This window comes from Saccopteryx bilineata, chromosome 10, assembly GCF_036850765.1.
Source record: "Saccopteryx bilineata isolate mSacBil1 chromosome 10, mSacBil1_pri_phased_curated, whole genome shotgun sequence".
In the NCBI taxonomy this organism is placed as follows: Eukaryota; Metazoa; Chordata; class Mammalia; order Chiroptera; family Emballonuridae; genus Saccopteryx; species Saccopteryx bilineata.
The window spans coordinates 13079174-13140228 of record NC_089499.1 but is presented as its reverse complement, the minus strand read 5'-3'; the positions used below and the strand labels follow the sequence as shown (position 1 = coordinate 13140228).

Genomic DNA, 61055 nt, shown 5'->3' with positions numbered 1-61055 from the left:
GGTTCCATCCCCAGTCAGGGCTCATACAGTAACAGATCAAAGTTTCTGTTTCTCTGTCTCTCTCTCTTAAATAAAAAAGAAAATTAAAAAATTTGGTTACAGATACAAGATATATTTCATATGAAATGAAGTCTTACTGTGGTAAGTTATTTGGTATAATGTTTGTTTTTTTTCCCCTAGTTTCTGAGTGTCTTCATCATATATGAATTTAAATTTTATTGAATGCTTTTTCCTTATCTCTTGAGGTGATCAAATAGCTTTCTTCTAATATTCTATTAATTTGGTGAAATACATTGATTGATTCTTATTTTAAATAAACCTGTGTTTTCCCTGAGGGGAAAAAAATGACCTCTTGGTCGTGATCATTTTCATAAATAATTGGATTGTCTCAGGATTTTCATAATGATGTGAGACATTGTCCTGAAATTTCCCCTTCTTACAATGTCATAGTTAGGTGTGACCTCCAAAAATGTGCTGGGAAGTATTCCCTTTTCTATGACTCTCTGAAACAGTTTGTATAAAAAAACTGGTGTTATTTCTTCCTCAAATGTTTGGTGAAATTCATCTGTGGTTTCTCTGTAGGAAGATTTCAAACCATGCATTTAATTTCTTTGACATGTACAGATTATTCAGATTTTCTATTATTGCTTGTCTCACTTTTGCAAAGTCATGATTTTTAAGAAACTTTCCCTCTTGGCCGGTTGGCTCAGCGGTAGAGCGTCGGCATGGCGTGCGGGGGACCCAGGTTCGATTCCCGGCCAGGGCACACAGGAGAAGCGCCCATTTGCTTCTCCACCCCCCACCCTCCTTCCTCTCTGTCTCTCTCTTCCCCTCCCGCTGCCAAGGCTCCATTGGAGCAAAGATGGCCCGGGCGCTGGGGATGGCTGCTTGGCCTCTGCCCCAGGCGCTAGAGTGGCTCTGGTCGCGGCAGAGCGACGCCCCGAAGGGGCAGAGCGTCGCCCCTGGTGGGCGTGCCGGGTGGATCCCGGTCGGGCACATGCGGGAGTCTGTCTGACTGTCTCTCCCCGTTTCCAGCTTCAGAAAAAAAAAAAAAAAAAGAAACTTTCCCTCTTTATCGAAGTTGTCAAATATGTTATCAGAAAATTCTCCCTAGTGTCTTCGCATAGTCTGTTTTAATGCAGGAGGATGTGAAGTAATGTTTTTTTTCTTTCCTGATATCGGTCATTTGTGTTTTTTTTCTCTCCCTCTTTTTTTTTTCCTGATCTGTTTTATGGGGCTTACCGATTTCACTCATCTTTTCAAAGAACCAGCTTCCAGTGCTCATATAGCTGTGTTGATGTTCTGTCTATTCATTAATTTCTGCTGTTACCTTTAGCTTATCTGCTTTGAGTTTAATTTGCTGTTTCATTCTAGCCTCTTGAAATAGAATTTTAGGTTATTGATTGTCAACAACAAATAAAAAACTCTTCAACAGGCCCTAAAACCCAGCCAAGCCAGCCTTGTCCGCCTCTCCCCACCTTCCCCACGCCTGCCCGTGCTGTGCCATTCCCGCCCTGCTGGCCTTCCTGAACCCTGAAAGATTGGGCTCCAGTATTCTTTCAGATAGTTCTCCTCTCAATTATTATATGGGTGTCTCTCTTCTTTCCCCTTGACCGCCAGTTATCTGAGTGTTAGCTCTTTGACTTTTCTTATCCAGTATCTTGTAGTTTTATTTTATATTATATATGTGCTCTTAAATTCAACTGTTCTATTTTTTCACACTGGCATAGAGAAGCAGTCAATCCTTGCTGAGTTGAAATCAGGAGGGATACAGGGAAGGGGATAGAGGGACCTCCCCATTTTTAGACACTGACTCTGAGCTGGCCACTTAACCAGCATTTTCTCCTACATCTTCAGAGTCTTTCAGATGATTATTGTTAACCTAAGTGGCTGCCAAATTGGAATTCCGGAGCGCACCTCCAAAGCCATGGGCGTCCCACGCTGCCTCCTGCATCAGCCAGCAAGTTCAAGTTCACGGTCTTCTCACATGTGCCCTGTGCTCCTCCACTGGGGTGTCCCACTGCCTAGCCTGGAGCAGGCTGAGCTCAGGAGGACAAAACTCTGAGTGCAGCCAGCCACCTGGAAGGGGCCACCATCTTGGACACAAATGTATGGCCCAGCTCTGTGGCTGGTGTGTGGCTTGGGAAGAGTCTCTTCTACCTGCTGCCTGACTGCGGCTACTAGGATTTTTCTTTCTCTGACCCAGCAAAGACCATTTGGAACAGCTGACACTTGTGAACTAGTGTTGGGGACCGCAAGCTGACAGGGTCCTTGCGGTTTAGATCTTGGGGAGACAGCAGAGTAGGGGACTGGCAGTAAGCTGACAGTCTGCCCAACCGCCTGCCTCACTTGCTTGCTTAAGTTGCTAAAGGTTAAGTTTTCCTCCACACTTCCATGTCAGCTGTGATGCTGGATTATTCCTACTGGTCCTTTCCTCCATGTCCCTTGGAGAGCCTGGAAGCGGTTTTTTTATTCTTCGTTTTGTGAAGTTAAGATGTTATGCAGGGTGGAGGGTTTTCTGCACTTAGGAGAATTCTTGGGTTGCCTTGGAAATGTGACTATGTTTAAAAAGTCTCTTTGATTTGCTAATGACGTTACTCTGCTCTATAAATAAAGTGGTTTGGGGGTGGAGATGCTCTCTTGCAAGCTAAAGGCATTGCAGAGGCCTCTCAATCCCATCCTTTTTCTCTTTGAGTTTATTTCTTATTCCGCGCCGTTCTCACTCAGGACCCGGAATTACTAGCTGCGTTGGTTTGCAGCAAACTAGGATGTACCTCTGATCTTGAACCATATCAGGCCTTCCAGAGGGGACATTGCAAGGGATACCTCAGAAGTCCTGTCCTGGGCCCTGGTCCTCCACTTATCAGCTAGTCTAAACTAAGTACTCTGGGCGTCAAGGAAGTCATGTGTAAGATAAGGACGATGACAATGGTGACAATGCTGCCATCTATTGTGCCTGCCTCACATAACTGCCTGATGTCCCATCTGTAACCCGTAACCACTTTGTATGCATAAAAGATTAATTATTGTTACTATAATGAAAAATGCACAGCACACAGCTTTGTGCCAGCAGTGTGATTTGGAGCAACTTTATTTTTTTGTGCCAGCGGTGTGATTTGGAGCAACTTTATTTTTTACTACAAATTAGTTTACTGTGCTACATTTTTCACAGCAGGATGAAAGAATTAAAATGTCTTATTGAAATTTTATATGGAAAGTAGTTTCTCACAAACACTTTTCAATGTTGTTATAATTCTGATTTCAATGTTTTTTTGGGTTTTTTGTTTTTGTATATAAGGTAAAAGCATTTTGTTTTGAGTGACTGAAGTTTCTGAGGTAAAGTGACCAGGTGAGGACAATAAGGATCCAATCCAATGGAGGGTAAAAGCAGCAAGGGCAAATTTCATTTTGTGATTTTATTTTTCAGCCGTGTGATTTTGGGCAGCTTACTTGAAATGTTCGGTGCTCCGCTCTGATTTACGTGAGAAGGTTACACAGGGTTATGAAGCGGTGTTCTGATGCCACCTATCTACCATGCGGCAGCTGACAGTGACAGCAGCCCTGCACAGTAGGATAGAAAGAACTAGAGTTTAGTTCTGGGCGTGTCTGGTTGTGTGTCATATGTGAAGAATATGCTTGCCAACAGAAGGCTGAAGAAGTGGTCCAGATTGAAGCTGATGAAAGAGACAGGACCACGAATGTAATAAGTATATGATCCTACATTGGATTCTGGCTGGGAGGGGAGGCTATGCAGGATAATATGGGTGCAGTTGGTAAAATATGAAAACTTGAACTATCAGTGAGATAACATATGTATTATAGTAAGTATTAGAAGAGATAAAACAGAGAAACGTTTACAACAGCACCTGGGATAGGGAAGTACAACAGTTAATGTTGCCTTTTATTACCCACTAGGAAGCAAGTCCCATGACGGCATCAACTTTGCAATTTTGTCATGCTCTTTGAGTTGTTTTAGTGCATTTAATGTAAATAAAGTTATGTATTTTAAAACTGCTGCATTTAATGTAAATAGTTATGCATATAAAAACTGCTTGTTAAGAAACTGTCCCGAGTGAACAAACTAAAAAAAAAAAAAAATTGTAAGGTTATTCTTTAAAAAATAAAAAAAAAAGAAAGAAATCCAGTGTGTGGATAATTTGAAGCACGTGGTCTATTCTGATGCTCACATTTCAGCACTTAAAGGGAAATGCGGGCCTCCCAAAACTCAAGGGTTTAACAGAAGAGTATTCCACACAGCTTCAGTTTTTAATGTTAATGAGAATAAAATAAAGAGTTCAGTTCCTCAGTCATAACAGCCACATTTCAAGTGTCTAAGCGCCACAGAAAGTTGCTGCCTACCGTATCTCGACGGTAAACACGCTGACTTCGTCCCCAGAACAAAATTCCCTGCAGCAGCGCCAACTAAACTCGGGAGGCAGGGAAAGCGGGGCCCCTGCAGTTCCGGACGTCTTTACCAGGTGGCGCTACGGGGCACCTGCGGCCGACCCCGGAAGTGAAATCCCACGTTTCCATCTAGTTCCTGCGACCTTCCCCACCCACCCGGCACAGTTAGCCTAATCGTCTCCAGTTCTGAAGTCCGGGCAGAATGTGCCGGAGAGCAGAGCCGCGGTGGCTGCAGAGCAAGTGAGAAGCCGCAAGTCGTTCCCGGGTGCAGGCTCCTACAGCATCCCGGAGGCACGCGCGCGGCCCCGGACCGTGCAGGTCCCGGCCTGACGGGTGCAGACGTAGAGAGCCCCCGGCTTGCAACGTCGTCGGGTTACCGCCGTCGCGTCGTCTTCTCCTCCAGAGTCGCCAGGGCCGGGCCTGAGCTCCCACCGACGGCCCCCGGAGCCCGGTGCGTGCACAGCCTCCTCCAATGATTGAGAAGTCACGCCCGGCGCTGCTGCAGTCTCAAGATGTCGGAGACAGGGTGGAAACGCTTATGGTAAACCGAGGGGAAGGGAAGGCAGGGGTCCGGGGCTGCCGGCGCGGGGAGGTTGCCAGCGGTCAGCGGCCCTCGGGGACTTGGGGACTTGCCAGGGAAAGGGGAGGGAGGAGAGGATACAGCCCACCGCTTGGGACCGACGAGCAAAGGTCGTGCTGCTGCAGTGTTATCTGGGTAGAGAGGGGCGGAATTGCCGGGGCCTTGAAGAGTCGGGGGCACGATCCTGTGACGCTCCGAACGAGGTGCGAACGCTACGGGTCGTCGCTTAGAGTTGGATGCCTGGAGTGACAGAGGTGGGAGGCGGACACGTTGAGATCGCTCCACGCTGGGAGAGGGAGCTCCTTTTCAGTCTGCAGCCCCTTGCCCGCGGAGAGTAGATGGGGTAGGCCGGCGTCGCGAGGCCACGCCCCAGACGTCCGATTGGCTGATGTGGTCTGGCCGCCGACTGCTATTGGTGGAGGCGGAGGAGGGGCTGGGCAGGCGCGTCCACGGGGACTGTCGGGGTGAGTCGCTGCAGATACTGTGGGTGGAGGCTGGGTTGCGACCTGCCCGAGAGCCCTGAGCAGGGAGAGAGGGCCCAGGGTAGGGAGAACCCTGGGCCTGCAGCAGTGCTCCCTCTGAGGACTCGGTTTGGAGCTACTTTCGCCCGGTTCCGCGTGTGGATGTTGTTTTTTGTTCTCTTAAAAGGCGACGGCAGGCCCTGGCCGGTTGGCTCAGTGGTAGAGTGTCGGCCTGGCGTGTAGGATCCCGGGTTCGATTCCCGGCCAGGGCACACAGGAGAGGCACCCCTCTGCTTCTCCACCTCTCCCCCTCTCCTTCTTCTCTGTCTCTCTCTTCCCCTCCCGCAGCCGAGGCTCCATTGGAGCAAAGTTGGCCGGGCGCTGGGGATGGCTCCATGGCCTCTGCCTCAGGCACTAGAATGGCTCTGGTCGCAACTGAGTGACGCCCCCTGGTGGGCGTGCCGGGTGGGTCTCCGTGGGGCACATGCGGGAGTCAGTCTGCCTGCCTCCCCGTTTCTGGCTTCGGGAAAATACCCAAAAAATAAAATTAAATAAAAAAAAAATTAAAAGGCGAAGGCAGCTATACGTTTGCATCTTTGAAAGATGCTTACCTGGTTCTCTTTCTGGGCCCTCCAGTGGAGCCCTCCAGCGTTACTGGTTTTACAATTGAATTGCATTTGGATTTAGGATTTGTTTTTTTCGCTTGGGGAACCGGTTTGCTCACTATTTAAGTGCTACTTATTCTCTTGGTATACGTGTGTAGTGCTGTCTGGTTGTTTTTGCCCTACCCATCCCTCAGGGGGAAAAAAACTGGATTACTCATTTACCTTGAAATACTTTGGGCTTGTTTAGAAAAAAATCAAATAGGTCCCCAAAGAATATGCTATTCACCATTAATAAGATTTTAAGATTATTCAAAATGAAAAGTGTAGACTTTTTGAACAATTACTTAACCTGTTACTTTTTTTTTAACAATGAGAAGGTAACCTATACTGCTGATTGTGGGCACAAAAAGGGGTTCTGTGGAAAGGAACCTCACGGCGTGATCTGATAATAAGTTCTAACTGGACAGGTTGTGGTGGGTGGTCATGCCCCAGACTTCTAATTTATTTAGTAAAAGGTTTATCTTTGCCTTAAACAAGCCCTGTCTGTTGTTTTTGGGCCTGTGGGTTAATACACCTTTGGAACGACCACTGTGAAGAGAGAGCACCCAATCTTGTTAACCATCCTGTGATTCAGTCCCCACCCTGCTCTCTCCCACCATCCTGCCATCTTGCTTACTTCCCTCCTGAATTCCAGATGCATCAAAGGAACTGCAAAACTCGGTCTCGGCAGCGTTCGAGCTGCTGCTCTCAGACACTTATCAGTGTGGCTCAAATAGATTCATAAGAATTCTCTAAAGGTTTGGACGTTCTTACATCACATTGTATATATTTAGCATCTGCTATGTGCTAATGGACCTGGAAAATTATAAAGTTAAAGTTTTGGGCTCTATTTATATACTCAACAAATATTTATTGAGCCAATAAAATGTCCAAGCATGTTGCTATGTTAATAAGGCATAAAGAAGAAAGTTCTTTTAATGGGGGAGGATGTCTGTGTGTGGAGGATAGCAGCCTTAAATCAAATTTTCTATAAAACCTGTGAGGGTACCGGGGAAGCAGCGCCTGGTAGAACTGCTCAGAGGCTGTAACTCGGCCCTGCTGGAGCAAAGGGCTGCAGGGAGCCCAGGGACATTCACCTGTCTGGTGATGGGGCCTGCAGGGCCCACTGAGCTTGATCCTGTGGGATTATGCCCAAGGGAGAGCCATGTGCATGTTTCCTGTTAGCCCATTCATTCATTCATTCATTCATGGTAGTTGAGCGCCTGCAGCGCACCAGGCTCCGGGATCAGTCAGAGGTGCCACCATGACTGTACAACCAGGAGTGACGGTCTCTCCGGCCCTGCACCCTCAGGCATAGGGAGGTAGACTCAGGTGTGGTGGAAGCACTGGGGAGGGGGGCTTTCGGGTGCAGATAAAGATAAAGTCTAACTAAGTACAGGCCCTCGGGGACTGGACATGGGAGGAACTAGGGCAGAGTTCTCAGAGGTGAGGAAGGCAGAGTCTGCTAGAGCTGCTGAGTGTGGAGAGCAGGAGGCTGAGAGCAAAGATGGGGCCTAGTGATTCATGACACAGGAGGCCGCTGGATGGATGGCGGGGCAGACTCTGGGTGAGGGGTCATCAGCACCACCTGGTCTTGTAGCAGTAGGTAGACTGAGGAATCGTCTCCCATATTTCCAGGGGCTATCTCCTGATTGGAGTGGAGGGAAGTGAGTGGAGAACTGTTGACTAGTTTCCATTCTGGAATGTTGAGTCTGAGATGCCTGTGAGCCAATGGCAGGTGGAGCAGGTGTGGGAATGGCGAGTCTGGAGAGATGCTGGGGGTGTGGGTGTTGCCTGCATGTGTATGGTGTGGTGTGGGTGTGGTGTTGTAGTAATATAAGGTCATAGTAATTAAATATATAGAAATATAAAAATATGGAAGATATAGAAAAGTAATTAAAATGATATTAAAAATAATTATTAAAATTAAATAAAGTTATGCCATTTGGATAGGAATTAATATAGTGGCTTGGTGCCATAACTCTGTAATGTGATAAACAGACTCTGACTTTCAAGCAGGGCCCAAGTTAGTATGTGTGTGAAGTTATACTTAGATAAGAAGTGGTTGGGTGTTACCTGACCAGGCCGTGGCGCAGTGGATAGAGCATCGGAATGGGATGCAGAGGACCCAGGTTCGGACCCCAAGGTCGCCAGCTTGAGCACAGGCTCATCTGGTTTGAGCAAGGCTCACCAGCTTGAGCCCAAGGTCTCTGGCTCGAGTAAGGGGTCACTCGGTCTGCTGTAGCCTCCCAGTCAAGACACATAGGAGAAAGCAGTCAATGAACAACCTAAGGTGCCGCAACAAAGAATTGATGCTTCATCTCTCTCCCTTTCTGTCTCTCTGTCCCTATCTGTCCCTCTCTCTGTCTCTTGTTACACACACAAAAAAAGTGGCTTGGTGTTACAAAGTTAATGTAAATAAGAACATCTTTAAAAGTGGTTTGATGTAAACATTTCAGTAGATTGACATAGAGGGGATTCCCTGCAAGGAACTCCCAAAAAGGTGGTTTGAGGTGATAATCTGTAAATTGACACTTGTTCGAAGGCGTTGGCCAGAAAATGTACTAAAGCTGAGGGGCCCCCTGCTGCAGTAGTCACCTAGACTCCAATGTTGATGTGGACTGTCTCCATGATGCTCTGAGCTCTGACCAAAGCCAGCCGAGAGGAGCACACAGATGGGGCTCCCTCAAGCTGTACCAGGCACGCCAAAAGGATTTGTGAGTAACAAATTGCTTATGTGATTATTGCAACTAATTTGTGTTGGTCGTGTCTTTCCTCCCGTGGCACTTAACAGTAGCATCCTCATAGCCGCCTCGAGAGTAGTCTACCAGCCCTGCTGATAAGCAGGAGTGTCCCTCCCACTGCACGAGGAAGTTGAATCGGCCTGGCCTGATCCACGTAGAGCTTGGGCTCTACTGGGACATGTGGGTAGGGTGAGGCCGCCCGGAGAGGCTGCAGCTGGAGGAGATAAGAGGATAAGTGGAACAGCAGCATCTGCAGACAGGCTAAAGGAACGGAGACCTGGCAGGGCAGCCAGAAGAGGAGAGAAAACCCCACAATGGAGAGGCGAGGCCATCAGCCGGTACAGATGCACGAGAGAGGCCATGTAAGAGAAGGGCAGAGACAGGAACGGGGTCTGGGATGGAGCAGGTCTTGGTGAGCACACAGGGCAGGTTCAGTGGAGAAGCCATAGCTGGATGGCAAGTGGTGAGGGCCTGAGGAGTGACTCGGAAGAGGGAGAGGGATGAGCTGCCATCAGACTGGAAAGGTGGGGGCTTGCGAGCTTGTTTCCAGGCAAAGGAGAAGATGCCGCAGGGAGAGGCCGAGCGTGCGAGGAAGAAGGGCCGTTGATGCTGCGATGTTTCTGAGGAGGCCCAGAAACACAGCACTTCGGGAATATGTATAGCAGGGGAGCGGGGCACCTCTGCTTGGGGACAGGGCTTTGTGCACTGACCTGGACATGTCAGGTACACAGTTTGCTGTTTTGCTTGTTGTCTTAACAATTCCACCACCCTTTGTTACTTCTACAAGTTACCTGAACGTGGCTATAAGCTCCAGTATTTACTATCTAATTTCTCCAGTCCTTTCCCCAACCGTCTTAAGTCCGTGGTGGCGAACCTGTGACATGCGTGTCAGCACTGACACGCGTAGCCATTTTCGATGAGATGCAGCTGCATACCAGAGAAGTATGGGGCCTCATGCCGAGAAGGACGTTTCATCCTCGGCTCCTGCACGGCCAGGTGCAGTAGCTGAGGATAAAACATTTGCTGTAGTGTAGACACTCTGTGCCCGAGGTCTGTAGGCCAAAACAACAGAACTCCGGCACAGAGCGTCTAGTTCTGGGACTTCCGGTTGGCCGTTTTTCTCGAAGTGACACACCACCCGAGTGATGCTCAGTTTTTTGGCAAACTGACACACCAAACTCAAAAGATTGCCCATCACTGGTCTAAGTAATGCCTGTTATAACTTGAGACTTGCTCATTTGGTGGAATGTGGAATGGGCTCTTCTCTCTGGGAAACGAATATTAGAGTACAAACATTTTGGTTACATGATGTGCATAAAGTCAGCTTTTTATTCATCTTAATAGTGTTTTAGGACCACATTATGCCATTTGTTTAAAAATAATGAAGGGAGAGCAGATCTTTTTGAATGGAGCTTGCCAAGTGTCTTCCTTGGGAAAAGAAGGCTTTCTTTTCTGATTGGATTTGTTTTTTTTTCTTCACAGTATTTCTTAATTGTTTATTGAGCAAGAGAAACTATTCCTTACTTCAAATATGTGTGTTTCATAGTTCAGGAACACAGGTCAGTGACAAACTTCCACGGAACACATTCCAAAATCACTTTGCACTCTGAAAGATGGCGGCCTTCCTCATCTCCTCAAAATCTTTCACGGAATCATAGTTTTTGTAGAAATCTGCGCATGCCTTCTTTCTTGGTTCAGCCACAGCAAACTTAGAGAAAGCTGCACCCCTGGGGGAGCAAAGATCCTCCAACAATAGGAAATTGCAGACGCTTGGCCAGAGGCCACGCATTTGAGGTTTTATCACAGCAGTGAAGGACAGGCTAGGTATATTTGCCTTAACTCTGTGAGTAGTGAGTTTTTTGTTAACCCTTTGAGTGAAGATGTAAATGAACGTTCATACTACTCAAAGGGTTAACACCGCTGTCCTTCCTATGGAGAAATGGACGGCCCCTGATTGGATTCTTAAAGGTGCTTTTCACGACCATGTGTGATTGAGGCTGGATCCTGGAGCAGGTGAGGGCTCTGGAGTTCGCCTGGGGGTCGTACATTTAGTTTCTGATGGAGTCCTGCCTTTCTGGGCGGTACCATTGTGTCCTGGCTTAAAGGAGAGCCAGCAAAGCCAGGGAAGTCCCCTGGTCCAGAGCACCCTCCGCGAGCTGCTTCGGACTCAGAGAGATGTGTGGGAGTAGAAGGGGAAAGTTTTAAAGTAAGGAAGTTGATGGGTTTCACAGGAAGTGGCACATATGTGTTACATTATGGCAGAGCCTAAGGTCTCATTTCCTTTGTGTTGTTTCAGTAAATATCTACTGGTCCTGTAGCCATGGGAGCCTGGAGTTCAGTTGATTTTGCTTTTGTGAAGATAAGGAGATGAGCAATAACTTATATTGTGGGGACACATGGGGAAGTGTGGTTGGTGGCATAAGTCACAGATGGAAGTAGGTATGTTGCTCAGCAGCCCCGAGACCAGAGAGCCAGCCCTTGCAGCCCTGCTCCCTGCAGGCTACACTGTCCCTCCTCTGAGTAGGAGGGTAACACAAGGGCACCACCGAGTAAGTTTCTGCAGGATCCGTCCAGAGGTGAGTTTGTGGTGGCGGCAGAGCTGCTAACCGGGTCCTCTCGTCCTGCAGCTGCATCCGGTGATCAAGGCTTTCCTGTGCGGCTCTGTTAGCGGCACCTGCTCCACCCTCCTTTTCCAGCCCCTGGATCTCCTCAAAACGCGCCTGCAGGCTCTCCAGCCCCCCGCCCATGGGTAAGGCTGCGGGCCCAGGGCCCCAGGAACTGGTCTCAGCGGCTTCTCTCACACACGGACCGTGTGGGCTGTGTTAAGTCAACTTCCACTCTGCTGGATGCTCAGTGGGCCAGGGCCAGCTTCCGTGGGTTCTGTGTGTGTTTTGTGTTTCTGTGTCTATTATTGTAATGTAATGTAATGTAATGTAATGTTATTAGATGGGGTCTTTCCTGGGATCTGCCTCAGTGACATTTGCATTTATCGGGCTAGCCTTATGTCATAACTGCTGCAGGTATTGAGTGTCTTTTTTGTCCCCATGCTGAGTTCAGCGCTGTAGAACGTGTACAAGATACATATAAAATAAAAGGCTATTAAACAGGGGTATCCCATTGCTTGTAGTCTGAATGGACAGATCAACATGTTAAGTGTCAAGTCATGGCACACAGGAACTCCGAGATTCCACAACACATGGTAGAGATTCTTAAGTGCTCAAGGAAGAGCCCACACGGGGTGGGGGGTGTCTTTGAGTGGGGAGTCCTCTGATGAGGATGTGGTCTGAGCGCTTTCTCCTTCCCTGCCTCCGCTTTGTCTGCCCTCAGATCCAGACGAGTCGGCATGCTGGCCCTGCTCCTGCACGTGGTCCGCACCGAGAGTCTCCTGGGCCTTTGGAAAGGGATGTCCCCTGTAAGCTGCCTTTCGGATCTTCTCTGGCACCCTGCCCTGCGTGACCAGCCATTTCTCATCTACCTCACGTAGCCTCCTTTGAGCAGATGTGAGAGTTGGAAGAGGGGAGAGGACCTGTGTGGTCTTCCTACCCGGTCTCATACTGTGCTGACTTCTTTCTGCATGGGGACCTGGGGCTGTGGCGTCTGTGCACTAACAAGGTCTGACCCGTTGGTGTCGCAGCTTCTAGGGCAGACACAGGTGGTGTCCCTGCCTGTCAGCATGTCCTTGCTCTGATGTTCTTGCTCTTACCCATCAGTGCCACAGGGCTCTGACCTCCACACCTTCATTTCTTTGCCAGAAGGCTTTTTCCGGCCTTAGGAACTCACTTTGGAAGTGGCAGGGATTGAATGGTCACCCTCGTGGAAGATGAGAGCTGATGTCTGGACCTCACTTGCTCCTCAGTGGAGGAGTAACTCTGGGGCATGTCCTGCACTGAGCCCAGAGTTCCTGGAAGGGATGAGGCTGCCCATGACAGTAACTGATTAGAAAACACACCCTTTATTGTCTGCCTTCCCTCTCTCCTGTCAGTGTTCCCGCCACACCTTAAATCAGATACTTGCATGCAGTCCTGGGTCTTTGGGGAAACCCAGTTAGGACAGTATCTTACAGTGTGGGCCTCTGGTTTCTTTCCTCCTCTGACTGCCCCTGCCCCGCCGGCCCGTGCAGTCCATCGTGAGGTGTGTCCCTGGCGTTGGCATCTACTTCGGCACCCTCTACTCTCTGAAGCAGTACTTCCTGCGAGGCCACCCCCCCACGGCCGTGGAGTCGGTCATTCTGGGCGTGGGCTCTCGCTCGGTTGCAGGGGTCTGCATGTCGCCCATCACGGTGATCAAGACACGTTACGAGGTGAGTTTGACTGCTTTAGGGACGCAGCCTGGGTAAGCAGAGGCAGTGGGCTCTTGAGTCAAGTGGCCACTAGTGTCAACTCCCAATTTACAATCTAACGTAGATGCTGATGTGGCCAGAGAACCCTTTTGTGTATGTAGGCCCAGCCTCGTGTGAACCTGTAACGCCACGTGGTGCCCTGGTAACGCCGCCTGTCCTGAAGTGGGCGTGGTTCAGTGCTCACGCCCAGGGCCACCCGTGAGTGGCTGGTCCTGTGTTCCCTTTGCAGAGCGGGAGGTACGGCTACGGGAGCATCTATGCGGCCCTGAGGAGCATCTATCGCTGCGAGGGGCACCGGGGCCTCTTCAGTGGCCTGACAGCGACACTCCTTCGTGATGCACCCTTTTCTGGAATCTACCTGATGTTTTACAACCAGACCAGAAACGTCGTGTCCCATGGTAAGGGTAAGGGGAGGTGTGGTGGGGAAGAGAGCTCCCGAAACGCATTCTCCCCACTTTCTCTGCACCTGTTTGTGGAGACTGTGCTCTTAGCAGCTCCAGACCCTTAGCAAGGTGGGAGGAACTGAGCAGGTGGCGGGTTGGCCAGCCGGGCGCTGGGATGCAGTGGACGAGACAGACATGGTCCCCCCCTTTTGGCTTAGCCTCTGGAAAGGGGGGCACTGTGATTCTTGAGTGAGGAATGGGGTGGAATAAAGCACTTTTTACATACGTCCTGCAAGAATACTCCTACATTTGTCTGAACTTAAGATTGCTGGGTCTCCCTCCTGTCCCCAAGGCCTCCTAAATCAGAAGCTTTGTGGTGAGACCTGGGAGTCTGTGTCTTTCTTTTCTTTTTTTAAAATTTTATTTTATAAATTATTTTAGAGAGAGAAATACAGGAACATCAATCTGTTCCTGTATGGGTCCTGACAGGGGATCGAACTGTCAACCTCTATGCTTCAGGACGATGCTCTAACCAACTGAGCTATGTGGCTATGGAAGGAGTTGGTATTTTTCAAGATGCTTTTGATATGATTCCTTTTTCAGACAAGTTTGGGAAATGCCAAATGATTAGGAGCTTGAAGAAAAATATTATTTTCACCTTCCTTGCCTTGCTCCTAGTTAAGGAGGTCTTGAGCCCTCTGATTGGTGGAGAGGAAGGTGCCACACCCCAGGCATCGGGTAGGCCCACCCCAGCAGTAAGCACATGCTGGACAAGACACGGCAGAATCAGTGGGGGTGCACATCCACCCAAGCAGAGCCAGGCACTGACCCTGCGTCCAGTACTGTGTCTGTGGATGATCTGAGCGAAGACTTCTAACCGGGTCATTTAATTGGGAACGCTGAGGTGCCAGCATCCTGACAGTGGCAATCGCCTGCAGCTGAGGTGTTTTGGAGATTTTTTTTTCTCCCCAGGCACCAGGAGGTGTGACAGTGCAGGTCACAGCCTTATTTAGTAGAAAGTTAAGGCAATAAGGGAACTTGGATATACAGTTTTAACTTCTTGGCCCATCTTTACAAGGTTTTTTTAAATTTGGTATTAGAAATCATTTTAAATTTACAAAAAAGCCACAAGAATAATACCAACTCCACAGACCTTTATTATTCTTTAAGTGTATAATTGTTTTTTCCAGACCATTTAAGTTGCAGGCATGATGCTCCTTGAAGTCCAATCTATAGTTCTAATTTCTGCAATTGTTCCAGCAGTATACTTTGTAGCAACTTTTATTTTCAGGGGTGTAGGTCAGTTTCAGAACCTTAGCCTGGCTTTTCCTGATGTTTCCTTGTGACTAGATTCAGTATACATTTTTAGCAAGAGGACCACATAGTTGATACTGTGTCCCCTGGGTCTTACATCAGGAAGCTCATGACATCAGTCTGACCCACTTTGGGTGATGTTGACTTTTGTCACGTGGATAAGATAGCGACTCCACTGAAAACTCAATTGTTTGCTTGGTTGATTGTTTTTTTTTGTTTGTTCATTTGCTTTGTAATTTGTAAGTATCTCTTTGGGGAGATACTTTGAACCTATATAAGTCCATATAAAACATGCTGTTCCTTCATCCTCTGTGTGAGAGCATCAATCCTTGGTTCTTGCCTGAATCAATTATGTGATGGTTGTTAATACAGTAGGTGAATTTTTCATTCCATTATTCCATCTGCACTTATTAGCTATACCTTTAAAATTTTTAATTCTTAATCTTATTTGAGTCCAGACCCTTCCTGAGGAAGAATTAGTGGGCAACTTGGCATTGATCATTTATCTCTGAATGTGAGATTTATTTATAACTGAATGCCACCTTTGTGCTATTTCAGACCAGTTGGATGCAGCCCTTATTCCCGTTGTCAATTTCAGCTGTGGGGTATTTGCTGGTATTCTGGCCTCCCTGGTAACTCAGCCTGCAGATGTTATCAAAACTCACATGCAGCTCTCCCCAGTGAAGTTTCGGTGGATCGGTCAGGCTGTGACAATCATCTTCAAAGTAAGGCTGTAGAACAAATATTTGTTCTTATTGTGGTTAAGGCCGTTCCCTAGAATAGCAGTGGCTCTTATTCTTTACACAGTAGGATATTCTTTAAAAATCCCCATTTCCGGGTTGCACTGTGGGATGATTATCTCAGACTCTCTGGCCCCGGGGTGGGGGGTTGGGGGTGTGTGAAACCCAGGTATCAGCATTTTAAGTTCCCCAGTGGTTCCAATGTGTTGCCAAGATTGAGAACCACTGCTAAAATCCTATGGTTGGTTTTTTGTTTGTTTGTTTTAGCTTAGGTATTTATTTTTTTGTTTGATTTTTGGTGGGGGCCCTACATTGGAACAACCTGTGATATTTGTTAAGCATATAGATTGTAGGGTTCTACCCCAGACCTATTGAATCAGGCAGTCTGGGAGACAAGAATCTGATCCAGGACCCAGGAGGGAATATAGTCAGAAAGAAACCACAAACACTTTGTTGTGTTTCTAGCAGTTTGCTCTCATACATGTGGTATTATTGAAGATAACAGGTTCAGTAGCTGTAGAGTGCACTAAAGCACTATTTAAAAGCCACTGACTTGGCCCTTGAGAAATATGTATTGTTGTCACCCACAAGGTACTCTTTTTTTTTTTTACAGAGACAGAGAGTGAGTCAGAGAGAGGGATAGACAGGGACAGACAGACAGGAACGAAGAGAGATGAGAAGCATCAATCATCAGCTTCTCGTTGGGACACCTTAGTTGTTCATTGATTGCTTTCTCATATGTGCCTTGACCGCGGGCCTTCAGCAGACCGAGCAACCCCTTGCTGGAGCCAGCGACCTTGGGTTCAAGCTGGTGGGCTTTTGCTCAAACCAGATGAGCCTGTGCTCAAGCTGGCGACCTCGGGGTCTCGAACCTGGGTCCTCTGCATCCCAGTCCAATGCTGTATCCACTGCGCCACCGCCTGGTCAGGCAAGGTACTCTTGTTCACAGTAAATTTGTCAGCTCCATCTTTAGAGTTTTCTGGGCTTCTCCATTTTTCTGTAGAGGAAACGTGGAAGGATACGCATCAAGTGTCTGTTCCACCCCAGGTAGAAACAAATACCTGTGAACCTGGCCGTGTTCCTCACACACCTCCACTTGCCGGCTTCCTCTCTGTGCCTGAGATCAGAAATTGTGAAATTTGTTCTTCAGTATAGGTGAAAATGGCAGGAATGCTAACAACAGGAAGAATAAATCAATCCAGATTATGAGAAAAGAATAAGAATATTCAGTAAATTACAAAAATAAAAATAATAAAAAGCTCTTTCTAGGCTGAGATGTTGCCAAAAAGGCAGCTTTTCCTTCATCCTGGAGCCAGGTCCCAGGGCCTGGCGAGCAGATGTTGGTCTGGATTTCAGCTGCATGTGGGGCCTGGTGCTCTGGGCCCTGCACAGGCTGCACCCCTGTGCACAGCAACCTGGTGCAAAGGTTTTCAGCTAAGAAAATAGTCCCCCTGGATAGAGCAAGCCTAGAAAGATCATTGTGTGAGGTGTCTAATTGTATTGCTACTTAACAGAGTTTTAACATTCGTTTCCTTCATAGGACTATGGGCTGCGTGGCTTCTTCCAAGGCAGCGTGCCCCGCGCCCTTCGCAGGACTCTGATGGCGGCCATGGCCTGGACAGTCTATGAAGAGATGATGGCCAAGATGGGCCTGAAGTCCTGACCAAGAGGGCACCGGGGAACAGTGGGGTCTGTCGCCCAGCCTGGTTTCTGCCAAGGCTGCTGCTTCTCGCTGGCCTGGACTAGGATGAAGTCCTAGCTGGAAAGCCAGGCAGACACAACACCATATTATTGGGTTCAAGTAGAGAATAGATGTGCCTGATTTAAGCCTCAGAATCTCCCAGAAGAGGAGTCACTCACCCAAACAGCACACTTGGGAGTTGGAGGAGGGTTGGCATACCCCTGCAAGGCTACTGGAAAGCATTTCCTGAGAGAGGAATGCCATATGTCCCCGCTGCAGCCACCCACCTACACCATGTGCCTCTGGATGGATCTGTTCTTGGGCCAGGAACTGCAGAGCCAGAGAAGCTGTGGGCCGCCCACCATGGCTGAGGAGCTCTGGCGGGGGGGCTAGTTCTGCAGAGAGGGGAGTCACTGTCACCAGGCTGAAGTCTGCATCTGGGGTGATGTCAGGATGAGGGAGAAAAGGTGTCATTACCTAACTGGTTCCTCATCAACCTTGCAGAGGCTCCACAGAAAGGAGACAGTGGCTTCCTAGCCTCGAAGTGTCCAAATAAAGTTTATCTTGGCTCCTGTACTCTTGCAACATTGAGTTCAGGCATTTTCTACAGCTGAAGTCCAGATAAATAAAATGAAGCACTTTATCATTGAAAACCTAGATAGTGTCATCACTCTGATTTAGGACCTAAAATTTGTGAACAGCTTTATTTTACTTGTCATCAGTTTACCCATTTCAAATATACAGTTCAGTGGTTTTTAGTAACTTGATTGACTGGTGCACCCATCACCATAAATCGGTTTTAGACCATTTTTATCCCTGCTAAGATCTCCCACTCACAGTGAGTCCTCATTCCGAACCCCAGCCCCAGGCAGCCACTGACCTGCTGTCTATAGCAGGGTCCCCAAACTATGGCCTGTGGGTCGCATGCGGCCCCCTGAGGCCATTTATCCGGCCCCACCACACTTCCGCAAGGGGCACCTCTTTCATTGGTGGTCAGTGAGAGGAGCATAGTTCCCATTGAAATACTTTGTTAGTTTGTCAGCTTGTTGATTTAAATTTACTTGTTCTTTATTTTAAATATTGTATTTGTTCCCGTTTTGTTTTTTTACTTTAAAATAAGGTATGTGCAGTCTGCATAAGGATTTGTTTATAGATTTTTTTTATAGTCCGGCCCTCCAGCGGTCTGAGGGACAGTGAACTGGCCCCCTGTGTAAAAAGTTTGAGGACCCCTGTACTATAGATTTGCCTTTTCTGTGTACGTCCTATCGGTGGAATCATAGAAGATGGAGGCTCTTGTGTCTGGCTTCTTCAACTTTGCAGAATGAGTTTGAGGAGGTTCATCTACAATGTCATGTAGTCACACTTTTCCTGTTTTTGCATACTTTTTTTTTTTAACAGAGAAGGAGAGACAAACATTATATGTTTCTGTCTGTTCCCTGGCCAGGTATCGAACTGGGAACCTCTGCATATCGGAACAATGCTCCAACCAATTGAGCTATCGGCCAGGGTCACTTTGTCTTTTTATTTATTTTTAAAAATTTTAAAAAGTATTATTGATTTTCGAGAGAGAGGAATGGAGAGTGGGAGAGAGAGGAACATTGGACTCTTCCTGTGTGTGCCCTGACCAGGGATTGAACCGGAAACCTCTGCTTCAGGACAGTGTTCTAACCAACAGAGCTATCTGGCCTGCTTTGTCCTTATTTTATAGAAGAATACTATTGTCATAGCACAGGTTACTTATCCACTCATCAGTGGACTAATACTTGAATTGTTTGTATTTTTGGGCTGTTAGGAATGATGCCACTATGAACATTCATGTACATGGGTTTGTGTGGACATATTTTCATTTCTCTTACATTTTAATTTGTCTTGCGTATACAGGGCGGGCAAAAGTAGGTTCACATAATACAAATAACTATAAATTATAAGAATAAACTTTCATGTACTCACAACTGTAGACTTACTTTTGCCCACCCCTGTTGGGCCCATCTACTGGGGTATAACTGCTGGATTGTGTGGTGGTAATTAGGCTTATTTATTTTTTTATTTATTCATTTTAGAGAAGAGGGCAGGGAGAAGCAGGAAGCATGAGCTCCCATAGGTGCCTTGAGCAGGCAAGCCCAGAGTTTTGAACCAGCAACCTCAGCGTTCCAGGTCGATGCTTTATCCACTGCGCCACCACAGGTCAGGCTCATTTAACCATTTGAGAAACTGCCAGACTGTTCTCCAAAGTGGCTGCACCCTTTGACCTTCCCAGCGGCGATGTACCAGAACTCCAATTTCCCCATGTCCTCAACACTTGTTACTATAACCATTCTAATGGGCACCCATCCTTTTCTAACGACTTTCAAGCTTAGGAAAGGGCCGTTACTTATCTTAGCAGCAGAAAGGGGAAGTTTGGTCTGATTAAGAACAAGGCCTGTGAGCCAGGCCGCCCAGGTTGTAAGCCGCCTCTCCACTCATTAGAAACTTGAAAATGTAGGCTATAGGGACAGTAATGTTTCTTTCCCCTAGGGTGATAGTGTTACACGAGCCAAGTGTTAGTTTCCAAATCAGCGCAAAGCGGTGGTTTCTAACAGACATTCACCGTCCCAGTTCAGGATCCCACACGTCTGAATTCATGGTGTCAGCGGGGCCCCGCTCGGAAGGCTCTGGTTCCTTGTCGCCCAGATTTGTAAATTTAAGCATATACTTTAGGTGTTAGGTTAAAATGCCCTACTCAAAAAGGATAACATGGGAAGAGTATAGGAGAGAACAAAGCAGGACACTAATCTCAGCGTGGCACCCAGTCACCAGTGCTTGGTGCCCTGTGCGAAGCCGTGTACTGGGGAAAGCAGGGGGCACTCAGGACTGGAAACGGTGTGCTGGGATAGGAATGAAGGGAAGGTAGGTTATAACCCAAACCGGATGGAGTGGCTGCCCGCTGAGAACTGGGACTTGGCCAGGGTGTTCAGGTCCTTTCTCAGGGCCTCTTCAGTTTCCTTTGATTCTCATCTTGGGCCTTTGGACCTAATGTTAGTGAGGCCCCCAAGGGGAGGGACAGGGATGAGGGGGAGGAGCAGGGAGAGGCCCAGAGCTGCAGGCTTCCTCCCAGTGCAGATTGGCTCATGTTTGTTACACTTGGCGGGTGATTTTCAGCCACTATAGACCCCTTCCAAGCTCTTCATTTGTTCTTTTGGGGGCAAATAATCATAGGGTTGGAGAAATCGTCTAATTTTCTCTAAACATAGGTAAGACTGAAATGTGCCTTTGTGAACTTGATTCCAGGCACAAGTGACCCTGGGGTCTGCATATCCCAGACCCCGAGAATTTGTTTTTCCTGTCCTGGGTTCAGGAAGGAAGTGGCTAATGAGCATCAGCTGGCTTTGTAAACATTGCACAGCGACTTTTATTTCATTCTTTTGTATTGATTCATTCTTGGCTGCCTCAGACTTAAGGCAAATTGTTCAAGCTGCCTATACTCAGTTTCCAAAAATATATTATGAAATATTTCTTTTTTATTGTGAAATGTTTTAAACAATCACAAGAGTGAAGCAACGGCACCTGGGCCTTTCCCCCACATCACTCCGGGAACAATCATCAGGCCTCTATCAGTCTTTGTCTTTCCACTCCGCCCCCATTTTCCCTTTGTGAAGCTTTTAAAATCAGATCCCAGACGTCACCCCTTTCACCTTCCCATACTTCAGTGTGTATCTCTAAAAGCTATGGACATTTTTCCTACATAGCTGCAGTGTTATTATCCCACCTGGAAAAAGTTAATTTTTTTTTTTTTTGCATATCATGCAATATGCAGCTCATATTCACATTTTTCTGTCTCAGAAATTATTATAGTTGGTTATTTTGAATCAGGATTCAAATAAGGCCCTGAGATTCTTCCACCAGCTGTTCAAAAGGGAAGTAATTTTGGGGCAAACCGTGATTAGACAGAGTCAGTTCCTGTGGGCCTAATCAGGCCGGGGAACCTAGCAATAATGGCTCTGGGGGTTGGAAGCTGAGATCTGCTCACCAAGGCAATGCCCCCTCCACGCACGCGCGGAGGGGTGTGCACTTCTAACTTTTCTTGCTGACATCAAATGATCAAGTCTCAGCTTTTGAATGCAACCGCCTCTAGGCGTTAATTCAGCTTCCAAGTTCTCTCTCCTTGGGAACCATCGGCTTAGGGGGGTGATAAACACCCTGGAGAGTAAGATTGGTTGTTCTCAAACTTGGCTGCTCATTGGAATCACCTGGAGAGCTTTAAAAACGACTGATGCTGGGTCTGCCACCCAGAGATATTAATATCTTCAAGCTAGAATGCGCCCTGGGCACGAGGAGTTCTAAAAGTTCCCCATGTGATCCTAACGCGCAGTCCAAGGCAAAGAACCACGGAGGAGCCCTGCAGGAGTCCCCATGCTGTAACCCCCAACCGGAGCTCCAAGGGTTAAGCAGGCGCCTGTTGGGGTGGCGGGAGAGCTCGGGAAAGGAGAGGGGATCTGGGGTGAGAGGCGTGGCTCCAGGCGGGGGTGGGGCCGGGAGAGAGAGGGCCGGAGCGGCTTGCTGGCGGTGGCCCTGGGGGCCCGGCCGCTGCTGTAAGTCAAGCGGAAACGCCGTCTCTTTTCAAAACAAAGAGGAGACGGGAGGTGTGTGTGCCGCGCGGGGCTGAGAGCTCCGCGGATTGGCCCGGCCGGAAGGTTGAACGCTGATGGAGGGAAGCCTAGGGGGCGGCCTTGTCTCACGGTCCGACGGCCGCCGGCTACCTCTGCAGACTACGCTGGCCATGGAGGAATTGCAGGAACGCGTGCAGAAGACCCTGGACTTGCTGACCCCGCTGGAGCTGAAGAACTTCCGCGCCTGCCTCAAGAAGGTGGACGAGGAGCCGCGCATGAGCCAGCTGCGGCTGGAGCTGGAGGGCAGCAACATCCCCGGGCTGGCCCAGCTCCTCGCCAAGTACTACCCGCCGGGCGCCGCGCCGCGCGTCCTCAGCAAGGTGCTGCGGCAGCTGCCCCGCACCGACCTGCTGCCGCTCTGGCAGAGCGACTCCGCCGCCGCCGCCCGCCTGGGTGAGCGCAGAGACGGCCCCACCGCCCGGGACCCCCGGGCTGGGGGCGCTGGCGGGGGGGAAGGAAGGCCCTCGGTGTGCGCGCGGGGTTTGGTCCCGCCGCCCGCGGACCCCGGGCTGGGAACGCTGGCGGGAAGGGTCCTCGGTGTGCGCGGGGTTTGGCTCCGCCGCCCGGGGATTCCCGGGCCGGGCCAGTCCCGTCCCGAAGGGCATCTCTGCGCCCAGATGAGCCTCGGGAAGCGGGATCCGCGCCTGGAGCGTGGCGAGCACAAAGGGAACAATTGAACCTGCGGCGGAACATGGGAGGGAGTTCGGGTATAGCGGACAAGATAGTCGCCATTTCCAGGCTAGGGAGATCCGAGTGTCCACTTAAAGAGTAGCGTTCAGGGTCTACTGTTTCTTTTGCGGTGAGCTGGGAAATCGGATCGACTCAGCAAGCCTGAGAGGCATTTATAACAATTACCTCCAAGTGATTGTGATGTGGGATGGTTTTAAATGATACGGAGAGCAATCCATTGTTGCAACCGCCCTGCCATATCACCAGTGGCTGTTTGGGGGAGGTTTCCTTCTCACACACCGTTAGCCCGTTTGCCATAAATCTGGGAAGATGTGGCCTAGTATCAAGAAATGCAGTATGGAACAGGTTGGGGGAGCTTAGCCTGCACCCCCACCACAATTTAATAAGTGAATGTGTGTATAACATGTGAGTGAATGTGGGGAGAGAGAGAGAAAGAGGCACTTACATGCGAGGCTTTGAGGTGGACACTAACGTGTACTGCAGGTGGCCTGTGCCCTGTCGCTGATTTTTGTAGGTAGTTATGGATGAGAACTGGAATTGCCCATAGACAGGGCCCCTTTTGATTCTTCCTTTCTTTACTGCACCTGCACAGCAAGCCTTCTGTTGTCCCTCCGCCCGCTCAGTTGTTTACCTAGAGCACTCTTATCACCCCAGTAGACTGTGAGTCACTTGCTGTTGGCAAAGTGGGTTTTTTTTTTCCTTTCTCAGAATCATCCAAACTACACAATGTCATGGCTGCTACACACTGTAGGCCAATCCATATTTGAATTGCATGCTAAGATATTACATTGAATAAAAGAGTAAAATAGGGTCTATTTCCTTTACTCTATCTTGTTTTTTGTATTTATTGATTTTAGAGGGGGGTGGGGGCTGGGAAGCATTAACCTGTAGTTAATGCTTCTCATATGTGTCTTGACCAGGCAAGGCCAGGGTTTTGAACCAGTGACCTCAGCATTCCAGGTTGTTGGTGCTTTATCCACGGCACCACCACAGGTCACGCTACTTCACGTTCTGTTGATTGATGTCTTGGTCTCCTTGTCAGGAAGTGCATGTGCATAATGTTATTTATTATTTAGTCCTTGTCCTTTTAATCTCTGACTTGGGCGTCTTTGCTCCGGAACCTGACGGGGGTCTAAGGGAGTTTTGGTTAAGGTATCCAGCCTCACGTCTTCGGGAGGGTGTGTTTCTAATCCAAGGAACCCGTTCTAAAGTGAGGTTGAAGCCTCCTGGACCCAAAAAAAGTAAGAAGCAATTGAAGTTCTTGGGGACAGCTTGATTAAAAAGGAAAAAAAATAATAATGCTCTTTTTCTGTTCTCTTTCCATGAAAGTTCATTCAGCGATCCCCAAAAAAATTCTAAAGAGAAGCTATGACTGTGTGGACAGTGATTTGGTAAATATCTTGACTCTTACTCCAACACTACACACTGTGGTTAGTTAGTCAAATTAGTATTTAGCCACCATTTGAACATTGTGGGTGCTGCTCCTGTTCAGAATGACTACCCGTGTGGTTGTCTCACGGGGTCAGATCGCACTGCTGTTTTAACAGTAAAAGCTGCACATTCGGCAGTGAAAACCACTGTGCATGCGTGAACCAAACCCCTCCCTGTTACTATCTCCATTGTACAGAAGGTGAGACACTGGAGATAAAACAATGTTTGCCTGGTCTTAGGGTGTCTTTCCTTTTCTCTTTCTTTCTTTTTAGTTTTATTATGGATATTTGAAACATATGCAAAAGTAGAAAGACTAGAAAAATGAACCCTTCAAACTTCAGCCCTGTATACGTACCATCTTCTTCCACAATTAGCAACATAATGGCCAGTCTCCTTCCTGTCTGCTTCCCTCTCCCAACTATTTTAAAGGAAATCCAGATATCCTGTCATCTACACATAAGTTATTTTAGTAGGTATCTCTGAGAAAGACTTTTTATTCCGCCAAAATAGAACCATCATACCCTTATACTACCTAAAAACAAACTCCTAAAACTTGGCAGAGATGCAGTCAGCGTTTGAATTCTTGACTGGTTCCTATGTCTTTAACAGTTGGTTTGTTTGAATCACAACTCTGGTCTGTCTACACAATTATTTTTGACTGTTTGTCTCTTAAGATTCTTCATTTTTAAACTGCTTCTTTCATTTTCTAGTTGTTTGTTTGTTGAAGAAACCAGGTTATTTGTCCTGTACAATGTCCCACATTCCGGATTTTGATGACTGGAAACCTGGGTTGTCATCTGCCACTTTCCTCTTCCTGCCCTGTCCCTTAAATTGGCAGTGATGTGTAGGGGTTTTCTGAGATTGGCTGTATTAGTCCAGGTCTGAGAACGGTGTTTGAAAGGATTCTAATTCAAGAACTGGTAAGAGAGGCAGGCCCTTAATGTTGTGCTCCAAACCTGAACTGGAAAACCTTGCCATTAATCCCAGAGGAAACTCATTGTTTCATATTCCGGTCATCCCCCGAAGAACTCGGGTTGGAACTGCGTGGGAGCACTTACACAGGGAGTTTTCAGTTAACCGGTGCAGTTCCAACTCGCATTGTTCAAGGGTCAAGTGGCAGTTGGGAACCCAGGTATGCAGACAGCTGACTGTAGTAGCTATAGGTGGATTTTCCACCTATAAATGTTGAGAGGGTGGGTGTCCTTAACCCCAGCGATGTTCAAGGGTCAGCTGTCTACGGTGCATTTGGCTTTCTGAATGCGGTTTGGTTTAAAAAGTCTTTCTTGGCTTTGCTGGCAAACAGGACCATTATGACCTGAGTGGCAGGCGGCAGGCTTTCCTCATGTGTGTGAAGAAGAACAGGCCAGGGGCTGACCAGGATGTCCTGCTCATGGAGCATTGGCTTGGCCAGTGCCAGTTTGAATATATGTCGTGCACCGACCCTGACAAAAAGGTAACAACAACAAAAATGAAAAATTGTGGCTTGGATATTATAATCTCTTTTTTTTTAAGAGGGTAAAAGGGTTCCCAGGATAACCGGCTTAGCAGTGATCTGTTTGTAACCTTAAGTGTGTGATCCCCCAGCTCCCCTTCTAGTCAAGCAGGACCTCTCGGGTTTTATTCTTAGCTAGGGCTGTGTAGTTGAAGAGGAAAAGGAAACTCAAGTAGTTATCCTAGGGCCTAGGTCCCCAACCTTTTTTGAGCCACAGATTGGTTTAATGCCAGAAAATATTTTCACAGACCGGCCTTTAGGGTGGGACGGATAAATGTATCACGTGACCGAGACAAGCATCAAGAGTGAGTCTTAGACGGATGTAACAGAGGGAATCTGGTCATTTTTTAAAAATAAAACATCGTTCAGTCTTAAATATAAATAAAACGGAAATAATTGAAATAATGTAAGTTATTTATTCTTTCTCTGTGGACCAGTACCAAATGGCCCACGGACCGGTACCAGTCCGCGGCCCGGGGGTTGGGGACCATTGCCCTAGGCAGCATGGGCAAGGAAGCCCCAGGACGGAGCTGTGAGTCTAGTGTGAACAAGGTCCAGGGCATCTGGGAGAAGGGAGGCCCGGGGCAACCGCTTGGGGAGGTCAGCAGGGGGCCAGCTAGAGGAATTCCAGCAGCACTGCAGCCCACCTGCTTTCAGAAAACCTGGTGGGACTTCCTGTGTAAGGAACCATGTGGAGGGTTAGGAAGAGGGTCGCTAGGAGTCCTGGACAGAATTGCATTGTGACTTGACTAGATGACACAGAAAAAATAAGATTGGTGAGCAGTGTGGGCTGGGTGGGAACTCCATTTTGATCTCTTTGATCCTAGCTCAGCCATGGCCTAGAACTGCTGGTATTTGGGGACAGTGACATAAGGAAGCTCTTCAAGATCCCAGGAGCCTGACCAGGCGGTGGCGCAGTGGGTAAAGCGTCGGACTGGGATGCGGAAGACCCAGGTTCGAGACCCCGAGGTCGCCAGCTTGAGCGTGGGCTCATCTGGTTTGAGCAAAAAGCTCACCAGCTTGAGCCCAAGGTCGCTGGCTCCAGCAAGGGGTTACTCGGTCTGCTGAAGGCCCGCGGTCAAGGCACATATGAGAAAGCAATCAATGAACAACTAAGGTGTTGCAATGCGCAATGAAAAACTAATGATTGATGCTTCTCATCTCTCCGTTCCTGCCTGTCTATCCCTCTCTCTGACTCTCTCTCTCTGTCGCTGTAAAAGAAAAAAAAAAAAAAAAAAAGATCCCAGGAGTCACCGCTAGGAACATCAAGGAGCTGCACAGCAGAAGGGCTGTGAACGCAGTGCGGACTGCCTGAGTTGGAATCCTGACTCTTACAAGTTGTATTACCTTAAATCTGGTTCTCATCTTAAGGTGGTCTGTCCTGCAGAGGACATCTGGTAATGTCTGGAGACACTATTTGTTGTCACAATTGGAGTTACTAACGGCATCCAGTGGGTAGAAGCCAGGGATGCTGGTCAGCATCCTACAATGCCCAGGACAGCCCCCCAGAGCAAAGACTGATTTGGCCCCAAATGTCAATGGTACGATAGTTTTAGAAACCCTGCCTTAAATTAATGACTATACTTCCTTATCACTACCATGGGGGTAATGACAGTAAATTACCTTGGTAGGCAACTGTGAGGATGAAATGAGCTTCTATATATTAAAGTTATCAGAATAGTAGCTGGCTTATAGTTAAGTGCTCAGTAAATTTCGATTTTATTATTATTTCAACACTAAAAACAGACTCCTTTATTTTCCCCAAGGATTGTGCCAGAATCTCTTCCATATGACATGATTTCTAGTCAAGTCCCTCCTGTTCAGAGTGAGGAAGGAGGGGCAGCCCTCCCCCTCAGAAGGAAGAAAAGGAAAGAGTGCAAGGGAAAGGAACCTGCAGGGGTAATTGAGTCAGCCCGTTTTAAATGAACTACAGTAATTTATGAAAGGTAGCCTGGAGCTGGTTATAAAACAAAGCAAGAAGAACAAGACTTGGCCCTGGCCGGTTGGCTCAGTGGTAGAGCGTTGGCCTGGCGTGCGGAAGTCCCGGGTTCGATTCCCGGCCAGGGCACACAGGAGAGGCGTCCATCTGCTTCTCCACCCCTCCCCCTCTCCTTCCTCTTTGTCTCTCTTCCCCTCCCGCAGCCAAGGCTCCATTGGAGCAAAGATGGCCCCGGCGCTGGGGATGGCTCCTTGGCCTCTGCCCCAGGGCTGGAGTGGCTCTGGTTGCGACAGAGCAACGCCCCGGATGGGGAGAGCATCGCCCCCTGGTGGGTGTTCTGGGTGGATCCTGGTCAGGCGCATGCTGGAGTGTGTCTGACTGCCTCCCCGTTTCCAGCTTCAGAAAAATACAAAAAAACAAAACAAAACAAAAAAAACAAACAAGAACAGGACTTGTACACAGCTGAGACCCGTGGTCTGGAAACCCCTTACCCCATGGAAACTTACCCTCCCCTCCAGAAGTCAGGAGAGTGATGTATACAAAGGGACCCGAGTCCCTTGCATGAAAACCCGTGTTCTGTAAAAGGTATATAAGATGTAAGAAATCTAACTTCGGGGAGCACATGGTTGGCTGCCTCTTTTGGGGTCGCGCTGCTCTGCCGGCTAAATAAATCCTACTTCCTTCATCAAATTGTTTGGGCGTTTTTGTCCTCCTTTGACTCCTGCAATAAGAGGGTAGATATTGCTAATGCTCTTTTGCTTCTCCCAAAGGTCTGGGAGTAGCCTCTTTTGCTACATCCCTGCAGCATTTATTTATAAATATTTAGTAACCCTACTGGCAAAAGTATTCCACTGTTCCTTCCAAGTTTCATTTTCTAGTTCGTTAGTTTGGTTGAACATCTTTTGGCCTTTTTTCCTACTGGATTTTCTTTTTCTTATACTGTGGTTATTTTCCTGTACACTCTTTATTTGTTAAATATATTGCTAATATTTTTCTCCTACCCTGTGATTTGCCTTTTGACTTTTTGTCTTAAGTCATAAGGATGTCTTTTAATTTTTGTGAGTAAACTGTTCAATCTTTCTGTTTGTTGGCTCTTGGTTTTATGTCTATTTTTTTTTTATGTCTTGATTAAATCCCATGCCTTTCCAATTAAGGAAAAAAATTTATTTTTTTTAATTTTTATTTATTTATTTTTACAGAGTCAGAGAGAGGGATAGACAGGGACAGACAGACAGGAACGGAGAGATGAGAAGCATCAATCATTAGTTTTTCATTGCTTGTTGCAACACCTTAGTTGTTCATTGATTGCTTCTCATATGTGCCTTGACTGCGGGTCTTCAGCAGACTAAGTAACCCCTTGCTCGAGCCAGCAACCTTGGGTCCAAGCTGGTGAGTTTTTGCTCAAACCAGATGAGCCCGCGCTCAAGCTGGCTACCTGGGGTCTCAAACCTGGGTTCTCCGCATCCCAGTCTGACGCTCTATCCACTGCACCACCGACTGGTCAGGCAGGAAAAAAAATTTTTTTTGTAACAGTGTGGCATAAGAAGTCTAACTTTATTTGCAAATGGATAGTCATTTGTTTCAACATTTATTGAATGATACATCCTTCCGTAGATATTTGAAATTCCACTTATCATAAACTACATATGTAGTACTTGAAACGATTTCTGGATTCTAAAATAGTCCATTCATATATTTGCTTATAGTTATGCCAGTATTCTCAGGATTTTTTTGTTGTTTTTTTCCTTTTTGAGGAGGGGAGATATGAGACAGACTCCCACATGTGCCCCGACTGGGATCCACCCAGCAACTCCGGTATGGGTTGTATGCAGGAATCAACTGAGCTATTTTTAGTGCCTGAGGCTCATGTGCTGGGACCAGCTGAACTATCCTCTGTGCCCAGGCTACACTCAGACCAGTCCAGCCGCTGGCTGCGAGAGGGAAAGAGGGAGACAAGGGGGAGAGGCAGGGGAAGAGAAGCAGATGGTCACTTCTCTTGTGTGCCCTGACTAGGAATCAAAACTGGAACCTCTATATGCCAGGCTGACTGATGCTCTATCCACTGAGCCAACTGGCCAGGGCCCACTGTTGTTTTTTTAACCATGACTCTGTAGTACATTTTGATGTCTGATAGGACCTGTCCCCGCCCATTTTTTTTTTTCTTCTGAGCGTGCTTGGTATTCTTGAGAATATTCTGGTCTATATGGCCTAGAAAATCATCTGGTTAAGTTCTACCGAAATCCTTTGGGATTTTGATTAACATGACATTAAATTGAGATTAATTTGGAATGAATTAGCAAATTAATACCATGACTCACGTTACGTAGAAGCATCGGCACGTCATAGTTTATGTTACCTCTTCATCAAAGTCTTTATTTTTTCTTTTTACCAAAGATTTTTTTATTTTATTTTATTTTATTTTATTTTTTACAGAGACAGAGTCAGAGAGAGGGATAGATAGGGACAGACAGACAGGAACGGAGAGAGATGAGAAGCATCAATAATCAGTTTTTTGTTGCGACACCTTAGTTGTTCATTGATTGCTTTCTCATATGTGCCTTGCTGTGGGCCTTCAGCAGACCAAGTAACCCCTTGCAAAAGCTGGCGACCTCGGGGTCTGGAACCTGGGTCCTCCGCATCCCAGTCCGATGCTCTATCCACTGCGCCACCGCCTGGTCAGGCTTACCAAAGATTTTAAGATTTATTTATTGTTTATTATCTAGGTAACGTATATTCCTTGTTAGGTTTTTTTTCGAGGTATTTTAGTTTTGTTGTAATCACGAATGGGATCTCCTTTTCCGCTATGTGGCTTAAATGATTATATTAGATATATTGTATATTATATACATTGTATATATAACATATATAATATATAATATATAATTATTGCTGGGTGATTGGGGCAATAGATCTGTGTAAGTTAATTTTATACCCAGTCAACTCGATGATCTCTAATTCTAATAGTTTTCTAGATGATTTATTTTAAATTTTAGATAATCATATTGTCCATCTATAATAAGTTCTAGCTCTTTGTTTCCAATAATTAAACTTCATTCAGTTTTTACTTCGCTTCCTTGAGATGGGTAGGATCTTTAGTACATGTATGAGGGTCGTGATCGCAGCCACCTGTGGGTGGATTTTGATGACATCTGCTGCTGGACTCTGGCAGGTGTGTGTTACTGGCTGGACTCCTCCGTTTCCTTTGACTGACCTTAGTAAGCGTATTGATTTGATAAAAAAATAAGCTTTATATATTAAAATAAGTTAATGATGAGAACTAAATACATGAACCCTTTGGGGAGCTACAGTTCTGTTGTATTTTGTGGTAGACAATTGGAAATGTCCTAATTTTGTCAGACCAGAACCAGTAGCACGAGAAGAAATCAAACGAGTTCTAAGAGCAGCCGAAAGGAAGAGGCAAGTGATGCATATTTCATGCTCCGTTAGAGACGTAGGTGTGTTTGTGTATCATCTCACTGGGTCCCCTTAGTAAAGGGGCCACCTCTGGCATTTCTGGTCCTCCCCACCCCCGCCTTCAGTTCTTTTAAATACATTAACCTCTTTTACAGGAGTTACGTGATAAACTAACATCATTTCGTGATGGGTTAAATGAAATTAAAGATCAGATTAGCTGTTGCCTTGTCACTCTTATGGCCCATGGAGAAAAGGGCTTTATTAAAGTAAACGGTGATGACAGAGTCAGCCTGGAAGACATTTTTGAAATGTTTAATAATAAAAATTGTCCAGCGCTTCACAAGAAACCAAAGATCTTTATAATCCAGGCCTGCAGAGGAGGTAAGTGGAGACTTCTTTGGAATAGTCATGTTTTTAGGGAATTCTCAGAACTAAGGATAGAGAGAAGAAAAATAAGTAAGTTTGAAGATATATACGTGTAAATAATATATTTTAAATTAGAGGACCCTTAGCTGATGTAGCTCTAGCCGTGAAGTATACTAGGGACTTTGAGCTGGGAGGGAGGGGTGAAATTGGAAATCTTGCCTGAGATAGACCTGCTAACTTGAGCTGAGGAACAGTCCAACTCGCTGACCTTATGAGGTAGATCTGGGAGCCGCAGATTCTGAGGTGTGTGTAATTTCCACGGGTGTCCCACCATCCGTGTGACTGCAGGTGTCTGCAGGACTAACTTCCAATCAGCTTTTTTTTTTTTTTTTGTATTTTTCTGAAGCTGGAAGCAGGGAGAGACAGTCAGACAGACTCCTGCATGCGCCCGACCGGGATCCACCCAGCACGTCCACCAGGGGCGACGCGATGCTCTGCTCCTGGGGCAGAGGCCAAGGAGCCATCCCCAGCACCCGGGCCATCTTTGCTCCAATGGAGCCTTGGCTGCGGGAGGGGAAGAGAGACAGAGAGGAAGGAGGGAGGGGTGGAGAAGCAAATGGGCACTTCTCCTATGTGCCCTGGCCGGGAATCGAACCCGGGTCCCCCGCACGCCAGGCCGAGGCTCTACCGCTGAGCCAACCGGCCAGGGCAGCTTTTTGTGGTTATATCTCTCTCATGGAGATAGAAGCTTGTGACAACTTTTTATTAAGGGTGCCTGGTGTCAGTGATGGATTATTTTAGTTTGTCTCTTTATTCCTCCAAAAAAATAAAATTAACACAAAAAACAACAGAGAAAAGAGATAATGGTGTTGAAACAGACGATGAACCCATGGACTCAGATGACATATCAGAGAAGGGGAGGCTGCCCACATTCAGTGATTATTTCATCGTGTATCCTACCCAGCCAGGTAAGGCCGTGAAGGTAGATGATGGTGAAATAGACGTTGTGCCAGAGTTTTGGTTATTCCTAATGATTTTAAAAATCTTAAAAAAAAAAATGAACTGTGCTTTTCAAATTGATGTTTCAAAGGAGAAATTTTTGTTAACTCCATCTCCCTTCAGAAAATGGCTCCTGCTTTCAGAAATGGCGGGTTGGCACCTTTAGCAAAATACCACAAATAAATAACATCGTTGGCTCTCACGTGAGAATGGTGTTGGCCCAAAAGCTAGCTCTGCCACTTGCTGTCCTTGAGACCTTCAGTATTTTTCAACCTCTTAAAATGTCAGTTTCTTCATGTAAAATGAGAATAAAATTTACTTATGTCATTAGGATATTATGTACATTAAATTATGTAATGCAGGTGTTGTGCTGATCATAACAATTGGCATAACAAATACCAAAAAATTAGCTACTGTTATTACTAGTATATTTTGCTAATAACATTGTCATTATTACTAATAAGTTAAAGTCCAGAAGAATCTTCTGTGCTGAAGGGGTGGATTGGACAGGAAAATGTAAAGAAGATAGAGGTACATGGTCAAGAATATTTATTTAGCTGTTTTTATCATGAAAGTCAAAATACAACGTTAGTGAGGCAAAGGAAGTAAGGGCAGCGATGGAGGAAGAAACACCATGAATGGTGAGACAATCACAGTGTCCCCCATTAACATTAGATATAAGATTCCACTCCTTGGTTACTTACCCAAGAGGGATGAAAGCCTATGTCCTCAGAGTCATTTGCACATGAATGTTTGTAGCAGCTTTATTTGAAATAGTCAAAAACTCTTAACCCCAATGACTATCAACAGGTGAATGGACAAGCAACTCATGGTATATCCTACTTCAAATACTCCTCGGGTTAAAAAGAAATGGGCTCCTGATATGTGCTTCAACATAGCTGAAGCTCAGAATAGTTGTGCTGACTGAAAGAAACCAGATACAGTGTATCCTGTAGGAGTCTGTGTTTATAAAATTGTAGAAGGCGCAAACCAATGTATACATGGGGACAGTGGAGGACGGAGTGGGAGGGAAACGAGTACACTGTGTGTGTGTGTGGGGGGGGTGAGTTCTTTATCTTTATTGTGGTGATGGTTTCGCTGAAGTTTACATATGTCAAACTTATTAGATTGTATACTTACAATATGTACCCGTGATTGTCAATTATCAATGGTAATTGAAGCGGTAAGATTTTTTTAAGTTAGATGTAAGGCAGGCATGCCCACTGTCACCACTACTGTCCAACATGGCCTGGGTGATCCTGGCTAACGCATTAAGGTAAGGAAAAGTGGTGTAAGGATCAGTATTCTAGAGATCAATAGTTCTGAAAACAGTGGCAATAATAAATTAGAACATACAAAGAAAAGAAAAAAAGATGTATTCTTTTTCGTGTTTTAGTGAAGGATGTCTAGGAATGACTAACAGAAGGCAAGCAGGAATTTTATTAGGAGAAATAAAACTGGCCTGAGAGACCATGGAGGACGACCTGAATAAATGAGGGGACTACCATGTTCATGGATGGGGAATTTCAATACCGTAGAAATGACAGGTTTCTTCCCAAATTAATCTTTAAGTTGAATTCCAAAGTGTTCTTTTTTTTCTTCATAGAATTAACAGACTAATCAGAATTATTAAGGAATAATTAAGGGTCAAGACAAGATACCTTGGACTCTGATTTTGTTGAATGAATGAAGTTTACATTCATCTGCTCAGCATTCCAGGTTGATGCTTTATCCACTCTGCCACCACTGGTCAGGCAAAGCTTTAAAATTTGATTAAATCCAATTTACCAATTTTTCATTTTATGGTTTATGATATTTGTGTTCTAAGAAACCTTTGCCAACCCTGAGGTTGCAAAGATGTCCTGTTTTTATCATTTCCAACTCAGATTTACTATTGGAGGCTGCAGTTTCGATATGTCCATTGAATTTCAGTACAAGACACGCACGTTTTATGTTTTTTAATCTAATAAAATAATTTCAGCAATTAAACTTTTGAGGACTCCAAAATAAATTCCATATGGGTGTACTGGTATTTAGGGGTATTTAGCTTAAAATGCTATAGTAAAAGTCAGCAATAAAAAAAAATAGAAAGAAAAACATTGTAGGGGATAAAATGAAGCAAATGGTGAAAATAATGATAACCATTGAATTTGAGGGATGGTTATATGAGGATTTGTTAAACATTGCTTTCTACTTTTGTGTGTATTTGAAGGCTTTCATTTAAAAAATGCATATTAAGAGTATGCCCTATTGAGAGGTTTTGTGTTCTTTATGATAAATCCCCTGGGAGTCTCAGGAGAGTGCCCGGGTCTGTTATGGTCCCAGACACACTTTCTGTATTCTCAATTCAAAGCCATTTTCTAGCCTGACCAGGCGGTAGCGCAGTGGATAGAGCGTCAGCCTGGGTCGTAGAGGGTACAGGTTCAAAACCCCAAACTTGCTGGCTTGAGTGTGGGATCATAGACATGACCCCATGGCTGCAGGCTTGAGCCCAAGGTCGCTGGCTTGAGCAAGGGGTCACTCGGTCTGCTGTAACCTCCAAGTCAAGGCACAATTGAGAAAGCAATCAATGAACAAACAACTAAGTTGCCACAATGAAGAATTGATGCTTCTCATCTCTCTCCCTTCCTGCCTGTCTCTGTCTGTCTCCCATTTTTAAAAAAGCCATTTTTCTAGGCTTTAACTGTAGGCACAAGAACAATTAGTGCAAGTAGAGGAGGAAAATGGACGAAATGTTTTTGTTTTAATTTGTAGATCACGTTGCTTTACGGCACCCCCGCAATGGCTCTGTGATGATCGCAGCGATGACTGAAGTCTTCAGAGAGTGTGGAAATAAGTGGCACCTCGCCGACTTTTTCACTAAAGTAAGTAAATTCCAAGGGACCTTGTGCTTCACTCGCTCTAAAGATAATGCACTTGATGAGAAAGTTTGCATGACAAGATTGACCTTAGCCATGCAAACAAGATCAATACTGAAAAGCTGCTTGAAAAAAATGGGCTGGTTGTGGGTTTAGAGGACCACGGCAGCGCAGTTCAGAAGAGACGGCTGAGCCGGATGCCGAGGAGAACTCATAGTGACTCCTATTCATTGGTAATGTGAGTGAGTAGGCTGTTAAGTGAGCTTTGATGTTCCTGTCTGCTCTGATGTCTTGCTCCGGCTTTGGCTTTGGCCTGACTCAGTTGCCCTAGGCAAGGGAAGCACTTGAGAACTTCTTTAAAGGCTAACACTGGCTGGCATGTGCTCCCCCCCCCCCCCCCCAGCTTGTAGCCCGTGGTCAGTGTTCACTGAATGAAAGAGTGGGCAAGAATTGTAGCAGATTTATACGTGAACTGTAGTTTGGACAATGGCCCGATTTATAGTGGTTTATCATCAGGTTAGAAGAGTAATTTTCTTCTGAATCTGGAATTTTTATACCCAAAGAGATTTAATTAGAAAAATTTGTGGCCAGGACAATGGCTCAGTGGATAGATCGTCAGCCTAGTGTATGGATGTCTCAGGTTCGATTCCTGGTTAGGGCACACGGGAGAAGCGACCATCTGCTTCTCTTCCCCCTCTCTTCCTCTTCCCCCTCCCACAGCCAGTAGCTCAATTGGTTAGAGTGTGGCCCTGGGCGCTGAGGCATAGCTCAGCTGGTCCGAGCCCATCAGCCTCAGGTGCTTAAAAAGGCTTAGTACTCGAACATTGGCCCCAGACAGGGGTTGCTGAGTAGATGCTGGTCAAGGTGCATGTGGTAGTCTATCTATCTCCCCTCCTCTCACCTAAAAAGTAATAAATAAAAGATAAAGAGAACGAGGGAAAGGAAGGAAAGGAGGGGAGGGAGGGAGGGAGGGAGGAAGGAAAGGAAAGGAGGAAGGAAAGGAAAGGAGGAAGGAAGGGAGGGCTGTAAAGGAGCACAGGAATAGCAATAGTAGCATTCATTGCATGGCTCACTGTGCACATTTCTGTTCTCTGTGCTTCCCAGATATTAATCTGTTTAATCTCTAACACCCCTCAGGCAAGTATTGGGATTGGCTTCTGCTCTCGCAGATGGAGACCCAGTAAGGGCAGAGCTGGCTTTCCAGCCCAGGCCAAGTGCTACCTTTATGCCCTAATCACAGTTACGTAATAATCACTCCTCACCTCCCCAAGGGATGGTATCTATTTTATTTTTATTACTTTTTAAAAATATTGTTAATACTTGATATATGGTGCTTAACAGCTTTCTAAAAAATGTTTTTTGTTTACCTCATTTAGGTAAGCTTTTGAGAAAAAATACTAAAGGGAGGGACTACAGACAGTTTTGATGGTCATTCCAACCATATTCCCAGACCTCTCCTATGGCTCAGTTTCTCTGTAGAATAGTTTCTCAGGAATATGCCATAATGAAGACAAATTTATTTATTTATTTAAGACTATTCAATTTTTAGAGAGGAGAGAGAGAGAGAGAGAGAGAGAGAGAGAGAGAAAGAGAGAGAAAGAGAGAAAGGGAGGAGGAGCAGGAAGCATCAATTCCCATATGTGCCTTGACCAGGCAAGCCCAGGGTTTCGAACGGGGGACCTCAGTGTTCCAGGTCTATGCTTTATCCACTGCGCCACCACAGGTCAGGCCCCTACTGAAGAGAGTTTTAATGAACTGGAAAGACAAATCCATTTTAGCTTAATGCTGAATGAAAAACTTTGCCAAACAATGTTTATTAAGATTTGATAGCCCTGGCCGGTTGGCTCAGCGGTAGAGCGTCGGCCTAGCGTGCGGAGGACCCGGGTTTGATTCCCGGCCAGGGCACACAGGAGAAGCGCCCATTTGCTTCTCCACCCCTCCGCCGCGCTTTTCTCTCTGTCTCTCCCTTCCCCTCCCGCAGCCGAGGCTCCATTGGAGCAAAGATGGCCCGGGCGCTGGGGATGGCTCTGTGGCCTCTGCCTCAGGCGCTAGAGTGGCTCTGGTCGCAACATGGCGACGCCCAGGATGGGCAGAGCATCGCCCCCTGGTGGGCAGAGCGTCGCCCCATGGTGGGCGTGCCGGGTGGATCCCGGTCGGGCGCATGCGGGAGTCTGTCTGACTGTCTCTCCCTGTTTCCAGCTTCAGAAAAATGAAAAAAAAAAAAAAAAAAAAAAAAAAAAAAAAGATTTGATTGACCAGCCTCCATTGTTAAAGCACTTGCTGAGTCGATGCCGGTGAGAAAAGGTCTAGAAATGAGCATGAGGCGACCTTTGCATTAAAGGCACTTCCAGCTTAGCTAGCAGACGACAGGTGTGCTCACCATCACCCCTGGAATTGTGCAGCTGTTGGAAGCTTTGGACATAAGGTAATCCCATGCTTTCATTTTGCCATGAGTACCAAGGCTCAGAAAGGGTTACTACCTGGCCTGGTATTACCCAGGGGCAAGCTTGAGACCGAACCCAGGTCTGGGAACTCTTCCATCCAGCTATCCGTCCATCTCATAGGGCTCTGTTCCAAGCACTTGTTGGAACATCTCCTTACAGTGACGCTGGCGTGTTTTCCTGGTGGGGTCAGAATCCTGCCCTCTCATCCTGTGCGGTTTACTGAAAGGCTTCTTGCTCTGGGCTTTACTTGCTTGTGGATAGTTTGTGCTTTTCTCTTCCAGGTGAATAACAGAGTGGTGCACACTGAGTATCGTCTCCACGAGGAACCAATAAAAGTATCGCTTGTAACGGAATCAACTCTAACCCGATTCGTGTACTTTTGACATTAGGAAGATTTAGAAAATAAGGACTGCTTTAAAACGGACTTCGTCAAGAACTGTGAGGCTTTGTAGCACAGTACGGTTATCGTTCCGCATTATTTCTGTCACTAGCTGCATTTCTCTTTTGTAGATGTATGTTGTTTTTCTAAGATTTTACTCTGCTTATTTGGAATTTGTAAATCACTTGACTTTTTTTTTACGAATTTTTTTTAAACTGTTACTGAAACGTGGAAGTCCAGCTGAATGTGCGAACTGTTTTTATCATGTGTTTCCCTTGCTGATTACCCCTCCTCTCCACTCTCAGTTTCTTGGCTTGGTATTCAAGAACTGCCTTTCTCTGGTTCACCTCATTTCCCCGTATTGTTCTTTGCAGCCAGATTGATCTCCTTTTATAAAAGATTTGTTGGCTTTAGAGAGAGGAGAGAGAGAGAAAGTGGGAGAAGAGCGGGAAGCATCACCTTATAGTAGTTGCTTGTCTTATGTGCCTTGACCAGGTAAGCCAGGGCTTTGAACTGGCGACCTCAGCATTCCAGGTGGACACTCTGTCCACTGCGCCACCACTGGTCAGGCTCCAGGTTGATCTCCTTTTCGACTCCATAAGCCATCATCAAGTCTTAGCTAGGTATCTTTGCTTGTACTTGGTGACCTTGATGCCGTCCTGTTTTCACCCCCACCCATGCTCCAGCGTCCTCCTTCCAGCCTTGGTCCCTTTGAACTGCTGGCTTCTGCCGAGAACACTGTTCCACTCCATGTAGGTAAGTCCTAGCTGTCCTTCTGGGTTTGGTTCGAGCATCACTTGCACAGGAAGGCTTTCTGCAGCCCCTCGTTTACAGCCAGCCCTTGTCAGGGCTCAGAGACCTGGTGCTTTTCTTCCGTAGCATTTACCACTACTGCACTTAAATGACTGGTGAATGGCCCTTGTCTCTCCATTCAGTCGTAAGCTCCAAGACGCAGAAGCTGTGTGTCTTACTCATAACTGGACCCCAGCTTCCGTCCTTACCTAAGACACAGAGAAGCCCTGTGATGAATGCTTAGTGAGTGGCTGATCTCTCTCTGTTCATTATTTTATCCATCCCTCAGACCTTGCCTCATTACCTCATTAGCCACCTGCTATCATCCCCACCTCTTTGGATGCCCAATGGTCACTTTAAATGAACAAGTTGGAAGTTAACCTGTTTCCCCTAAATCTCCCCTAAAACCCACCGCATTGTTATAACCCTTTGTCCCCTCCCTGCCTGCAGAAATACTCGGTTCCCTAAGGAGAACATTCCAAGTCCTCTGTCAGGCCCTAAGCCTCACTACCTGTGTACTGCCTGTTTGTTCTGGGTCGTGGACATTCCGGGTGACCTGCCATCCCCTCTGCCATTCCCTCCCAGAAAGGGCCTTTTTGACTGAACACTCAGAGATGTTTCCTCGTTCACGCTCCCCTTTCTGCCTGAAGCGCCCTTCGTTCTGACAGCGTGCTTCCTCTACACCCCGCGTTCTTTGGGGTACAATTTGTGTCCCAACCCACTACCCAGACAACCTGTATGTAAACCAGTGTTTTCCGAGTAATAACCTGTGGATGAAGTATGCGTTTTCATTGTAATCATGTTCAAACTTTGTGTAACGTGGATTGTGTTTGGACTTTGGTTTCTCCATCTGTGTAAAAGGGGGTTTGGCTCAGCTGACAGAACTCATCCGCCGGACCTCAGTGAACTTGGACTCCTTAGAGAACTTGCTCATGAATGTCCTGCAGATGTGACCATTCCTAAACCCAGAAGTTCAGGATGGGCCTGTGTGAGAGAAGGCTGTGGAGATGGACTGAAGCAACTCAGAATTCCCAGGCCTGTCTCCATTTCAGGGATAACTGTCTTTTTTGGTTAATGTGATTTCCTAAGTGTACATACCAGTGATTTCATTTTTAAACCTTCAAATTCTGATATTTGATACATACTTTTGATTTTTATATGGACCACGAAAACATCTCCTTGATTTATAAAATATGTACATCAAGTGGGTCTTTGCATTTACTTGAATCTATGGGATTTCCAGGCACGGTGACTCCTTCCAGGGAGATGGCAGAAGCTGAATTATCAACATCTCTTATTTCCTGGGCAAGGTTAAGGGACTTGTTCATAGTCACTGTTAGCAGGTGGGATTCTAAAATGAAGTAGCACAAAAGATACAAAGTGTGAAGTGATCGAGGAAAGTTGTACAAAACGCTTTCGGTGGACAGAAGGGACCGTACCGTTTAACTGAGGGAACGAGAGCTTTGGAACAAGGGGGGAGAGGGATTTGGAACATTGGTCAGGACACCACAGGAAGGTTCATGGGGAGGACGGTAGGACAAGAAGGTGTCAGGCAAACAGGTGAAGAGGAGCAAGAAGGGAGTCCGGTTAGAAAAGGGGGAGGGGAGACGCTCCAGATGAACTTGACGCCTGGGGCCAGCTAGGTGTCCCGTATTCTCTCAGCTTCAAATCAGAACAGGACTCTGAGCCATCCAATGCCACGTGAAATGCAGTCCAAAAAACTACGGTCCCTAGCACAATTTTATATTTGAAAACAAATTTTAAGCTCGGTTTTTATTTAGTTTTTAAGCACAAACCCCAGAAACCAAAGTTTGCGAAAGGCAGGCAGGCTCTGAGATTTTTGTTCATCAGAAGTGGGCATGAAGGAAAATAAAAATTGATGGAAGCCATGGCTGGGCAGTTCAGTGGGTAGCAGTGGTTTTCAACTTTTTTACACTTCAGGACCGGTGAAAATAGAATTGTTTCAGAGATGACTATGGCAGAAATTGCCCAGAGCATAAGCGAATTTGACTAAGATCATTGAGTCTATAATCTTCATGGTTAACAATTTCGTCTGGCATGAAATTTTTGGCAGACTGGTCCACCAACCAGTAGTTGAAAAACACTGGGTTGGAGCATTGTCCCCACAGGCCAAGGTTTGATCCCCAGTCAGGACACATAAAAAAATGAACCAATGGATGCATAAATAAGTAGAACAAATCAATGTTTCCCTCTCTCTAAAATAAAAATAAGTAAAATGATGGAGAGGCCCTGGCTGGCTAACTCAGTCGGTTGGAGACTCCGGAAACACCAAGGTAGTGGGTTCCATCCCCGATCAGGGCACACACGGGAAGTGACTGGTGAATGCACAACTAAGTGGAACCGCAGATGAATGCTTCCTCCTTTCACCCTTCCTCTCTGTCGCTCCAAAAATAAATTTAAGAAAGTTGACCAATATAAACAGTTGATGGAGAAACTTGTGCAGAGGACCTGGAGGCTGCAGCCAGGAGGGGGAGGAGGACACTGGCTGGGAGCCACAACCATCTCGGGACGAGCGCCTCAGGCAAGGGCTGCTCACGGGATCTTACTATCACTCCAGTACATTTTCCATCTCTGGGTTTTTCTCATTTCCTTGCCAGGAATTTCCACCAGGCAGATCAGTCGTCAAGACGATGTTATTTTGTGCAACCAGGACAGTGCAATGTCCTGGTTGTTAATGATGATGAAAGGATTCTTTAGACCAGGGGTCTCAAACTTGCGGCCCGCCGAACAATTTTGTGCGGCCCGCAGACTAATCCACGAAGTCCAAATATTTTGGATAAAATTAAGTAAGCCTAGGGGCCTACTTGTATTTTTCATTTCTCTAGCATCCTAGCTAGATATTAGCTTAGTTAACAGCAGTTGTGATGCGAACTACAGTTTCTGGTCGTTTTGTGACACTGAGTAAACTGCATGTACGATTGTGCTTGTTGTACTGATTTTTTTTTTGTTTTCAACTGCAGTGAGAAAAGTGTTGCGTAACAGTTGCCTTTTGTAGACCTAGTGCGGCCCGCCAAACGGCTGTGATCTTGCTCTGCGGCCCACATGCTGAGTTGAGTTTGAGACCCCTGCTTTAGACCCCGGTGTGTAGGTGAGAAAGCTGCTGAGATGGTTTCGGAGTGTCGCAGAAGTCCCTGCAGAGCCGTCCTACAGTGACATAAAACTTAAACACCAGCCCTGGCCGGTTGGCTCAGCGGTAGAGCGTCGGCCTAGCGTGCGGAGAACCTGGGTTCGATTCCCGGCCAGGGCACATAGGAGAAGCGCCCATTTGCTTCTCCACCCCTCCGCTGCGCTTTCCTCTCTGTCTCTCTCTTCCCCTCCTGCAGCCAAGGCTCCACTGGAGCAAAGATGGCCCGGGCGCTGGGGATGGCTCTGTGGCCTCTGCCTCAGGCGCTAGAGTGGCTCTGGTCGCAATATGGCAACGCCCAGGATGGGCAGAGCATCGCCCCCTGGTGGGCAGAACGTGGCCCCATGGTGGGCGTGCCAGGTGGATCCCGGTCGGGCACATGCGGGAGTCTGTCTGACTGTCTCTCCTTGTTTCCAGCTTCAGAAAAACGCAAAAAAAAAAACCCCAAAAAAACTTAAACACCAGCCATTCAGCTTCCATATAGCTATTTTTTTTTTTTACAGAGACAGAGAGTGAGTCATAGAGAGGGATATAGATAGAGACAGACAGACATGAACGGAGAGAGATGAGAAGCATCAATCATTAGTTTTTCATTGCGCATTGCAACACCTTAGTTGTTCATTGATTGCTTTCTCATATGTGCCTTGACCGCGGGCCTTCAGCAGACTGAGTAACCCCTTGCTGGAGCCAGCGACCTTGGGTTCAAGCTGGTGGGCTTTTGCTCAAACCAGATGAGCCCGCACTCAAGCTGGTGACCACGGGGTCTCGAACCTGGGTCCTCTGCATCCCAGTCCGATGCTCTATCCATTGCGCCACCGCCTGGTCAGGCCATATAGCTATTTTCGAGTCTTCCTTTTTGTAAGAGCAAACTGTCTCCAGATATTTTCAGCAGTTTCTAAGTATGCTGAAAGCCATGGACCCTAACTCCTCCTATGTCAGCTTTGTTTAAAAGCAGTGGGGCCCTGGCTGGTTGGCTCAGCAGTAGACCATCAGCCAGGCGTGTGAAAGTTCCAGGTTAGATTCCCGGCCAGGGCACACAGGAGAAGCGCCCATCTGCTTCTCCACCCCTCCCCCTCTCCTTCCTCTCTGTCTCTCTCTTCCCCTCCTGCAGCCAATGCTCCATTGGAGCAAAGTTGGCTGGGTGTTGAGGATGGCTCTATGGCCTCCGCCTCAGGCACTAGTATGGCTCCAGGTTGCAACTGAGCAGCGCCCCTGGTGGGCATGCCCGGTGGATCCCGATGGGGTACATGTGGGAGTCTGACTGCCCTCACGCTTCACATTTCAGAAAAATACAAAAAAAAAAAAAAAAAAGCAGTGGGGTTTGGTTTCAGGTTAAGAGCAACCTGTGTTCCTCATAGAGAATTTTAGACACTTAAAAACGAGGTAAAGCCTGACCTGTGGTGGCGCAGTGGATAAAACATCGACCTGGAACCCTGAGTCATGGGTTCAAGACCCTGGGCTTGCCTGGTGAAGGCACAAATGGGAGTTGGTGCTTCCTGCTCCTCTCTCTGCATCTCTCTTTCTCTCCCCTCTCTAAAATGAATAAAAATAAAATCTTTAAAGAAAAAAGTGACCGGGATATAAAGTACAGCATAGGGAAAATAGTCAACAATATTAAAAAAAAAAAAAAAAAAGAGGTAAAAACCCATCCTGTTTCTTTATTTGTATATAGGTGGTTCTCACCGTGGCTGAACATTCAAATGATCTTGGGAGTTATTTTTAAAAATCAGATTTTCTTGGTTTGAGGTTGGGCATGTTTCAAAGCTCTGCAAGTGATTCTAAGTGCAGCCAGGGTTAAAACCTTTGCACAATTAATAATCTAGCGATAATTATCTTTTAAGGTATAGGGTTTCAATTTTTAAAAAAATAATTGCCCTCATCCTTTAATTCCCTTTCGTACCCTAGAGTTTTAATTATTCTTAATGGGTGTATAGAATTGTACCGACGGGACAAATTTATATTAACTAATCGATGGATATTACAAGTTTTTATGCCCCCCCGCCCAATTCTCACGCAACTGTGCATGCAGTCTTATCCTGCTTTTTCCCATAAATGAACTTTTAGAATCTGAATTGCTTACTGCTAAACCGTCCTTCAAAAACAAAAAAGAAAATTAATCCTGCAGCTTTTGTTCATCAAGCACTTAAACCTGCGGGGTTTAGCACTCCTCCCACGTACGGAACCTGCGGCTCTGGGGAGGGATCGGCTCTTGTTCACAGGTCAGTAAAAGGCTGGCGAAGAGCTCGAACCCTGGGCCGGGATTTCCGCAGCAGCGCTGAGAGCGCGGGACGTAGCCGCGGCCCCGAACCCCAGAGTCGCTCACAGCCCAGTCAGGGCGCCCCCACGTGCTGCGCCCGCAGAGCCCGCGCCCGCGCCCGGCGCCGTCAGCCCGCCTCCGGAAGGAGAAGGCCCGCCCCTTACGCGCTCCTCTGGATCCGCCCTTTTTCTGCCCGGCTTTGATTGTCATTGGCTGCCTCCGGGGTATATAAATACGTCATTTCCGCCCGTCTGTCTTTTCCGCGCTACCCAGATAAGGGTCCATACGGCGTTGTTCTCAGTGAGTATCCTGTGAGCTTCCCTGCGGCCCCCAGGGTCTCATGAACCGCTTTCATGCTCAAACGAGGGTTGCGAGGACTGGCGATGAGACCCTGCGGATGGAGCGGATCTGGCTGGGCGTGGTGCGCACCGCCTGGGTCTGGCGGCCCGCACGTGGCCGAGTTGGGCCCGTGGGTTCCCACAATGCCACGGCGCGGTCGGAGGTCGCGCTCGAGCCCAGGCACAGGCCCGGGGTGCGATCCGAGCTCCTGGTGGGCGCGGGTTCAGAAAGCGGGGGCAGTGCACCGTGCTGCGGTCGCTTGGGACCCCGACACTAAGGCAGTGAATCGAGAGGCCCAGGCGCCGCCTAACACCATCGACCTGGGCTAATTATCTGGTTATTCTCCCATCTCCACACTCCTCTCAGCAAGATTAGCTGCGGGCACGTGTGCAGCATAGTCTATTCAGTGGTGTCTCATCCCACTGGACCGTAAGCTGGGTTGCATTTAAGTGCTGCTTGACTTCAGTAATTAGAATACACCCGTTCCCCTAGCCCACTTAAGTCGCCAGAATGAAAAGGAGTACGTTGTTCGCTACTGTTTTTCAGGTTCCCACGTAACTTCAAAGGAAACTTTCACAATGTCCGGAGCCCTTGATGTCCTGCAAATGAAGGAGGAGGATGTCCTCAAATTCCTTGCAGCAGGAACCCACTTAGGTGGCACCAACCTTGACTTCCAGATGGAACAGTACATCTACAAAAGGAAAAGTGATGGTCGGTCATTGCTTTTACCTTTTCCTTTTTACTTATTTATTTTTTTGCAATTTCAGCTTTAAGAACAAATTTTGATCCTTATGTTCTGAAGGGTAGTGCTGGATGAAGTAATTTCTAAGTCTGCTTTGGAGGGCTCTCTAATAAGTGATAAATGAAAGGAGAGATGGGAATAAACAGTTTGACCTGGGAGGTGTTGGAAGAGGGAAGATAGGGTGCAGCAAGAGCGTGGAAGGCATCGTGGTGGGAAAGCGGTTACTCGGCTTAGTGGTAGAGCCACTGAAGGATTTAAGCCTGGGGGTGGCGTGCCGGAAAGCAGTTTTGGGTTGTTTGGTATCTGGGCTGACAGGAAAGAGTGGTAAAAGACCAGAAAGTGGGCAACAGCTTACAGCAATGGCCTGATTGAGGAGGGGGGGCGTTGACTGCACAGAATGAATGAGACGATGCAGGTGGCCTCCTGAGAAGGCTGCACACTATTAAAGCTCAGGGGAGGCCAGTCTTGGCCAGTGAACTTCTGAGTGTCGGAAGTGTGCTACATTGATGGCAGGACGTTCGCTAGCACCAGGAGAGCTTGCCTCTGTGACTGGAGTTTGATAGTACTCTCTGCCACATTCAGCTGTTTAGAAGGATGTCCGTTTGCAAGCAAAGCCAGGTCCGGTGCCTGAAGCCTCTCTGTCACCTAGGCATCTACATCATTAACCTGAAGAGAACCTGGGAGAAGCTTCTGCTGGCGGCTCGTGCCATTGTTGCCATTGAAAACCCCGCTGATGTCAGTGTCATATCGTCCAGGAACACTGGCCAGGTTTGTGGAACAGGATGCTTGGTTTTCATAATAAATAAATCCTGTGGGCATGTTGGGATGTGTAGACGAGTATAAAAAACCCAACGGTAACCCGTAATTTCACTATATAAAAATGTTGATTTGCTAATATTTGACTTTTTTTTTTTTTTTGTATTTTTCTGAAGCTGGAAACGGGGAGAGACAGACTCCCGCATGCACCCAACCGGGATCCACCCGGTACGCCCACCAGGGGGCGATGCTCTGCCCCTCCCAGGCGTCGCTCTGCAGCAGCCAGAGCCACTCTAGAGCCTGGGGCATCTTTGCTCCAATGGAGCCTTGGCTGCAGGAGGGGAAGAGAGAGAGAGAGGAAGGAGGGGGGGATGGAGAAGCAAATGGGCGCTTCTCCTATGTGCCCTGGCCGGCCATCGAATCCGGGTCCCCCGCACGCCAGGCCGATGCTCTACCACTGAGCCAACCGGCCAGGGCAACATTTTCAACATACACCACTCAACACCAGACAGTGTGTGGAGCTCCGCTCTTCTGTCGTGTTTTCTTGTGCCACTAATAAGAAATGACGCTATTTAAATGGCTCATCACATTTTAGTGGAGTCAGGTTTTTTGTATTTAAATGAAGTACCGGGGTCCGAGAACTTTTCATACCAGCTCCAAAGTTTTTCTGGAAGGTGTTCTAAGTCTGAGACTAGTTCTTGTCTCATAAGCAAGAGTAGGAATCTTTAACATGAATGAAAAATAGCTTTTTAAAAATCGCCAGTGAGATGAGACATCTTTTTTCTGTCCTGTTTCCGTTGCAACTATTCTTGTTCTGGGTGTTTGTGCTTTATGTAGGGTGGCTGTGGAGTGATTTGACCAGAGGCTGGAGGTGCTTACTGGTTACCAGGCACTTTGTATCGATTGATTTAATTTTATAAACCTATGAGGATCTTGGAGGCACATGAGGAAATTGCCTGTCACTCACAAAGTGGCCTGCTTGGCACCAGAACTTGGGCGGTGTGGGTCAGCACCCTCCAGGAGCAAGGAAGCCCGTGGTCAGGGAGTCGGGGCAGGAATACTATTAGCATGTCTTCTTTGCCTCTAGTATTTTAAAGTACTTAACAGGTGACATGGAGGCCAAAGAATTCCTCTAATTTGATGCTTTCAGTTTTGAGGAAGGGGTATTTGGGATTCTGAGGAGATCGGCTGCATGTGATTAGAGTGGTGGTCAGTCCGTTTACCCTGGAAGGGTTGCCATGACTCCATCTCTGGGGCACAGCTAACTCTTCATGTTGATTCTGTTCAAGCGAGCTGTGCTGAAGTTTGCTGCTGCCACTGGTGCCACCCCCATTGCCGGCCGCTTCACTCCTGGAACCTTCACTAACCAGATCCAGGCGGCCTTCCGGGAGCCGCGGCTTCTGGTGGTGACCGACCCCCGGGCTGACCACCAGCCTCTCACAGAGGCGTCCTACGTTAACCTGCCTACCATTGCTCTGTGTAACACAGACTCTCCGCTGCGCTATGTGGACATTGCCATCCCTTGCAACAACAAGGTAACTGGTTTTTAAACTCGAAAGCATTGTGGATCTCGAGAGTGGGCGCTCCGGAAACTGGGCATTCCTCTGCACATTGTTAGAGCTTGGAGTTGAGGCCCTGGCGGCTGATGAACTCGCAAGTGTAGGTAGTGTGCTACACGAGGGGCAAGTGTTTCGCTACAACCACAAGGGTCTCGGGCCCAATGAGTGGAGTTTGATAGTAATTCTTGCTACAAATTTGATTTGATTGTATGAGAGCTTTAAGGAGGAGTGAAAACATTGAAAAATGGTCTGTTCTGCTTTTCTCTGTATTTCTTGCTCTACTTGGGCCTCAGGCATTGCTTGGCCTTTCTGTTTCACACCAGCTCCATGAATCCTGGTATAAGATCCTAAAAAGGTGGGTTGCATATGGTTCAAGTCGGTCCAGTTTGTCACTGGTCTCAAAACCGTGGTTGTACATAAGAATCACTCAGATCAGAAAAAAATAGTAACCAATGTCCAGGCACTGATCGGGGTATTTTGTTTTTGCTGCCTAGGGTGGTTTGACAATGCAGAACTTTGTAAAAATGTCAAGGTTCAGAACTGCTGATACATTGAACAGCGTTCCTTGTTTTTAAGCAAGGGGAGGGGGGATAGACTCCTGCATGTGCCCCTACGGGATCCACCTGGCAACTCCTCCCTCCCCCACCCTGTCTGGGGCCAGTGCTCGAATCAGCTGAGCTATTCTCAGTGCCTGGGTGCTGGACCCATGGAGCCACTGGCTTTTGCAGGGGAGGGGAAGAGAAGCAGATGGTTGTTTCTCATGTGTGCCCTGACTGGAGATTGAACCTGGGATGTTCCTACACTACATCTGTGTTCTGTCCACTGAGCAAACAGGCCAGGGCCCAATCTTCCTTGTTATAAATACTTTTATGCTAATAGAGATGTCTGTCCTTTTGGTAGCAAGAACGTAGATGATGTGTGTGTGGGGCAGGTTAGGTGGAATAGGGAGGTACTTGCTGTTCAGGGTTGACCAAGTGTCACTTTGTAATATCCTGGCCCTCCTGCAGGGGGCTCACTCGGTGGGTCTGATGTGGTGGATGCTGGCCCGGGAAGTACTGCGCATGCGTGGCACCATCTCTCGTGAGCACCCGTGGGAGGTCATGCCTGATCTCTACTTCTACAGAGATCCTGAAGAGGTAAGCGTCCTCCACGAAGGCTCACGGTTATTACATAAACGAATCGGACACCTTGGTCTCTGTTTCCCGGAAGTAAAATCTGTCAGACCTATACACTTTTTTTTTTTTTTTTATAACCAGATTGAAAAGGAAGAACAGGCTGCTGCTGAAAAGGCCGTGACCAAGGAGGAATTTCAGGGTGAATGGACTGCGCCAGCCCCCGAGTTCACAGCTGCTCAGCCTGAGGTCGCAGACTGGTCCGAGGGCGTGCAGGTGCCCTCCGTGCCCATTCAGCAGTTTCCTACTGGTATGTGGCGTGGTACAGGCGTGTCAGGCTGGTGGTGTGGGATGTCTCTTGAACGTAACTTGAAACATCTGCGTGGCCAGATGAACAGGTTCTCCCCCAGTATGTTACAGCTGTGCTAAAAACGACAGATTGGATTCAGGTGTATGTGAGCTGATCTGACCGTGGTCTGTCCTTGAAATGTGTGTCTGGTAGAATACAAGGGAGATTGCTGGGGGTGGCGAGGTGACAGAAAATACCCTGGAAACAGCTGATGGATGTTTTGTTTTCTTAGCAGAAGACTGGAGTGCTCAGCCCGCCACTGAAGACTGGTCTGCGGCCCCCACTGCTCAGGCCACGGAGTGGGTGGGAACCACCACCGAGTGGTCTTAAGCTGTTCTTCCACGAATTCTTAGCAGAACGGAAATAAGGTTGATGGAAAATAAACAGTTTCTAAAAGTTGTGTCCATTTCTTTTTTTTTTTTTTTTTTTTACAGAGACAGAGTCAGAGAGAGGGATAGACAGACAGGAATGGAGAGATGAGAAGCATCAATCATTAGTTTTTCGTTACGCATTGTGACACTTTAGTTGTTCATTGATTGCTTTCTCACATGTGCCTTGACCGCGGGCCTTCAGCAGACCGAGTAACCCCTTGCTTGAGCCAGCGACCTTGGGTCCAAGCTGGCGACCTTGGTGTCTTGAACCTGGGTCCTTGGCATCCCAGTCTGATTCTCTGTCCACTGCGCCACTGCCTGGTCAGGGCTGTGTCCATTTCTTATTAACAGACCAAGACGCCGGGGTTACTCAGGTCTCTTGACACCGGTTTGGCCTCTAGCTCACGAGGTTAAGGGAGTTTCCCTGAGCTTGCCTTTTGTGTAAAGATCATGTGATCTGAAAACAGATGTGAGCAGCTGCACATTAGTTGTTAACCCGAGAAATACTTTTCCAAGGCCCTGATACTTGTGACTGACATTAACATCTGTATTGGTAAATCCAGATTTAAAGTAAATTGGTTTTCATTGACAGTCCTGTTTGCCAGTGTTGCTGGCGAATGGGGAACGTCTGGTATTGAAGACCCGTGTTGGACAAAGGGTTGGACATAGTCCTCAGGTCTGCAACCCCTGGAAGGGCTGGCTGCACAGCCTTCTCCCGCTTAGAGAGCTCTGTCTGGGTCAGCTTTCCTGTGGGTTCTGGGAGGGTTATATAAGGAACAATTTCATGCCGTGTTACATAGTGCTCTCTAATTGCCATTTTCTATGCATTTTAATTCTGTTAAAAATGTGTGGCTCTGATGTCAGTACCACTCAGCCTGTCAAAAACCATTGTCTTGAAAATGGTGCAAGTCAACAGCAATTTCATGCTTTGAGGAGCTTCAGTATACTCAAGGAGAAATAATGAAATGTGTGACTATTCGCCAGGGCCCCTGGGGGGGCGGGCAGAGGCAATGAGGTGACCCCACAGCTTAGGTTTCAGCTTCGTAGCAAGTCTGCCACTAGCTTGTGTGTAGGAGCAATTTTGAATGAATCTGCCCTTTGCCTTTAAAGCTCCAGTGTGCTTGGAACTGGAACCCATGGTGCAAAAAGGTCAACACCTGCGGTGAATTGTGGAGTCAGAATGGCTATTTGCAGAGAGAGTTGGGGAAGGGCTGAAGGAAGGGAGGCTGGTATCAGGGCCCATGAGGGATGCAAAGCTCTTTTGTTAGCATGATCTGAGGCAGAAGAGGCTCTTTGGGGAGCAATGAAGAGGAAAACACTGGTAACTGCACCTGTGGGTAGTACACCCGATCACAGGTTGACCCGTCTGCAGCTACTGAACCCTCCAGGACTACCCAATCCGTTACTGTGTCTCAACCCCGAGTCCTGTGTCTTGGTGTCCGATGTCTCCACCCTAGAAACCCGGGTGCATTTCTCTTGCTGGAGTGCCTGCCTTCTGGCATTGCCACAGCGGTACCAGAATCTAGTATTAGGGATGAGACGTCCTCTGGCAAGGTATAGCGTAGAAGCCAGGCAACCATTTCTCTGTATTTCCTCTGATTTTGATAGAAGCATCAACTCCACTTAGTTGTGCACCCATTGATGACTTCTTGTATGTGGCCTGACTGGTGCTTGATGGCACCTTGGGGTGGAGCCAGCGGTCCCGGATTGAACCAGCCAGGAGGACACTCCACTGTGCCATTGGCCAGGGCCACAGTGTTTGGTGTGTGTGTTTTTTTTATTTTATGGGGACAGAGGTGGTAGAATGAGAGGTTATCAACTCATGGTTGTTTAACTTTAGTTATTCACTGACTGCTTGTCATACGTGCTTGACTGGGCAAGCCAGGGTTTCGAACCAGCAACCTCAAGAGTTCCAGGTCGACGTTCTAGCCACTGTGCCACCAGAGACCAAGCTAGACTGGGAGTTTCTTCAAGACAATTTACCTGGCTGGGTTTGACTTGCCCAGGGAGGGCATCACACCTCTTCACAGCCTCCATGAGCATTTGATCCTGTTCCTCATGCAGATTCTGCCTCGACCTAGGACCACACGCCGGCCCAGACCTGAGGTGACTCCACTCTGAGACCCAGTCAGTACCTCACGGCTGCAGAGCCAGTGCCCTCGAGCCGGCACGGAGTAGCCAGTCCCAGCCTAGTATTCTCATTAGCCTGGTGCCCACCTGAAGGTCGTTGCAGAAGCAGTGTGCACCTCAGTGCTGGGTTCATCTCCTCCTCCACCAGGCGCGCACCGTGCATCCTGCCCTGACTTTTCCCCATCGGAGTAAGCAGCGAGGGAGACGCCCTCCGTCCCGCACCCCCTCCTTGGCACTGCACTCGATTTGGCCCTAGTGAGCCTCCTTTCCTGTCCACTTGGAAGCACTTTTCTCAGAAATAATGACTCATTCAGTTCCCTTGTCTTAGAAACCGAGCTTGCTGTTTTTAAACAATAATACACAGCTGAAGATTTTCTTCTCTTTTTTTTTTACTGTGGGAACAACACAACAGGAGATTTACCCTCTAGCTTAAGATTTTACTTGTTCCTATCACAGCTTCCGGCTCTTGACCACTTATTGGGGCTTTGTTTTCTAAGCCACCTGGAATAGAATCCCACTCAGAGCTTTGAGTTCCCCTTCCTCCCCCTGCAAGCTAAGAAGGGCTTCTGCCACAGGATACGTTTTCCTAATACACCCCTATTACGAAGGGAAATCATCTCTATTGAAGTCAGCCTAACACAGAACTTGACCTTTTTTTTTTTTTTTTTGTATTTTTCTGAAGCTGGAAACGGGGAGAGACAGTCAGACAGACTCCCGCATGCGCCCGACCGGGATCCACCCGGCATGCCCACCAGGGGCGATGCTCTGCCCCTCCGGGTGGTCGCTCTGCAGTGACCAGAGCCACTCTAGCATCTGGGGCAGAGGCCAAGGAGCCATCCCCAGCGCCCGGGCCATCTTTGCTCCAATGGAGCCTCGGCTGCGGGAAGGGAAGAGAGAGACAGAGAGGAAGGAGGGGGGTGGTGGAGAAGCAAATGGGCGCTTCTCCTATGTGCCCTGGCTGGGAATCGAACCCGGGTCCCCCGCACGCCAGGCCGACGCTCTACTGCTGAGCCAACTGGCCAGGGCGAACTTGACCTTTTTTTAAGACTTTATTTACTGATTTGAGAGAGAGAGAGAGAGAGAGAGAGAAAGGTGAGGGTGGGGGAGGAGCTGGAAGCATTAACTTGTAGTAGTTGCTTCTCTCGTATGTGCCTTGACTGGGCAAGCCCCAGGTTTTGAACCGGTGACCTCAACAGTACAAGAAAATGCTTCATCCACTGCGCCACCCCAGGTCAGGCAGAACTTGACTTCCTGAGTGAATAGAGGAGGTGGTTAAGAATAAATCTTAGAGATTTAAATAGCATTCAAGAAAGAGCTGGAGTTGAATTCCACCTGGCAAGCCTAAGGCTCTTGTCTAGGGCCACACAGTTGTCCTCACCTGGACCTGCGCCACCTGCTTTGAACTTTACCAGGCTGTTAGCACCCAGTCCCCTGCTGCTGCCTACAGGGTGTTAGGAGAAAGTGCTTCCTGGGTCAGCTTGGGTTGAATGGGTGGTACGACTGGGTCTGGCCTGGGCCATGGCCCAGCACCAAGGACACCTTCACATCCAGGTGGCCTTAGCACTGCCATCGTGTGCTGTGTGGAGAGGCAGGTAGAGGGCTGTGGGGATCAGAAATGTCTGGGCCCATGGAAGCCACGCTCAGCATCTTCCTAGTGTGTGGCTCCGGGCAAGGGACGGTGCCTCCGGGCGCAGGCGCCCTCAGCATCAAATGGGGTTGTGATTCAGAGCTTGTTGTGCAAGTAGACTGGGCCTGGCCACGTAGCAGACACTCATTCTACGTATCACTTTGTCTTTTGTTAGTATATAATTAAAAAATAATTTTCTATTGTAAAATGCACCATACATGCAGGTGATTATACAAGACATCTGTATATTCTTGAAGAACCAAGTTAAAACCTCTGTAACAGGCAAGTTATGAAATAAGAAGGTGCCAGGACTTGAGAAAGTAGCTGTGGGTGCCTCCCTGCCCCTTCCTCCCTGAACTCAGAGCTCCTCTCCTGCCACCCTCGGTGGACTTGGTCGAGAGTTGTTTAGTTTCCCTGTTGGTTTTGAGTTTCCTATAAATGGGGTCACAGTACATCTTGCTTTTCATCCCCAGTTTTTCCACTCCTGTAGAGTCTTCTGTGACATCAGTGTAATACAACAGCCATGTGGTTTGTGTCCATGATCTGGTTGTTATCAACAGAGCTACTTTGAACATTTTTTTTTTTGTATTTTTCTGAAGTGAGAAGTGAGGAGGCAGAGAGGCTCCCGCATACGCCTGACCGGGATCCACCCAGTATGCCCACCAGGGGGCAATGCTCTGCCCATCTGGGCTGCTGCACCGTTGCAACCGGAGCCATTCTAGCACCTAAGGTGGAGGCCATGGAGCCATCCTCAGAGCCTGGGCCAACTTTGCTCCAATGGAGCCTTGGCTGTGGGAGGGGAAGAGAGAGAGATAAAGAGAAAGGAGAAGGAGAAGGGTGGAGAAACAGATGGGTGCTTCTCCTGTGTGCCCTGGCCGAGAATCAAACCCGAGACTTCCACACACCAGGCCAACACTCTACTGCTGAGCCAACCAGCCAGGGCCTGAACATTTTTGATAGCTCTTGGTACACAGAAATTCCTCCCTGTAAGTTTTAAACTCTAAGATATCAAATGGCTTCACGATTACATGTAACATCTTATGAAAACACAGCCACAACCCTTAGCACTTTCTATTCAAAACACCTTTCTTCACTTTGCAGAACTGCTGCCTCTCAAAAATCCAGGGTCCATCCAGTTAGGGTCTGATCCTGGCCTCTCTCTTCTCCCTGTGCTGCTCTGTGAGTCTGTCCCTGGGCCACTGCCACATTGTAACTTCCTCTTTACTAGAATTTTTATAATCTACAACAATGGCCAGGGCAGCTTTCCTGCCTTCCTTCCTTTTTCCAAGAGAGTCCTGCCTAGTATTGAACCCTTTGTATCGTCATACACATTTTTAACCAACTGGTACAGTTCTACTATAAAGCCAGTGACTCTGTAATTTAGAGCAGTATTGACTGATTCACAATATTGAATTTTTCAGTCCATGAACAATCTATGTAGCTTACCAATTTCTCATTTCTGTGTCCCTCCAATAAAATTTTATAATTTTTCCCAAAGAGGTTTTGCACATCTTCTGGTAAATTTAGTCCTGGATACTCAAGATATTTAAGTTGTTAAGAAACTATTATTAGGGATCCTGCTGGAATAGTTCCTTATTCCAAATCACACAGATATCCAGTGGTAAATGTCACCATGGCCATGAGTTTTCTGATCCTGCCTGAGCAATCCCGACCTTTTGTGTAAGTTGGGGATGAGATACTTAAATTCCATCCATGAAAAACTGCTCCAAACCTACATGCCATTAGCAGGTTTAGTAGAGAAAAGCCTGCGGTACTTTCGATGTGCTAAGTTCAGCGGGTTTAACTTAGGAAGAAGCCAAGTGAACTTAAGTAGAACCCAGTTCTATGTTTGCCAAGAATCTCAAATAAAATTATTAGCAATTCAACATTCAAGAAATATTTATTAAGGGCTGACCCTGGATCAGACACTGTTTAAGCTACTGGGGATACGGAAGTGAATGAAGACAAAGCTTGTGACCTTGTGTCAGTTATGTTTTGAATGGGGAGGAGGATAACAAGTTACCAAGTGAACTATTTTCCATGGAAACAGAAGTGAGGATGATGGAACCGTGAAGGTTTGTTTAAAGCAAGAAGCGCAAGCACCAGGCTGTAAAGAAGACAGATAAGAGGAGAGCATTATCGGAGAGAATCAAGATAGCACAGAAACCCCTTTAAAAGGAGGACTCTCGACTCAGCCTCAGCTAGAGGGGCTGGGAAGTCCTGCCTCCCGAGGAGCTGGGGGCCTTTACCGGAGGCCATGGCGTCTCCGGGGCGCCATGCAGTGTGACGGTATAGACCTCCACTGCCCAGCTCACCGCAGACTTTTTTATTTATTCATTTTAGAGAGGAGAGAGAGACAGACAGACAGACACAGACAGACAGACAGACAGAAAGGAGGAGCAGGAAGCATCAACTCCCATATGTGCCTTGACCAGGCAAGCCCAGGGTTTTGAACTGGTGACCTCAGTGTTTCCAGGTCAACACTTTATCCACTGCGCCACCACAGGTCAGGCCACAGCAGACTTTTTTACATCCTCTTCTTTAGATATTTCTGGAAATGAACTGGGGACCACGGGAAAGATCTAACCTCACAGATTTCGACTCCAGTGCTGCCCCTGCTGTACGCTCTGTGAAAGGCAAAATCTCAAGAAGCACTGTCCCTTCTCCATGGGTAGCTGGCCCTGTTCTCTGCGAGGTGAAGATCACCTAACATTACAGGAAGCAGCCATTATCATGTCGCCACTGGAAACCCCGCACCCTCGGCCACTGACCTCTGCATTTCCTTCTATCCATGTCCTGTACCAACCCAAGGGGTGTTTCCATTTACAATTTGCAAGAGAAAGGAAGAGCACAGGAAAATACTCTCCCTCGTCAGAGGTCAGAGGCCGATAGCACTCTGCCCAGGGGCCTCGCAGGCTTTCCAGACTGAAGAAACGAAAGGGCTGGTTTGACACTGGTTTCAAAACCCCCATAGAGGATTTTAAAAATTAGTGTATATCATTTCATCATATATAATTCTGTTAAGTAAATTATTTTTTCCAAACAATGTCTAATAACACTGTGATTTTGCAATTTAGAAATGAAAAATATCACCATTTAAAATGCAATGGGCAGATTAAATAAGACACTGTTGTGCTTGCTTTGGCAGCACATATACTGAAATTGGAATGATATAGAGAAGATTAGCATGGCTCCTGCACAAGGATGACGCGCAAATTCATGAAGCATTCCATATTAAAAAAAAGAAAGGCCCTGGCCGGTTGGCTCAGCGGTAGAGTGTCGGCCTGGCGTGCCGGGGACCCGGGTTCGATTCCCGGCCAGGGCACATAGGAGAAGCGCCCATTTGCTTCTCCACCCCCCCTCCTTCCTCTCTGTCTCTCTCTTCCCCTCCTACAACCAAGGCTCCATTGGAGCAAAGATGGCCCGGGCGCTGGGGATGGCTCCTTGGCCTCTGCCCCAGGCGCTAGAGTGGCTCTGGTCGCAGCAGAGCGACGCCCCGGAGGGGCAGAGCATCGCCCCCTGGTGGGCAGAGCATGGCCCCTGGTGGGCGTGCCGGGTGGATCCCGGTCGGGCGCATGCGGGAGTCTGTCTGACTGTCCCTCCCCGTTTCCAGCTTCAGAAAAATACAAAAAAAAAAAAAAAAAAGAACAAGACACTGTTGGAGAGGAGTCTGCTGAACTAGAAAAATATATGAAGAAATTACTGCCAAGGAAACAGACAGAGGAATAGAAAATAGGAAAAAGAATTTAGATACAGGGAAGATGAAATAAGGAAGTCAAATATCTAGTTGGAATTCCAGACAGAGAGGAGAGAGAGAATGAAAAAGTCAGTATCAAAGAGAAAAGGCTGAGAATTTTCTAAAATGTTTACAGTTCCACAAATTCAGGAATCCCAGTGTATACTGAATAGGATCAATATTTAAAACCTATCCTTAACACACACACACACACACACACACACACACACACACACACACACACGGAGAACGCCATGTGAAAGCAGAGGCAGAGACTGGAGCGATGCATCTATCAGCCAAGGAAGGCTAAGGTTGCCTTCAGAGAGACCACACCTTCATTTCAAAGCCCCCGGACCTCAGACAATAAATTTATGTTGTTTAAGCCAAAAAACCCAAACCAAACCAAAACCAAAAAACTTGTCCTTAGTTAATTGTTGAGGAATCACAGAAATGCCAAAAACAAAAGCGTGCTTGAAAGCAGCCAAGGGGAAAAAGGACACCTGGGTGTCCCCCATTAAGAGTGACAGCGAGGTGACAGTAGAATGAGAAAAGAGAATAGTCAACTTAGCTCTGTTTTCCAAAAATTAGGACAATACAAGAACTTATTCTGAAAACAAATATAAATAAGGAAATAAAAAGTGATGCCAGAAGGAAGCTGTGGCCAAAAAATGCTGGTGGCCCACCAATGTCCGTCCTCTCTTCCCAGAGTAACAGACCCCTGGTTTTCAGCTGGGTCCAGGCTGAGAAGCTGATGCCGCACGTGGTGCAAAAATGTTCGGGCAATGTTGAGGCCTGCTTTCCTTCAGAGGGTAGACCACAATTTGACCAGATTTGCGGCATTAGGAAAATGACAGGAAAGATCCAGAATCATGGCTTATGTTGACAATTTTTTGACTTCCCTGAGCAAAGTCCTGTGGGCGACAAGAACTCAAGCTAACTCTAACCAGCCTGCAAGCAGAAATGGAAGGCTCTAGAGCAGGGGTCCCCAAACTGCGGGCCCGCGGGCCGCATGCGGCCCCCTGAGGCCATTTATCCGGCCCCCGCTGCACTTCCGGAAGGGGCACCTCTTTCACTGGTGGTCAGTGAGAGGAGCATAGTTCCCATAGAAATACTGGTCAGTTTGTTGATTTAAATTTACTTGTTCTTTATTTTAAATATTGTATTTGTTCCAGTTTTGTTTTTTTACTTTAAAATAAGATATGTGCAGTGTGCATAGGGATTTGTTCATAGTTTTTTTTTTATAGTACAGCCCTCCAACAGTCTGAGGGACAGTGAACTGGCCCCCTGTGTAAAAAGTTTGGGGACCCCTGCTCTAGAGTTTTGCTAATATAGGCACATTATATCTCTGGTCTGCCCAAAACTTCTGGACAACCAGTTATGAGCTTTCTATCTCAAAGGCAGACTCTGAAGCAGATGGCTCTCTTGCTCCTTGGAAACATAGTGGGAGGAAGGTGAGATTGAGGTAAGATTCAAACGTGTTATCTTCCATTACAAACCTACCATAAACAAGAAGAAAATCTCACAAAATCAGATTATGGTAACTGGGCTTTGGAACAGGAATTCTCACACTGACTGGTGGGAGAATGTAGCATTATGTAGTAACATAAGCATCTGCAATGTCCCTTTTGGGGGGACGCACCCCACACACTCATGTACCTTTGCTCTAGGATATGTGCACAACAATGCTAATCAACAAACCCAGAAATGGCCCGGAGTCCACCGACAGCACTGTTGATAAACTGCCGTGTATCCATATCACAGTGTGCCTGGCAACAATGAAAATGAACAAAGCACAATGACATGCATAAATCTTACAGACAACTTTGGGCAAGAGAAGCACTGACAACAAGTTATTCCTCAAATGAGTTTCCATTTGCACAAAGTTCAATAACAGGCAGAAGTAAGCTATGTTCCTTAGAGATGTATTCCTTGGTGGCAAACATTATAGTATAAGTCAATAAATATCCAATCTTTCAATAAAATCCAAGTGAAATAAAAGCATTTGACAAAATACATTTAAAGACATGTGGAAGACAAAGTGTTTCTAGATCATTGATAACGAGAGACATTCAAATACCAACTTCAGAATGCAAGCATGCCTCTCATTCCAGAAGCTCACTTACAATGTGACCTTGCCACCATCCCATGGGTGGATCTATATCCTTTCCCTTCTGACCTGGGTGGAACTTTGTAACTCCCTCAATTAATAAGGTACAGTGGACGCGTAGCTATGTGATTTCCAAGGCTAGAGTATAAAAGTGCTACCACCCCCTTTTGTCTGGACCTCCTGGGACATCATTCTGGAAATTCAGCCATTATCCAGCGAGGAAGCCCAAGCAGCTGAGGAAAACCCGCTCAGAGAAGAAGCCCCCAGCCCCAGGCCCAGACCAGCTGGACTGCCAGCCAGCAGCCAGCATTGACTTGTTGGCCATGTGAGTGATCCGTATTGAATCAAGTGAATTTCCCAGTTTGGATTGAGCCATCACAGGTGATGCTGTATGGAGCACACATAAGACATTCCTGTTAGGTTGCCAAAATTGCGTCTTTGTGAGCATAAGAAATGATTATTGGTTTAAACAACTTAGTTTTAGGAAATTTTGTTACTCAAAAATTCTAGAGGCATTTTCACTAAAGTCAGAAACAAGTCATGGATGTCAATTTCCAGTGCTACTTTATATCATAGCAATGAACTCAGGCAATGCAGTAGGCAAGGGTAACTAATTATATACACACTCTATAGCCGACTGACTTTTCCCTGTAGAATTTACAATAAGCGTTTCCCATGATATTATAGCTTTTGTACCTAATGTATATATTAGCTATACAGGGTGGGCAAAAGTAGGTTTACAGGCCTGACCTGTGGTGGCGCAGTGGATAAAGTGTCAACCTGGAAATGCTGAGGTCGCTGGTTTGAAACCTTGGGCATGCCTGATCAAGGCACATATGGGAGTTGATGCTTCCAGCTCCTCCCTCCTTCTCTCTCTCTGTCTCTCTCTCCTCTTTTAAAATGAATAAATAAAATAAAAGTAGGTTTACAGTTCTGAGTACGCAAAACACTCAGATTATTCTTGTATTTATTTTCCATATGAACATCTGTAAATCTACTTTTGCCCCACCCTGTGTAATAAACCATTAAGTGGCAACAAAATATAGTTTTTATACCTACATTCCTATTTTTTAATATTTTATAAAATTTCTACTTTTATAAGCACATCAGAGTCATGACCATCCTTGTGGTATCTGGATCAAATGACAGGGACATTGCAAAGATTTAAAATAAAATCATTAAATTTTTTTCCGAATTGTATATTTAGTAGCAACAAAAGAGACTGCAGGTTTCAATTTATCTTTAGCCACAATAATTATTCTTTGTTAATCTGCTCAATGAAGAATTTCATTTCAGGTGTTGTTTCTTTGCATTTCACTCAGGTGTAGAGCAATTGCTGACCTGCTTTGATCTGAATACCAAGGACAAGGCTGCAAAGCTTGACTCCTCCAGAAGCATTGCTCTGTGCCCTGGAAAGTGGGTCTAAATGTCGTGAAGGTCCTCTCTGCCAGCATATTCTATGAAGAAGATGGTCAAATGGGAAAATCACTGTCTGCCATGTTTGCTGCAAAAATGAAGAGAAAAACAATGTGAATTCTTACATCTTATATATACATTTACTATTGAACAGTATTCGCTGAGAACCCTGTGCCCTGCACTGAGCCAGAAACACGGGATCTGATCAAGAGCTAGAAGCATTTGCCACCTTCTAGGAACTTGCTCTGTAATTTTTTTGAGAGAACAAATAGAAAGGTGTCCAAAGACAGGGATACCTTTTGTGTTTTCCTACAAAAACAGTAGGTTTATGAGTTAAAGAACATATACAGTACTTGAAAAACATGTTTTATTTTATATTTCAAAGACTATATATTACACACACTCTTACCCATGCCCATAATAGAGACTCTCCCATAAAATTAAAAGGGTAGAGGAATGTATGGTTTTAATATATCTAAGTCAACAGACCTAAGCAGAGCACCAAGCAGCAGTTCATTGGTCCATCATTCTGTTAACCACGGGAGGGCGGAGGCACTCTCCGTGTAGAATACCTCCTCACTAACACCTCTCTAAATCCAGGTGGAGCTTGGAGGTCAGAGTGCCAGCCCTGCCTTCTCTGTCATTGATCTGGCGCTCAGGGACCAGACC

The 61055-nt window shown here is 47.0% G+C and overlaps 3 protein-coding genes and 3 non-coding genes across 10 annotated transcripts; all 6 read left to right on the top strand.

The window, feature by feature from the left end:
- Positions 1–3192: 3192 nt before the first annotated feature.
- Positions 3193–17947, top strand: SLC25A38 (solute carrier family 25 member 38). Of its 4 annotated transcripts, none has more exons than XM_066244894.1 (7): positions 3253–4945; positions 11461–11582; positions 12161–12245; positions 12954–13133; positions 13402–13570; positions 15428–15594; positions 17150–17947. In XM_066244894.1, exons 1-7 carry the CDS (start codon positions 4877–4879, stop codon positions 17270–17272), a joined length of 915 nt encoding a protein of 304 aa, XP_066100991.1. In that variant the 5' UTR covers positions 3253–4876; the 3' UTR covers positions 17273–17947. The 4 variants fall into 4 exon arrangements, with proteins under 4 accessions (XP_066100994.1, XP_066100991.1, XP_066100993.1 ...); XM_066244896.1 differs by lacking the exon at positions 3253–4945 and adding an exon at positions 8750–8806; XM_066244895.1 differs by lacking the exon at positions 3253–4945 and adding an exon at positions 8910–9195.
- A 3777-nt stretch (positions 17948–21724) lies between these two features.
- On the top strand, positions 21725–39936 carry LOC136314435 (caspase-14-like). The gene is made up of 7 exons (XM_066245330.1): positions 21725–22329; positions 23956–24017; positions 25361–25510; positions 31058–31283; positions 32120–32236; positions 35022–35131; positions 37851–39936. Exons 1-7 carry the CDS (start codon positions 21972–21974, stop codon positions 37950–37952), a joined length of 1125 nt encoding a protein of 374 aa, XP_066101427.1. The 5' UTR covers positions 21725–21971; the 3' UTR covers positions 37953–39936.
- Positions 39937–44397: 4461 nt separating this feature from the next.
- Positions 44398–49399, top strand: RPSA (ribosomal protein SA). Of its 2 annotated transcripts, none has more exons than XM_066245279.1 (7): positions 44398–44442; positions 45028–45192; positions 45873–45991; positions 47269–47514; positions 48546–48674; positions 48795–48960; positions 49235–49399. In XM_066245279.1, the coding sequence occupies exons 2-7, from the start codon at positions 45060–45062 to the stop codon at positions 49327–49329; spliced, it is 888 nt and encodes a 295-aa protein (XP_066101376.1). In that variant the 5' UTR covers positions 44398–44442; positions 45028–45059; the 3' UTR covers positions 49330–49399. The 2 variants fall into 2 exon arrangements, with proteins under 2 accessions (XP_066101376.1, XP_066101375.1); XM_066245278.1 differs by having other exon boundaries at positions 49232–49399.
- On the top strand, positions 45655–45803 carry LOC136314824 (small nucleolar RNA SNORA62/SNORA6 family). Its single transcript, XR_010727404.1, has one exon. It is a non-coding gene; the product is annotated as a small nucleolar RNA SNORA62/SNORA6 family (small nucleolar RNA).
- On the top strand, positions 47583–47734 carry LOC136314823 (small nucleolar RNA SNORA62/SNORA6 family). Its single transcript, XR_010727403.1, has one exon. It is a non-coding gene; the product is annotated as a small nucleolar RNA SNORA62/SNORA6 family (small nucleolar RNA).
- A 6860-nt stretch (positions 49400–56259) lies between the features above and the next one.
- LOC136314800 (U6 spliceosomal RNA) lies at positions 56260–56366 on the top strand. Its single transcript, XR_010727381.1, has one exon. It is a non-coding gene; the product is annotated as a U6 spliceosomal RNA (small nuclear RNA).
- The last annotated feature ends 4689 nt before the right edge of the window (positions 56367–61055 follow it).

Bases quoted from the DNA above. Each gene is read 5' to 3' on its own strand.
- RPSA (XM_066245278.1), top strand. From the start codon at position 45,060: ATGTCCGGAGCCCTTGATGTCCTGCAAATGAAGGAGGAGGATGTCCTC. The intron at 45,992-47,268 runs GTTTGTGGAACA...ATTCTGTTCAAG, and splicing joins CGTCCAGGAACACTGGCCAG to CGAGCTGTGCTGAAGTTTGC. The intron at 48,961-49,231 runs GTATGTGGCGTG...TTGTTTTCTTAG, and splicing joins CATTCAGCAGTTTCCTACTG to CAGAAGACTGGAGTGCTCAG.
- SLC25A38 (XM_066244894.1), top strand. From the start codon at position 4,877: ATGATTGAGAAGTCACGCCCGGCGCTGCTGCAGTCTCAAGATGTCGGA. The intron at 4,946-11,460 runs GTAAACCGAGGG...CTCGTCCTGCAG, and splicing joins ACAGGGTGGAAACGCTTATG to CTGCATCCGGTGATCAAGGC. The intron at 11,583-12,160 runs GTAAGGCTGCGG...GTCTGCCCTCAG, and splicing joins CTCCAGCCCCCCGCCCATGG to ATCCAGACGAGTCGGCATGC.
- LOC136314435 (XM_066245330.1), top strand. From the start codon at position 21,972: ATGGAGGGAAGCCTAGGGGGCGGCCTTGTCTCACGGTCCGACGGCCGC. The intron at 22,330-23,955 runs GTGAGCGCAGAG...TTTCCATGAAAG, and splicing joins CGCCGCCGCCGCCCGCCTGG to TTCATTCAGCGATCCCCAAA. The intron at 24,018-25,360 runs GTAAATATCTTG...GCTGGCAAACAG, and splicing joins ACTGTGTGGACAGTGATTTG to GACCATTATGACCTGAGTGG.